This window comes from Camellia sinensis, chromosome 2 (genome assembly GCF_055761805.1).
Source record: "Camellia sinensis isolate YWXY chromosome 2, ASM5576180v1, whole genome shotgun sequence".
Lineage (NCBI taxonomy): Eukaryota > Viridiplantae > Streptophyta > Magnoliopsida > Ericales > Theaceae > Camellia > Camellia sinensis.
Window position 1 is genome coordinate 68,787,374 of NC_138962.1, and position 72,089 is coordinate 68,859,462.

General features: G+C 42.4%; 1 protein-coding gene across 1 annotated transcript; it reads right to left on the reverse strand.

Annotated features, from left to right (window-relative positions):
* Positions 1-30,831: 30,831 nt before the first annotated feature.
* LOC114277703 (uncharacterized) lies at positions 30,832-31,826 on the reverse strand. Its single transcript, XM_028219649.2, has one exon. The coding sequence runs from the start codon at positions 31,721-31,723 to the stop codon at positions 31,070-31,072; it is 654 nt and encodes a 217-aa protein (XP_028075450.2). The 5' UTR covers positions 31,724-31,826; the 3' UTR covers positions 30,832-31,069.
* Positions 31,827-72,089: the final 40,263 nt, after the last annotated feature.

Genomic DNA, 72,089 nt, shown 5'->3' on the forward strand with positions numbered 1-72,089 from the left:
TATCTAGACCGTTTGTTTGTACCTGAATCTTGTAGAGAGGAAGTACTTTGAGAGTTCCATCACTTATGCCTTGCGGTACATCCGGGAGGCACCAAAATGTATCATGATCTTAGTCGCCAGTTTTGGTGGAGGAGTATGAAATGGGATATCGCTTTATTTGTATCGAAATGCCTTACTTGTCAACAAGTGAAGGTCGAACACCAAAAGCCAGCAGGTTTGCTACAACCCTTACCGATAGCCGAGTGAAAATGAGAACATGTTACCATGGATTTTGTAGTTGGGTTTCCTAGAACACAACGGGGCAATGATGCCATTTGGGTGATTGTTGATAGGTTGACTAAGTCTACGTATTTCATTCCGATGCGCACTAGCGACTCAGTTGAGCATTTGGCAGAGTTGTACATTAGAGAAATAGTTTGACTTCATGGGGTCCCTGTGACCATTGTATCGGATAGAGATCCTCATTTTACCGCCCAATTGTGGCAAAGCCTTCAAGAGGCGTTGGGAACTAAGTTGACCTTTAGCACCACTTACCACCCTCAAACCAATGGGCAGTCGGAGCGTACCATTCAGATTTTTGAGGACATGCTTAGAGCTTGCGTCCTTGATTTCAAAGGGTCTTGGGAGAGACACTTACCATTGATTGAGTTCGCCTATAACAATAGTTATCAAGCTAGTATTAAGATGGCACCATTTGAGGCCTTGTATGGCCAACCTTGTAGATCGTCGGTTTGTTAGGCCGAGGTGGGTGATGCACCGTTTTTGGGTCCGGAGATTGTTAGAGAGACAACCGAGAAAGTTGCTCTCATTCGGAAGATGATAGCTACGGTTCAAAGCTGACAGAAGAGTTATACCAATAAAAGGAGACGTCCTTTATCTTTCGAAGTTGGTAACCATGTGTTCCTTAAAATCTCACCAAGGTGAGGTTTGATGAGATTTGATAAGAGTGGTAAATTGTCTCTGTCACGACCCAAACCCACTTCTATAGGTTTAGTGTCGTAAACGGCTAGCAATCTTGGGATTACCAAAGGCCTCTGAACAGAATAACACATAATAAGGGGCTGCGGAAGCAAATATATAAAATATACATAGTCCATTGAGTTGTGTAGACATATATGGGACAGAAATTTCAAAACTTTATATACATAGGTGTGACGTCATAAATACAGTAGTCTTACGTCACATTCATTACAGATATAGCCAAAAGGGAACTTAGCCCAATATACAAATAAACAGAAAACTTGTTCATATTCTAAAAGAAAACTGGGTCTCAAACATGTATGTGTCATAAAAGGGAACCTCCTCGAGAGGCACAATAGCTGGCTGACACGACTGAGACTCCAGGCCATCAACTTTGAGCCTGGTCACGCACCTGGTCACCTAGATACATATTATACATAGTGTCCGAGAGCCCAGTGAATAATAACCAAGTAAAGGTTTTAATGAATGATAATCGTAACAGATTTATATTTTAATTCTCTTATCAAAACAGAAATAGAGTCATAGTCATATCCATATTCAAATCATGCATGATACATTCATTAGCATTAATATATCTCTTTGGTCAAGCATATCAAGTTCCATAATGGAACCTCCTGTCATGACCCAAACCCGCCCCTATGGATTAAGGTCATAACCGGCCAGTAATCATGAGATTACCTACGGCCTCAATCAAAATTAGACATATATTAGGGGCCAAATGGAAGCAGACTTAAAATTTTTGTCCAATGAGCTGTGCTTACATGATAACGTGAAACATTTCATTAACATTCCATAACAACTCGCACATGTAGTTGTCAAAATTAACATCTTATATGTCGAGGAACTTTCAAACATGCAGTTAGCCAAACAAAAAGCTTATATACATGGCGATCCAACATATTCACCAAGGTAACAAAAAGGGAATCAAAGCAAAAGAAACAAAACAAAGTCTCATGCGTGAGACGTTCGGGTTGACTCCACAAAACTTGACTTCTCTTATGTCTTTCATTGAGGCTGGGTTTGGACATCTCTTTGCTCACCTACACACACATAAATGAGAGTGAGCGATAGCCCAGTGAATAATATCAAAATAAAGGAGTACATGAATGAAATTTGTAGTAGTCATATCAAACGGCCATAGGCCTATTTATGTTTTTATCTAATACATCAAATGGCCTCGGGCGCAATTAGTTCGTGTCAAACGGCCTTTGGCCCCTTCATTCATGTCAAACGGCCTTTGGCCCAATCATTTATATCAAACGGCCTTTGGCCTAATCATTCTTACATTTGTATTTGTGTGTGTCTTATATCTGTGATCATGATCACATTCATATTTAATTAGTCTTATGCAAAAGATTGGCATCTTCATCCATAATTCAAAATACAAATCCATGAGGCTCATACAAAGGTAATGTTTGAAAAATAACGTTTCTGAACATATCTTTACTAAGATATTACTCACAGTGATCTACCGGATGATTTCTCCTTGCGCTTGACGCTACACATTTCATAACACATTGGGTCACAAACGATTCATTCCGTTCTTAATTTATTTATTTCTCTTAGGCCTCTTTCTTATCCTTTTAGGTCATTTATAATGCCCAATGCATGCCTAAGAGTGTTTAGAAATGAAAGAGAATGGAAAACAAAACACAAAATGACTTTTCAAAATTTCTGAAACAAGGCTCTCCGCTAGAGCGTAGCTTTGGCCACTCGAGCAGACCACTTTTGTCTGCAAAAGTACTGGTTGCTTGCAATTTACACTCGAACGAGGCTTCCGTTGCTCGAGCGAGAAGCTTTACAAAACGGGGTACGCTCGAGCACAGCTTTGGCTGCTTGAGCCTCCGTGTATTCTCTGTAAAACTTCTAGGAGCTCGTTTTCTACGCTCGAGCGGCACTTTCCCCGCTCGAGCGAACAAGCTGAATTCTGGGTTTTCTAGAACTCTGTTTCAGCTTCAAACTTGGTTTCAATTGATGTAACTTGCTTGTTATGACTCATAATTCACTTGCACATCATCTAACATGATACAAATACTAAATGTACAACATTATGAAGCTCAATTCCCATGAATTAACTAAATGCATACTCAATTTATTCCAAACTTATTTCCAATACTTCAAATTCATGCAACCAAAACTTATACTTTCACGAATTATGCTTGCATGTGGAATATAACTTCCGTTCTCCACTTAAGTGATGCAAAAGATGATCAAAAGCATGAATCTTAATCAATATTCAACGTGGATCATATGTTTCATGCTCAAATACATAAATTCATGGCAATCTTTTACATGCATGTTTATAATGACTTCGAATTCATCAAATTCAACTTAATTCTTGTTCTTGATTACCATTTAACTTTGAATTCACAAAATTACAAACTCAAACTCATGAATTTATGCTCAATTACTCACCTAGGAGCTTCAACCTTCACAATATTAGCTAGTTCTATTCTAGAGCCTAGCCTTCCAAAACTTGAGTTCTCTTGCAAAAATCTACAATGATGGCTTTTCTCTCTCTCTAAACTACCCCCCTCTTTCTCTCTAGAATGTGATTTCAGCCAAGATGAGTTCAAAAGAGGGAATTTGAGTGTATGAAGGCCTATTTATAGGCTTGCCTAATCAAATTGATTAAGGCTAAGTAATGGTGCTCTAATTTAATCATATTGAATCTAATTATTTTGATCCGAATCAATTTTTTTTAATCAATTTCACCGTAGGTTCTAAAAGTCATGCTAAACACAAAAATACAGTCAATTTCACTTTCTGACGCCTCTACGACGTTCAATTAAATTTTTATAGCAATGAATCGAATAGATTTTCCTATGGTGAACAGATAGAAATTAAAAAACACACATAATCATATAAGTAGCACTCAAAATCATATTAAGCACACAATCACAATCATAATTAAGATTAATTAACATAATACGGGATAGGGTTATCACAATCTTCCCCCCTTTAGGAAGTTTGGTCCTCCAAACTTATTTTACCTCTGTTCGGAAACAAGTGTGGGTAGCGTAGTCGCATCTTATCTTTTTCCCATGTTTCCCATAGTGTTCTTTCCACTCTACCTTCACCATTGGGATGAACTGGTTTCTCAATTGTTTCACTTGCCAGTTAATGATTCATTTTGGCCATTCTGCGTATTCCATATTTTCATCGAGAGCTATTCGGTGGTAATCAATCGCATGAAATGGATCTCGAAGATAACCCCGCAACATTGATACATGAAACACATTATGCATCTGTTCGAATCCTGGCGGTAATGCAACCCTATAAGCAACTGGACCAAGCTTTTCCAGAATTTGAAACGGTCCAATGTAGCAAGGTGACAATTTGCCTTTCTTACCGAACCTCAACTAGCCCTTTATCGGAATCACACGAATAAAACATGGTTGCCAACCTCATACTCAAGAGGTCTCTTTCGAACATCCGCATAATTCTTTTGTCGGCTCTGTGCTGTCTTGAGCCTTTGTTGGATGATTTTAATCTTTTCCGAAGTTTCTTGCACGATTTCGGGCCCAAGTAAGGCCCTATCTCCGACTTCGGTCCAACAAATTAGGGATCTACACTTCCTGCCATACAAGGCTTCATATGGTGCCATACCAATGCTGGAGTAGAAGCTGTTGCTGTATGCAAACTCTACTAGTTGCAAATAATCATCCCAACTCCCCTGAAAATCTAGGGCACACATTCTAAGCACGTCTTCCAAAGTTTGTATGGTTTGTTCAGATTGCCCGTATGTTTGTGGATGAAACGCATTACTAAATCTCAATTTTGTTCAAATAGCTCTTTGCAAACTTTTCCACAATCTAGATACAAATTTCAGATCTCTATCCGAGATAATGGACACTGGAACCCCAGGTAGGCGAACAATCTCATCAACATATATAGTAGCCAGTCTATAAGCATCAAATGTAGTTCTAACAAGCAGAAAATGTGCAGATTTAGTCAGTCTATTAACTATAACCCAAATAGAATCCATATCTTAAGGAGTTCGAGGTAGACTGTAGACATCCCATTTTTGACTATCCCTAAGACTTGAACGTCATTGCTCGTGCACTCGATGATTGTGATTTTTTGTGCTCGTTTTAGTGCCCGAAGTCCTTGGCAGAATGCCCTGTCTTTGAGCCTTCGAACCCCATCCACTCTATGCCCTGTTCTGGACCAAAACCTTCAAGCTTGTAACCTTTAGTGGTTGCCAATTACCAATTGAGCCTGTCGGCCATCACTGGTGGCCTACCGACCACCAGTGTCTTTTTTTAGATATTTTGTTGACAGCTGTTCCAGCTATTGGCACAATTGATCTCATTTCCATACACGTGTATAGATGGATTTTTCTCAACCAAATGCTTGTTTGTCTATATATATGGTGTATCCTCCTCCATTTTTGAGGGTTAGAAATTTTGGAACAAAAATCTCTCTCTCTCTCTCTCTCTCTCTCTACATTTCTCTCTCTCTTGCAAATTTGTACACACTTGCCTAGTTACACTACACTTTTGCACATATTTCCTTAACCAAAGTTGATCATATTTGAGCTGAGGTTCCTTGAAGCCTTCTTGGAGCTCTTGAAGGTAGTTTTGGCTTGAGTTAGTGCCTAGAATTGAGCTTTGTTTCAAAAGGTATAACATTTGCCTTTTTACTTTGCTTTAGTACACTTGTTTTCCAATCTTTTCAAACTGTTTTTGGGCTATTTTTGAGCTGTAAAAACCTCTATTTTTGTGGGCTGAAATTGGTGTTCTAGGCCATTTAAGGTTAGGGGGGTGTCTCACCCTTTTTTATAAATTGCTTTTAAGGTTTTTCACCTTTGTTTCCTACCTTCAAATTGTCTTTTCTTGGGCTTTTTAGCACTGAATTTCAGAGTATTTTTAGTGGGAAAAATCATGTTTTGAAGTCCAAAATTGGAGGGGTTAGGCTCTCCTCCTTGTGTTTTGTTTGCTAGCCTAGTTAGCTCTATATGTTAGCTTTATTTTCTAGCCTTTTGTAGCTTAATTCTAACATGTTTTAGGCTTTATTTTAGACTGTTTTGTCTCTATTTTTGGTTGTTTATTGCATTTGAGTCTTGTTTTGCATGCCTGTAGTGTAATAGTCCTCACAAGCTTGATATTTTAGGTCTTTAGGCACCACTTGTTTGAGTTGATTGCATGTTTTAGTGCTTTTTCCACTTCTTTTCAGCACTTACAATTTCCGCAATCTCCCTAATTGTTTTACTCTTTATTTGCTTTGAGGGTTGTTTCAACCTTAGGGTAGTTTAAGCTTGAGATTAAGGTTCATTGCTTAATGGTTTAATCCTCTTTTGGGGGTTCATTACCAACGGCATGATATCTCTCTCTTTCCTTAAACTACCTCTTGTTCGACACTTTCTTCCCTTTAGAGGACTTCTCACCAATGGACTTAATTGGTTAAAGAATGGAAAAGCAATTAAAATGTGTAAACAAGTTGAAACTAAAAGGGTGTCAGATAAGAAATTGGTTTTGTTTTGATGTGTTCAATTGGACGTTAATTGAACACAAGGAAAATTAGGGCATTTCATATTCAAAGTGATAAAATGTGCCAAGTTTCTTTGGTCTCCATTGCCCTTGATCATTCATGATAGGGTGATGGTCTTGTTAGTCTTATTTGTGCATTTATTAACTTGTACACCTTGGTTCTTTGGCCATCATGCAATGAAATTGCTTGATTGATGGTTTTGGAACCAAGTGTTTCACTCATTTGAGATGTTTTGATGATAAGGAGAGACACACAATACATACAACTTGTGAGAATGCTCTCTTTGCCCTGTTTGATCTCTGTTGCAGCAAAAAATAATAAGTCATTGGTGGCTGGCCAACCACTATTATTTGCTGACAGGCCATCAATGTTGGACGACAGCCCCTCAGTGGTGGCCCGCCAGCCACCACTTCTGGCCTGCCGGCCACTAGTGAATTTTGGACAGTGTGCTTGTGAAGCATGATAGAGTTGATATGGAGAAGGAAACAATACAAGGGCTGTGCAAACAAAAGCTTTCAAGGGTAGACAACGGATATTCTTCAAGTGGAAACCGAGCATGCATGGGCCTCCCTTGCTTCCCGGGACTAGGTAGCTAGTTAATTAGTTAAGATTTGCATTTAATTATGAGTTTGTTGTAAATTAATTAGTTGTTGCTAATTAGTTTGTGTTGTAATATTCTTAATTAGTTGTAGCTAATTAGTTTACTCATTTAATTAGTTTAGATTAATTAAATTAGTTTGGGTAGTAATATTTAATTAGCTTAGCCTAGTTAAATTCTTAATTAATTAGCTTAGATAGTTAGTTAATTATTCATTCAAGTTTTGTAATAAGTAGGTTAATTAGCTTAGCTGGCTTATTCATTCGGACTTTTCTTCGTGAGAGCGTAATGTAATAATGTGTATGTCTTCCAACCCCACGTCTTTCTCCCTTTTATTTACCCGTTTTTGATAGTTAGATTAGGGACATATTTCAATTAGCATACTGTAGACGTCCCCGAACGTCCCGGGAGGATGAATCCCGTTCCGTTCGTTTGTGGGCTCGCTACAGTTCGAACTCAAATCGTCACGGTTTTTAATCTGAACCAAAGAGTCCAAATCTGGCAAATCGTTTTGGAAAATAGATTTTTAGAAAGAAGTGCCAAACATGGACTGCTTTGCCAGATACAGAGTCGCTACCTAAATATTTTTTATGGGGGAATTTAGGAAACCCTGACTCGTTTGCCTAAGGCCACGTGTCCGTCATCACCAAAGTTGTCTCGGCTCGGGAACTTGGGTACGATTGGGGAAGGTCAGCTATGAGCACCCCCTCTCGCCGGATCCGAAGATCGGCCTTTATTAACCATGATATCTTGTTTTGAAAACATTATGTGTTCTTATATCGGTTATTAGCCTAGAATTACTATGTGATGCGTACAGCAAAACAATTATAGACTAAATTGCCTAAGTTGGAACAAAGCATCGCATTTCCGTTTATTTGGAAAATGGTTTGAACTTTGCTAGGCTAAAATACGAATTTCGATGAATTATCCTAATTCAAACAATCCAACCTTCACCCACAGGCATTCATGCAGTTATATCACATAAGCATATAGCCACATGGTAAGCATGCTATCATGTTAACATTCACACTCATGCGAGATGCTAAAGCATAAATACTTACATCGTACTCCGTGCCAAAACAGTGAACTAGTTAGTAATCATATGCATGATCCTAATTCATGTTAAGGTGGCTAATGTATCTCATACAAAATGTCACTAGAATAGGCTCGGCTAATCTATGAATGGCATGTGAGATGCGACAGATAACATGTATTCAAGTTTGATTTGAAATACTATGCAGTTAGTATGATGCGCCGAGCCCGGTGCATGCAATATTGATGAACGATGCACGCATGCATAGCATAAGGATGCTAAATTATATATGCCCTAGTACTAACCATCAAAGCAGGTAAGTAAAAGGGAGAAAGAAATAGGGGTTGGAAGACATGCACATACGCACCCACACTTATTACAAATTTGCCCTCGCTCGGAGGGACCGAAAGAATAATACAATTTAACTAACTATCAAGCTAATTAAATATTACGGACAATTAACTAGTTAAGCAAATTAACTAAGCTAATTAAGCAATAAAAGCAGCCTCGGGAAGAGGGCCCAATGCATGCACGCTCGGTTCCGCTCGGAAACCCACCACCATGCACAAGTTTGCCTCTGTTTCCCCTGCTCTGCTCCTCTGAAAATTGCACAACTCCCAAGGTATGCTCCATGGACACTGTGGATCACCACCGACCAAGTGGAAACCCCACCGACCATGTCCGGATGGTCATCGACCTTTTGTTGAGCTCTCGGCCATCAATAATTGGTCGGTCGGCACTCCATGTAGTCGATCGGCCAAGTCTTCCTGCAGAACCTGTTTTGACAGCAGCAGAGGGCAAAACAAGGCATGACAATATATTTCAAGCAAATGTGTGCACCAACACATCCCTTATCATGTTTGTGACTCAAAGGGGTATGTTCCTTGATTCTCAGACCACCAATCACACATTTCAATGCGTGATGGCCCAAGGAACCAAGTCGTGCATTTTGATTTCAAATGAAATGCAATGCATAGAAACATACCAAGGGGCTTTCAACCCTATCATGGCTTGATCAAGAAGTGAAAGATGCATGCAATGATATGCAACCTAGACATGTGAGCTAAGTGTGCAACATGAGATGCAAACAAGTAAGCATGCAATAGGCACACAACCTAAGCAAATAAGTATGCAAGACATGGAATAACTATGCAAGCTTAACCATGCAAGCATGCAAGGTGCAACATGGACAACATGTTAGGCAACTTAGCCAAGAGAATGCGTGCCAAATGCAAAGCGATTGAAGCATGCAACACATGCAATAGGCTAAGTATATGACAACACATAAGGTGAGCATGCGACAACATGCAAACAATGGACTTATACCAATTTGGGTAGCCCTATACTAGGCCCAAAATAGTGGCCAACATGCTAAGGAATGAGAGGCAAAACACACACAAACATGCACATGTTAAGGCCTAAACACTTAAGCATATGGAGACAACTTTTAAGAACACTTAAAAGAGGATAACATGGACATATGGCATACATTATAAGCTCTGAAATCATGTTATAAAATGATGCCAAATTAATCTAAACAAGGCAATCAAAGTATGCAAACAAAGTCCAAGGTCTAAGGCTCACCAAAGGGGTATTGAAATACCCTTAACAAAACCAAACATGGCATGAATTGAACAACTAAAATCAGGGTTTTAGCATGTTAAAACAAAGCCAAAAACACAATGACATGGCATCCTAGAGGCCTAAACATGATGTCATACATGAAGGCACAAACATGGAGCATGAAACACCAACCCTTTAAGGCCTTAAAGGAACACCAAATGCAAGCATACAAACACACCATAAGGATTGAAATGGCATGGCAAGTGGTTTCAAACTACTAAAACAAAGCAAGGATGGCATGCTAGAGGGGTTAATGCTTAGGGCATACAAGAGAGGTTGCATGGTAGCTATACAAAGCAAAGCATGGACTACCCGAATGATCAAAAATAGACCTTTAGCACATCAAAACAAGCACAAAAGCTTCACAAAGCTTGGTCAAAAACATGCTAGAAGAAGGCTCAAAGCACAAAGCATGTTAAGGCTAAAACATGGCATTACATGACATGTATGCAAGGCATGCATGGTGTGTCTAAACCAAGTAAAAATAGAGGTAAAACATGGCAAAATACTACCAAATACCTACTGAAACATGGCCAACATGAGTTCAAAAATGGTGCTCACACATGAGGCTTAAATGGCATATATTAAAGACAACAAGGAGAGGGGATGACCCTCTCCTTCTTAGGACCTTAAACCACCATCTTCACCACTAAAATTCCTCAAGATTTCAGTGGTGAGGAGGCCCAAACAAGGTGGTCCCGGAGCTCACCAAAATAGCACAAAAATGGGGCCAAACAAGCCCTAAGAGGGGTCAAACAACCTCAGACAACAAAGTGACCTTAAACAATTATTTAAAGCACTCAAAAAAAAGACTTTTATTAGTTATATACAAAGTCTGAAAATAGTTGCAAGATAGGTTAAAAAGCTATGCAAAAATGGGAGAAAAGGGATAAGATTGTTACCCTTGTAGACCTCCTTCACAAACAATGCTCCAACTGGTTCTTTGAGTTCAAAACCAGTCAAGAACTTCAAGAACAGCTCCCTAGCACCTCAATAGCCAAGGTAAGGTGTAATGGTGGGTGTTTGTGTGCAATAATAAGACCAAACACACACGTATACACAAAAGAGAGAGATATAGAGATGGGGGATATGCAAACCCTAACCCTAATATCAGAGCCCTCTGAAAAAATGTTGTAATCCTAATGAAGGGAGAAGAGGCTCCCTCTTATAGAGATTCACTGTTGCAAAGCTTCCAAAACAAGCTAAGCAAGAGTAAAATCCCTCCATACACGTGTATAGAGAGGAGCAAAGTGTATGCCAGCTAGCATAGCTGGCATAAAAATATCTACAAAAACAGATGTACAGTGGTCGGCCAGCGAAAAATGCTATTTGACCAAAAAAGATGGCCGGTCGACCATAAAGAGTGCCGGTCGGCCAAACATTTGGCCGATGGCAACAAACCAATGGCCGGTAGCCTCAAGCCATGGCCAGTGAGGTGTGGGGATGGCCAACAAGCCATTCCCTGCCCTCCAAAGCAAAAACACAAGTGTTTGGTGCAAAACCAGACACAAAACAGTCGAGTTGAGAGATCCTGAGGCAAGGCGCGTTGCCGAGACCTCCGGGAACTGAAGACGAACACAAACAAGGATGATCATCGAGTGTTCAAACGGTGACGTCCAAGTCTTGAGGACGGTCGAAAATGGGGTGTCTACACATACCTTATGCTTGCATCCATTCATTTGTATTACATGCACCGAGGCTCAGCGCATCATTCAAACTGCATTGTCATTTCAATATTTCTTTGAATACGTGCTTAGACCGCATGTCTTGAATTAACTCATATGCCATATTAGTAGCCGAGCCTATTAATTGCATGTGTTGCATTAGACATTTTGTATAGTTAGGAATCATGCATTTTTCTAACTCATATCTTTTTGGCATGGAGTACTTGGTGAGTTTTTAATGCTTTAGCGTACTTGCATGAGTGTGAGTGATTGCCATGACTATCATGCTTGCCATGAGGCTAAATGCTTAATTGTTAAACTGCTTGAGTGCCTATGGATGAAGGTTGTTGTTTGAATTGGACGATTTAACGAATGTACGTTTAAGCCCGCTATGTCTAGTGGCAAATTCACAGCTTTAAGCCCACTTTGTTGAGTGGCAAATTTGCAAACTTTAAATTCATTTGAGGTGGCAAATTCAACCTTTTTTGCAAAACAAACATGAAATTGAGTTGTTCTAATTCGGGCAAAGTAGTCTATACTTACTTGTGCGCATCACATAGTAATACTAGCCTAATAAACTGGAACAAGAGCATATAATGTTGGTAAAAATCATATCATGATTACTAGTGGCCGATCTATGAACGAGTGAGCAGGGGTGCTCAAATGTATTCACGACCTTCCCCTCACATACCCAAGTTTCCGAGCCAAGGCAACTTCGGTGATGACGGACACATGGCCTTTGGCGCGAGTCATGGGTTTCCTAAATTTTTTCAAAATAAAATATTTAGGTGGTAACTCTGTATCTGGCAAAGTAGTCTATTTTTGGCAATTTGATTCAAAATTAATTTTCCAAAAGATTTATTGGATTTGGACTCTTTGGTGTTTATCAATTTTACATTGCACTTGTGAGATTAGATTCAGAACCGCAGGAGTCCTAACTGTAGGGCTTTTTTTGAACCTTCTGAAAGGGGGCACGAAAAAGCCGAGATACAGTTTTTGGCAACTCTACTAGGGATTTAGAGAAGTTGACTCGAACTCATGATATGACATTTTATCTACACTTATGTGTTTTTTTGCATTGCATTTGTATTGGTGTGCCTATGCTATCTACTATTCCTGGACGGTTTACCGGAGGCTCGCAAGGAAAAGCTTGCCAAAAGGCTGGCCAGTCGTGGGCTCTGCCATGATGGGAGCACAACCCTTGGATCCGGACTACCGCTGTACCATGTGATCCTCCTTTCACTTCTCGGTGTTAGGTGTGAGGTATATAAGGTAGTCTTGTTGAGGTACCCTTTTTGACCATTTGGCCTAGTTGCATATCGCAAGCCATAGAGACTGTTCCAAACTAAGACAAGTTGGTCACCCGAATTCAGGATTGTGTGAAACCACTTTGCTTGAATAGCTAACCTTAGTTCCTAACGAAACTAGGACAGGGTAACCCTACACCATCATAGGGGTGGTTTGGCTCTCACTTAACTGGTATGTGCTTTTAGAGTGAAACTCTATAGGAATGTACGTATAAGTTGCAAGTTTGGGTATCAGATTTGGGGGCAAAAATCAGTGTTTAGTACAGTTCTACAACTTATGATTACAACAATGTCTTGTTCACATCTAAGCTGAGGTGCTGTGCAGTTTATGATTTTCACTTTCTTTTTGCTTTATTTCTTTTTGCAAGGTAGTTTATCACAGTTTCTGATTTTCACTTTCTTTATTTCTTTTTGCAAGGTAGTTTTGTTACCCCCCAAGCACTCTAGACCCATGTAAGGAGACTTTACAGGTTCGGGGGATCTTGTTAGGGGACAACCAGTGTTTGCTTCACTCCCACCGATTACGAGACAGAGGAGGGTTAGCCATAATTCATTAGTTCAACAATCACCTTTTATTTCACCTGCGCCCAGTCAGGCTCAATCTTCTACTTCCACTCCAGTAAGAGATTACTTGCCAGTTCTGATGGCTCAACATCCCCCGGTTAGCATGGAAGACTTGCTTCGTCATCTCTAGCAAACCATTGAAACCATGCAGCAAGATGCTGCCCGCTAGGCTGAAGTTACAGCCCATCAAGCTGAGGTGATAAATAGGCTGCAGCAACAGCAACCACAGCAAGTAGCGGCTTCTGCTTCCCATGCACCTCCAGTGGGTATCCCAGCACCCAGAATCACTGCTAATGCTCAGGCTAAGAATTTGGGTAACTCGGTAGACCCCATCCCACCGCAGGTCTCCAAGGCACCAGTGTACCAAACTGAGGTGCCGTTTGAATTCAAGGTTAACCCCACTGCACTGAAGGTCAACAAGCTGGAGAAGCTTTTCAAGCCGGCACTGGATGTGAACTTAATCCCTAACATCGAAGATGGATACACTGACTCTGTAGTAACTCTGCCGGACAGATTCAAAATGCCACACATAGATCAGTTTGATGGCTCTAGGGATCCCATGGTCCATCTGCGGTTATTCTCAGACATCCTGCAGCCAATGGGCCTTACTAGACTTCAAAAGCTGTTGCTTTTCGGTCGAACCTTGTCAGGGATAGCGGCTATCTGGTATGCAAAGTTGGAAGACTCTGTGAAACGAAGTTGGGAGGAAATGGCTAAGGCCTTCATTGCACAGTACTTCTACAATACCCAGATCGAGGTCACAACTCGTGATCTTGAGGCAACCCGTCAAGAGCCAAAGGAGGGCTTCTCAGACTTTGTGACCCGGTGGAGGGCCAAGGCTTTGATGATGAGTACTAGGCCGTCAGAAAAGGATCAAATTAGGATAGTGGTCTGCAATCTGCAAGGGAAATTATTACAGAAGATGATCGTCTTGCCGTTGTTCACATTCACTAAGCTCCATAAGATAAGGGTTCAGATTGAAGATGCAATGAAACAAGGGTTGATAACCGATGAAAAGAAGCAGCCTAAGAGGCCTTTCACATGCAGTTCCAATGCAACCATGAGTGGAAGCACAACTGCATGGCCATCTGATGTGAATGCCGTCACCACGATACCCAAAACTATCAACCCTTTTGCCAGTACAAATCCACAAACCTCAAACAACTAGGCCCGATCTCAAAGGGTCTTTACCCCATTAATATGTGTTTATTCCAAGCCCTGAGGGTGTTGATCAAAAAGAGGCATCTTAAGCCGTTAGAACAACGCCCACTACCCGATCCTCTCCCGCATAAACACAACCCGGCCAAATACTGCGCTTTTTACCAGTAGCACTGTCACGACACCGATCAATGTTACAGGCTGCATCATGAGATTCAAGATCTCATCGACAACAAGGTGATAGCACCACTCCAAAAGCCAAATATAACTACCAACCCTCTCCCAGCCCACAACCAAGTTCCCTCACCCCGAAACCTAAATCTAATACATACACTGGTCATCCATATGACCCCAATGTATACATTACCCCTTCTCACCTACCCAAACTGGCTGTGTTCATTCCAGAAAGCACGGACTTGTGCACGATGGACACATCCATACTTCAATCTGAACCCGTGGTGGTGACAGTGGCAGAAGAAGGGAGGTTAGCCTTGGAGGAGAGTGTCAGCCCATTGCTTGAGAGCTTTACGAATTTATCTAAGGAGGTGTATGACTCGTGCTGTTACAATGTGCCAGTGGATCAAGCCAAACCCGAAGTGGTATTGCTAATAGCAGCAAAGGTTAATGTGGTTCGAGAGGATGGCCTAAGCCAAGGTCTAGATGATCTAATGGAGCTGGAAGAAGACTTAGACAATCTGCAGTTCTACAATGAACAAGATTAGGGGGACGTGCAAATTGACTGGTTTGATGTAAATGGGTCGACAGACAACTTCGGGTGGCTTAGTGATGAACCCAACCGAAAGGAAGAAATTCATCCAAAACCTGAAGAAAAGGGAGTAAGAGTAACTGCAGTGGCCGGAATGGCCGAGGATAAGGGAAAATTGCCAGAGAGCACCGGTATCAAGAATTTAGCTCAAGAACTAGGTGCCGTGAGTATCACGAATACAGAGCAAGAAGCCGGTTGAAGTGGTTTGTGCAAGAAAGGGATTAAAACAAACAAGAAGCTGGAATAGCGCAACACCCTACGGGGGATATTTCTGATAAGGGAATGATCAAAACAAAAACGGACAATTGTTTGTCAGTTGCTGGAGGCGTGTTGTGGGAAGACAATAATCTGCTTTTGGCTCACACCGACGAGGATTGGGGTGAAGACCTGCTAGACAACACTTGGTACTCTGAAGAGGTTGATCACATGATGAGGAGTGGGCAATATTTTAAGCCCCCACATTTGGATCAAGCTGAAGCCTCCGGGAAAGATAAAGAGGTAGAGAAGCAGAGGGAAAAGCAGTTGGAAGAAGAAGCGGTACTGAAACAGTTGAAGAAGATCCGAGCTGATATTTTAATCTGGGGTCTGCTCATGGCTTCTCGCGTGCACCGACAAGCTGTGCTATCAGCGATGGATAAAGCCAAATTGTCCATTGACACGACTCCTGAACAACTTGTTAGATTAGTCTTCCTAGGAGGTGCTGTGCCAACTTTAACCTTCTCAGACAAGGAACTGCTGCCAGAAGGCTTAGCACATAACAAACCTTTGTACATAGTAGTAGAGTGTAGAGAAAAATGGGTGCCAGTGGTATTGGTCGATATAGGGTCAGCTATTAACGTCTACCCGTCTTGTACAACATATGCCATCAGCCTAAAATCAGTAGATTTTGTGCCAATAGCCTAGGTGATTCAGGCGTATGACAATACAAGCAGAGAGGTTATGGGCATAGTACATATCAGAGTTCAAGTGGGCCCAGCTCAACAAGACATTGAGTTCGATGTCCTAGATGTGCGGGTCACTTTCAATCTATTGCTAGGAAGGCCGTGGTTGCACCAAGTAAAAGTTGTCTCCTCTACCCTCCAGCAAATGCTAAAATACCCCCATGGAAAACAGGTGGTTATTGTTTTTGGAAATTCATCTATACATCCTCTGCCAGAGGTAACTACGCCTGTGCTGAAAATTGTTCATGGCGAAGAGGATGTATTTCTTTCAGGGTTCACTCTAGCTGAGGCCCAAGCAATGCGAACCATCTTGGCAGCTGATGAAGGCTTGTATGTTAGTGCCCAATCAATCTACTTCATGAACAAGCTTCAACTTGTGCTAGAAATAGAGTTAGGAAGAAGTGGCTGGAAGGGAGTCACAGCACTGGTTGATGTGCCATATAACCCACATGCCTTTTGTTTTAGCTATATGCCCACTAAAGAGGACTGGGTTAGGTAAGGGAAAGAGATGGCCGGTAGAGTTAGAGCTAAGCTGACCAGGAAGCGCTATAAGCTTGTGCACAGACCAATCCAGGGAACTCTGAATGGTCATTTTGTTCGGGAAGGTGAAGACTTCTCATTTTGCAGTTTTCCTGAACCCTGGTTCAATTCTGAGAAGCAGCGTGTTCCCGGCTTTAAAATTTTCTTTGACTTGCAACTGCAAGACGGTGATACAAAGGAAAGGGCTGAGAAAATTACTGCCAAAGCTGAACAGAGTACAAAAAGTGATTTCGACAGCAACGAGCTTGAAGTAGGAGTAACACTGGCATGTCTCCTTTCGGATCCTCCGATCGACTTAGAGAGCTTAGGGGATAACCTGAGCGTTTCCATGATCAGGGGCCAACCAAGTGTGAACCCTTCTAGCAGCATCTTGGATGCATCTTACATACCATCTCTCGTTTGGCACCTGGAGGAGGGCTACCTGTCTAGCAGTTCTGAGTCGGGTAGTGAACTAGAATCTAATTCCATAGAGTCTGTGGAGTCGGAATCAAATTTCGGTTCTTTTGAGTCTGCGTCCGATATTCCTGGGGTTGATAACCCAGATGCCAAGGTTTTGTACTGGTCATCCTTTTCTTTTTCTTTTGAGTCGGTCGTGACCGAAGAACTGGATGAGCTTGACCTTGTGAATGAGAATGCCATTGCAGATTCTGAGTATTTCTCTATGTCGCTTATTTATTGCATTGATCAGGACTTTCAAAATTTTAATGAAAACGATGAGGAAAGAATTCCTCTGGTTTTGAAAATTTTGATTAATCAGGAGGATGAGAGGTTTGCAAAACCCTTTGCTGATGAAATCATTACTTTTAATGTGGGTATTGCGAAGGATCCACGTCTGGTCCAGATCGAGTCCACATTGTCTTCGGAGGAGTGCGAGCGCTTAGTCGCTTTATTAAAAGATTTCAAAGATGTTTTCACGTGGTTCTACAATGACATGCATGTAATCGATCCTAAGATTGTACCGCATCAGATCCCTCTTAACCCCGAGGCCCAACCCATCAAACAGAAGTTGTGGAGAATACGTTCGGATTGGGCTTTGAAGATTAAGGAGAAGGTCACCAAGCAGATAGATGCAGGGTTCTTGCTAGTATCTGAGTATCCCACTTGGTTGGCTAACATCGTCCCAGTGCCGAAGAAAGATGGTAGAATTCGGATGTGTGTGGACTTCAGAGATCGGAACAGAGCCAGTCCGAAGGATGACTTTCTTCTGCCGCACATCGATGAATTAGTGGATTTCACTGCAGGTCATGCATTACTCTCCTTCATGGATAGATTTTTCGGGTATCACCAGATTTTGATGGCGCCCAAGGATAGAGAGAAAACTCCTTTCACTATGCTGTGGAGAACCTACTGCTATAGGGTGATGCCGTTTGGGCTGAAGAATGCTGGGGCTATCTATCAACGAGCTACAACCACTATTCTGCATGATATGATCCACAAAGAGGTCGAGATGTACGTGAATGACATGATTGTCAAGTCCAAGGAAAGGGAGGGCCACTATATCGCCTTAAAGGAATTCTTTCAACGGATCAGAGAATACACACTGAGGTTGAATTCCTAGAAGTGTACTTCGGTGTAACAGCAGGGAAAATGCTGGGTTTCTTGATCACACAAAGGGGCATCGAGATAGATCCTTCCAAAATCAAGGACATCCTAGAAATGCCACCACCAAGGACTAAAAAGGAGGTGTGAGGCTTTCTAGGTAAAGTGCAATTCATAAGACGGTTTATCTCTAAATTAACCTTGACTTGTGAACCACCTTTTAGTCTCCTGAAGAAAGGAAATAAGTTTCGATGAGATGATCGATATCAATTCGCTTTCGAGCAGATCAAGTAGTACCTTCAGAATCCACCTGTGTTGTCGCCGTTAGAGCCAGGGAAGCCCTTGATTTTGTGTCTGTCAGTAACGAGCACAACAATGGGATGCATGCTTGCTCAGGAATCTAAGGATAGGGTGGAGAAAGCCATCTATTACTTGAGTAAGAAAATGTTGGATTATGAGACCCGTTACACCCCACTGGAGAAAGCATGCTTGGCCTTGATATGGGCTACCAGAAAGTTGAGGCACTACTTGTTAGCTCACTCCGTAATTCTGGTTTCGAGATTTGACCCCATCAAATATCTCTTTGAGAAACCAGCACTTACGAGTAGGCTAGCCCGTTGGTTGCTTCTCCTTTCCGAATTTGATCTGAAGTATATCACTCGCAAGTCGGTCAAGGGGAGAGCTGTGGCAGAGTTCTTGGTAGATCACCCAGTAGAAGGGGATGAAATGGTAGAATACCTGTTTCCAGATGAAGCCATTCTGCAAGTTAAGGAGGAGATTTGGACAATGTACTTTGACGGAGTATCTAATCAATACAGTTATGGGATAGGGGTGTTACTAATATCACCGACAATTCCCATAAACCTTTAGCCTTCAAACTCCAATTCAAGGTATCCAATAACGAAGCAGAGTATGAGGCGTGTATTGCTGGTTTGGAAGCCGTCCTAGAACTAGGGGCAAAAAGGTTGGATGTAATCAGAGACTCAAACCTAGTTGTGTCTCAAGCAAAAGGAGACTGGAAGGTCAAACAAGAAAAGATGAAGATCTATCACCAGACCCTAGATGTTCTGATTTCTAGGTTTGAGAAACTGACTTTCACGCATCTACTAAGAGAGAACAACAGGTTCGTTGATGTTTTATCAACTCCATCTTTTATGATAGACATCCTGCTTGGAGTCCGGATGCGTCCGTTCATCATTGAGTAGAGGTATACACTGGCTTACGAGACTATCGCCGCAATAAATGAAGAACAAGATCAAAACCCTTGGCACTATGATATCTGGAACTTCTTGGAAAAGGAGATTTATCCACCAGGGGCAAATGCCAAAGACAAGAGGGAAATACAGTGGATGGCCGTTCAATTTATCATTTGTGGAGGTAAACTGTACAAGAGGGGTCATCTGGGAATGAAAAAGTTGTGTGTCGACGCAAAGGAATCAAAGCACCTAATGGAGGTCATCCATGGGGGAGAGTGCGGAGTGCACATGAATGGAGTAATGTTAACCCGGAAGATTCTCAAGCAAGGTTACTACTGGTCCACTATGGAGGAGGATTGTATCGGTTTTGTTCGGCGATGCCACAAATTCCAAATTCATGCCAATCACATAAATATCCTGCCGTCGACGGTGTACAACATGATTTCATCATGGCCTTTTTCAGTATGGAGAATCGACGTCATTGGCATAGTCACACCGAAAGGGTCAAATGGGCATGAATACATTTTGGTGGCAATTGATTACTTTACAAAAATGGGTGAAGGCTCAATCCTACCCAGTGTAAAAGCAGCACATGTGGCTAAGTTCATCCGAAACAACATCATTTGCTGTTATGGAGTCCCAAACAAGATTATTTTAGATAATGGCTCCCATTTCAAGAAATAAGTGATAGACTTGTTGGAGAAATACAATGTGGCTTTCCATAAGTCATCTACATATCGGCCGTAAACCAACGGAGCTGTTGAGGCCACCAACAAGAACATCAAGCATATTTTGCAGAAAATGGTTGAGACCTACAGGGACTGGCCAGACAAATTGCCATTCGCACTCTGGAGCTATAAAAATTCAATCCGTACATCTACAGGGGAAACTCCTTACTCTCTTGTTTATGGGATGGAAGTTGTTCTGCCAATCGAAATAAAAGTCCCGTTACTACGAGTTATGGCTGAGTGGGAAATAATAGAGGCAGACTGGCAACAGAACAGGTTTGAAGAACTGATGCTATTCGATGAGAGAAGGTTGAAAGTATTGTACCATGTTCAAGGTTATCAATGTAGGATTGCCAAGGCTTTTAATAAGAAAGTTAAGTCTCGGAATCTCAAAGGAGGGGATTTAGTGCTGAAAGACAACCTAGCTCCCATCCATGACCCTAGCGGCAAGTTCAGACCCAATTGGACTGGTCCTTACATCATCAAAACTATCTGGTCAGGCGAAACTATTATTCTCATGGACCTGGATGGCCTAGAATTTTCCCAACCGATCAACATGGACAAGTTGAAGAAATACGATCCCTGAAAGGCTCGCTAGGCCGAAACCTGAAAAGGTGACCTAAGCAAAAGTTAGAGCACAAAAATTGGAAATAAAGAAAAACTAAGCTCGCAAGGTTGAAAACCCTAAAGGGCGGCCTTAGAAAAAGTTAGAGTACAAAAAGAGAGTGTTAATACTCGAGTGAACCCGTACCGAACTACGTAAAGCCTGATTCCCATCTCCGGGATACGTAGGCAACTTCATCCTGAAGTTCAGCCGTAAACACCTCCAACTCAACTGTCTTGTCCATGTGTCTGATCAAGTCATCTTTGTCTGTTCTTTATCTGAGAGTTCGGTTATGATCTTTATTCTGAGAATTGGTTACAGTGTTGAGCAATGTTATCCAATCAAGAAAAAATTTGTTATCTTTGGATTCGGGGTTGTACATCTCGGGGATAGATTTCGTGTGTATCAAAGTGGTGATCCTTATTGAAAATGGTTTTGAAATGTTTTGTTAAAAGTTGACTTTGTTCAAATTTTACCTTTTACAACTTATACCATTTTTGGACCAAAAGGAAAATTTTCAATGCTCACAACTTTAATTTCATTGATTTCAATACAAAGTTCTCCAACTCTTGATACAAATCAAAGTTGTTTTTATTACATTCAAAAACTTGAAAAGTAAGATCAAAGCAATAAACTAGGGGCATAGACGAGTCAGGTGCTCCTGCGTCCCTGTTCGTGCTTGTGGAAGCTCCTGATGCTAAAATGGGCCCAATTTGTGCCTCATCTTCGAGCCAAGTTAGGTACTCGCCAGAAAGGGCACAGCTGAAACTAGTGGCAGGAGCCAGAAGTTCTCTTGTTCCCCAAGCAGTGAGGTACCTAGCCAAATGTGAACCACGGATGGGAAATGAAGCCGGGTACTCTACCCCCTCCTCTAGGCAAGCTTGATCATGTCCAAACTGACGCTTGAACCGGAATAGAAAGTAGAATACATAGTGTGTTAGGCCGATCAACTGTATGCCAAGTTGCCGAGTCATGTTATAGCACATTTTGGTCAGATTAAGCCAGAGGCAATGTCAGCAACAGACTTGTTGCATATCTAGTGGCACCACCATCCTTCATTCAGGAAATCCACTAGCTGTTGGTGGAAAAAGTATGCTTGAGCTGAGCATACAGGGCAAGAGTCCATTACCTTTAGCTTGTCCATTAGCCACTCCTAGGGAGGGATGAAAGAAAAGTGAGAAAAAGGCTTTGAGAGAAAAACAGAGCATGAGTGCCGAGTGATGTGAGAAACACATATTAGAAAGAGTGGGAAACATTTACCTAAAGGAGTAATGGACTTCCTGTGAATTTGGTCGTCTTTCGTCGATGGAAGGCATCTAAGCCCATCAAAGTCTCGACCAGCACTAGGCCAATGCAACTCTTGCCCTCTTTCAAACCTTGGGCCACTTCAATTAGCCGAATGGTAGACCCGCCGAAGCTAGGGGCAAGGAGGAAATGTGCCAGCATACGTAAGCAAAGGGCGTGTTGCTGAAAACCCCGCCAAAGAAGATTACTTCGGTCGCCGACCTCAAAAAATCGATGAACCAGGTTGGGAATATCCAACTCTCTATTGTGAGCTAATGATAGAGCCTCATGTAGAGTGAGCCCATATATCCTTCTCAATGCTTGGATGTGGCCAAAATGGGGCTGAGGTATGAGTTCCTCACTGAGCCAAGATTTCATTAACATTTGAAATTCTTCGATTGTCAGGCACATCTCTTGTCCCCTGAAGCTTAAAACGTGTGTATTTGGGTTCCAGCATCTAGCCGCGACATGAAGGAACGGAAAACGAAACGAAGAACGGCTCTGAGGGAAAAGTGTGTTTATGCTGAAACCTCAGAAATTCACATTTTCTGAGCCATCTAAAGTCGCAATCCAACCTGAGAGTTTTTCGGAGAAAAATGGCTCCGTTTGTGAGGAATTTGCAGCTGAAATGAAGAAATCACGAAGCTCAACCTTTTGTAGAAGAAAGGCAGTGAGTGAAAGCCAAGTGTCAACAATCTGGAAGTTCTTAACTTTAGTGGCTGGCAGGCCACATTGGTGGCTGACATGCCACATTTGTGGCCGATTGGCCACTATTAGTGGCCGGTAGGCCTCTGTTAGTAGCCGGCATATTGCTATTCTGGCCAGCACCCTTCCTCTCAAGTCTACTATCTACCTTCGTGCTAAACAGTGCTGGAAGCAAGTGTTTTGTTATGCTCTTTGTGTGTTTTAGCATCTTGTTTTGAGTCCTTTTTGGTTTTAGGAAGTTTGTTGAGTTATAGTTGTGTTATTTTGTTTTGTTTATTGAGTTGTAGTTGTGTTGTTTTGTCGAGTTATATGTTGTTGATTATCGAGTTGTATGTTGTATTTTGGTTATTGTTTGGTTCGCTACCTAATTAAGCATCTTGTTTTAATCAAACATTCTTGGCCATTTCAATTTCCTGTCCATTTCATGCATATATGGTGCTCATGATGCAAAAATGACAACGCATTTTTTTATAAAACTACCGGTTTTATTTTGATCATGGCTTTTTACAAAAGAGGAGTACAAATTTTAAAAGCAAAACAGAACTTCCTAAAGTTATACATGTGTTAATATTGCTAACAAAAAGAAACTAAGCAAAATACAAAAAAAAAATTAGCGCGGGTTGCCTCAGGCTCGAGAAGCCCTTTTTGTCATTTTCCTCGGAGGAGAGGACTCTGTGGCACTGTCTCCGTCGATGCCACTGTCTAAATCTAGGTCAAAACCCGAGCCGGTGTCATCTTTGCTCTCCGCCTCAGAGCTCGCCTCGGCATCGCCTTCACTCTCAGAACTCGAGTCGGCATCATCACCTCTACTCTCAAATGAATCTAAATGTTAACTCGCTACCTCCTCAGAGTCGCTCGTCTCAGTATCATCATCACTCAGAATAGACTCTAAAGGGTCGCTCTCGGCTCGGGTGTTGTAGACACCCTATTTTTTACGGCCCTTTAAGACTTGGATGTTCTTGTAGGTACATCCGATGATGAGTCTGTTTGCTCGCCGAGTGCTCAAAGTCCTCAGCGGAACGCCACTGCTTTGAGCCTTTCAAACCCTGTATTCATTTTGTCTTGTTTTTGGACCATGCCTTGGTCTTTCTCTCCTGCAGTCTATGGTGGCTGCAGGCCATCTATGGAGGCTGTCGACCAGCACTTCTTGTCTGCCGGTCATCAATAATGCTTTGTCGGCCACCACTGATGGCTGGCTGGCCACCAGTGTTTTCTGCAGATATTTTATGCCAACTGTGCCAGCTGGTTGCACAGATACTTGCATCTGTCCACATGTGGAAGGCTGGATTTCCTTGCATAGATTTCATGTTTTCTATATATAGGGACCCCCTCTCTCATGTTTTGGGGTTAGAAGATTTAAAAACTCAAAATTTTCTCTCTCTAGATTTCTCTCTCTCTCTTGCATTTTCGTGCATACTTGCCTAGCTACATCACTCTTTTGCATACACACCCTTAACTAAAATTGATCACTTTTGAGCTGAGGTCCCTTAAGGTCTTGTAGTTCTTGAAGGTGGTTTTGACTTGTATTTGTGCCTAAAGTTGTGCTTGGCTTCAAGAGGTATAACATTTATCTTTTAACTTGTTTTAGTACACTTGTTTCTCTATCTTTTCCCACTGTTTTTGGGCTATTTTTGAGCTGTAAAAATCTCTATTTTAATGGCCTGAAATTGGTGTATTAAGTCATTTAAGGTTAGGGGGTGTCTCACCCTTCTTTATTCCTTGCCTCTAAGGCTTTTGCACCTTTGTTTCCCACTTTCAAACCAACTTTTTTTTGGGCTTTTAACCACTGAATTTCAGAGTATTTTCAGTGGCGAAAAACATGTTTTGAAATCCAAAATTGGAGGGGTTAGTCTCCCCTCCTTGTGTCTTGTTTGCTAGCCTAGTTAATCGTATATGTTAGCATGATTTTCTAGCTTTTTGTAGCTATATTCCAGCATGTTTTTTCCTTTGTTTTAGATTGTTTTAGCTTGGTTTTGGGCTGTTTGGGTCAGTTGAGTCTTTTTTTGCATGGTTGTAGTGTAATAGTCCTCACAAGTTTGGTGTTTTAAGCCTTTAGACACCACTTGTTTGAGTTGATTGCATGTTTTTGGTGCTTTTCACACTTAATTTCAACACTAATCATCTCTGCAACCTCCCTCCTTTCTTAGCTTTTAATTTTGCTTTGAAAGTGGTTTCAATTCATTTGTGTGCTTAAGTGTGAAATTGAGGTTTCACACTTAATGGTTTAATCCCTTAGGGGGTTCAATATCAACGGTATGAGACTTCTTTCATACCCAAAGCAACTTGTGTTTTGAGGCTTCTTTCTATTAGAGGACTTTCACTCACCCCTTTGGACTTAATTGGATTAAAGAATAGTTGGTAAGTTAAAATGAGTAACTAACAACTTGGAATTAAAATTGAGCAATATAATAACTTATGTGTTGTGTGTTCAATCAGACATTAATTGAACATAAGGAAAATTAGGACATTTCATTCACAAAGTGATGAAATGTCTCAAGTTTCCCAGGTCTCCAATGCCTTTGATCATGCATGATAGGGTGATGGTTCTTGAGTGCCTTGTTTTGCATTTATTGAGCTTGCACATCTTAAATCACAAGCCATCACGCAATGAAATTGCTTGGATTGGTGGTTTGTGGCTTAAGTTCACAACTCCTTGGATTTATTCATGAAAAGGAGGGGTGAATTATGCAAATAATCCTTGGAAATACCCTCTTTTTGCTCTATTTGTACTCTATTGCAGCATGATGATCTAGTGCATCAGTGGCCGGCAGGCCACCATCCATGATCGGCATCTGGCCGGTAACCTTTACCAGTGGCCGACTGGCCACTAATGCAAACTTCAGCAGAATGTTGGTAAGGTGGAGCAAAATGGTTTTAGAAGTGTTCAACTCTGTAAACAGAGGCTTTCGAGAGCAAAATGAAGGTCTTTTCGAGTGGTATCCCAGCATGTGCATCTTCTATTTCCCAAGGCGGAGTAGTGGAAACATAGTTAGAGACTTTAATTACTTAGTTGGTTCACATATGTGGTGTAACTTAATTAGTTAACTTACTAGTTAGTTCAATTGTGTTGTAATAATTAGCTTAATTAGCTTAGCTTAGCTAGTTAGCTTAATTGATTCGGACTCTTCTTTGTAAGATTGTAATGTAATAATGTGTATGTCTTCCAATCCTACGTCTTTCTTCCTTTTATTTATCTATTTTTGATGGTAAGATTAGGGACGTGTTTCAATTAGCATACCTTATGCTTTATGCTTGCATCCATTCATTCGTATTACATGCACTGAGGCTTGGCGCATCATTCAAACTGTGTTGTCATTTCAATACTTTTTCGAATATGTGCTTAGACTGCATGTCTAAAATCGATTCATATGACATATTAGTAGTCGAGCCTATTAATTGCATATTGCATGTGTTGCATTAGACATTTAACATAGTTAGAAATCATGCATATTTTTCTAACTCATATCTTTTTAGCTTGGAGTACTAGGTGAGTTTTTAGTGCTTTAACATACTTGCATGAGTGTAAGTCATTGCCATGACTAGCATGTTTGCCATGAGGCTAAATGCTTAAGTGATGAACTGTTTGAATACCTGTAGATTAAGGCTTGTTACTTGAATTGGAACGATTCAACGAATCTACGTTTAAGCCCACTATGTCTAGTGGCAAATTTGCAAACTTTAAGCCCACCTAAGGTGCCAAATTGAAACCCTTTTCGCCAAACAAACATGAAATTGAATTGTTCTAATTCGGGCAAACTAGTCTATACTTGCTTGTGCGCATCGCATAGTAAAGCTAGCCTAATAATCGAAACAAAAGCACATAATGTTGATAAAAAATTATATCATGATTAGTAAAGGCCGATCTTGGATCGGGCGAGCGGGGATGCTCAATTCATGACCTTCCCCTCTCGTACCCAAGTTCCTGAGTCGAGGCAACTTTCGTTATGACAGACACGTGGCCTTTGGCACGAGTCATGGGTTTTCTAAATTTTTTCAAAATAAAATATTTAGGTGGCGATTCTGTATGTGGCAAAGTAGTCCATTTTTGGCAATTTGATTCAAAATCAATTTTCCAAAAGATTTTCCGAATTTGGACTCTTTTGTGTTTATCAATTTCACATTGCACTTGTGAGATTAGATTCAGAACCACGGAAGTCCGAACTGTAAGGCTTCTTTCAAACCTTCGAAAGGGGGCGCGAAAAAGCCGAGTTACAATTTCTGGCGACTTTGCTGGGGATTTAGAGAACTTGACTCGAACTCATGATATGGTATTTTATCTACACTTATGTGTTTCTTTGCATTTGCATTTGCATTGGTGCGCTTAAGTCACTATGTTTGCCATCTGCTATTCCTGAATGGTTTGCCGGAGGCTTACTTGGAAAAGCTTACCAAATGGCTGGCCGGTTGCGGGCTTTGCCACGATGGGAACACAACCCTTGGATCTGGACTTACTGCTGTACCGTTTGATCCTCCTTTCACTTCTCGATGTTAAGTGTGAGAGGTATATTAGGTAGTCTTGCTAAGGTACCCTTTTTTTGACCAATCGGCCTAATTACATATCGAAAACCATAGAGACTGTTCCCAACTAGGACAGATTGCTCACTTGAATGCAGGATTGTGTGAAACCACTTTGCTTGAGTAATGAACCCTAGTTCCTAATGAAACTAGGACAGGGTAACCCTATCCCATCATAGGGGTGTTTTGGCTCTCACATAACTGGTATGTGCTTTTAGAGTGAAACTTTACAGGAACATATGTATCAGTTTCAAGTTTGGGTATCAGATTTGGGGGCAGAGATCAGTATTGAGTACAGTACTACAACTTTTGATTATGTCTTGTTCACATCTAAGCTGAGGTGTTGTGCGCTTTTTTGATTTTTTTTTTCTTTCCTTTTGCTTTATTTCTTTTTCCAAGGTAGTTTATCACAATTGCTTCAGACAATTCTGTTACCTCCCAAGCACTCTGGACCTGTGTAAAGAGACTTTACAGATCCGGGGATCTTGTTAGGGGACAACCAGTGTTTGCTTCACTCCCACTGGTTACGAGATGAAGGAGGGTTAGGCATAATTCACCAGTCTAGTAGTCACCTTTTACTCCACCTTTGCCTAGTCAGGCTCAGTCTTCTATTTTCATTCCAGTAAGAGAGTATTTTCCAGTTCAGATGGCTTAACATCCCTCGATTAGCATGGAAAACATGCTTCGTCATCTCCAACAAACCATTGAAACCATGCAGCTAGATACTGCCCGCCAAGATGAGGTTATAGCCCATCAAACGGAGGTGATAAATAGGCTACAGTAACAACAACCACCACAAGCGGCGGCTTCTGCTTCCCATACACCTCCAATGGGTGTTCCAGCACCCGGAGTCACTGTCAATGTCCAAGAGAATCTGGGCATTCTGGTAGATCCGATCCCACCTTCTACATCCAAGGCACCAGTGTACCAAATAGAGGCACTATTTGAATTCGAGGTTGACCCCACTGCACTGAAGGTCAACAAGCTAGAAAGGTTTTTCAAGCGGGCACAGGGTGCGAACTCAATCCCAGACATTGAGGATGGATACACAGACTCCACAGTAACTCTGCCGGATAGATTCAAGATGCCACACATAGATCGTTTTGATGGTTCTTGGGATCCCATGGTCCATTTGTGGTTATTCTCAAACATCCTGCGGCCAATAGGCCTCATTAGACTTCAGAAGTTGTCGCTTTTTGGCCGGAGCCTATTGGGTATAGCGGCTATCAAGTATGCAAAGTTGGAAGACTCTGTGAAACGGAGTTGGGAGGAAATGACTGAGGCCTTCATCGCACAGTACTCCTATAATACCCAGATCGAGGTCACAACTCGTGATCTTGAAGCGACCCGTCAGGAGCCAAAGGAGGGCTTCTCAGATTTTGTGAACTGATGGAGGGCTAAGGCCTCGATGATGACTATCAGGCCATCCGAGAAAGATCAAATCAGAATGGTGGTCCACAATCTGTAAGGGAGATTATTGCAAAAAATGTTTTTCTTGCCATTGTTTACATTCGCTGAGCTCCATGAGATAGGGGTTCAGATTGAAGATGTAATGAAACAGGGGCTGATAGCCGATGAGAAGGAACAGCTCATGAGGCCCTTTACAGGCAGTTCCAATGCAACCACGAGTGGTAGCACCTCTGCACGGCCTTCGGATGTGAGTATGGACACCACCACACCTAAGACCGCCAACCTTTTTCCTAGTACATCCAACATAACTCTACAAACCTTAACCAGCCAGGCTTGATCCCTGAGGGTCTTTACGCCACTTTACATGCCTTTATCCAAAGCCCTAGGGGTCCTGATCAAAAAGGGGTATCTTAAACTGTAGAAATTTAATGTATAAAGAGAAATAGAGAATTGTATTATTGATTGATATATGTAATTGCTGTATATATTACAAATAGTGAGTGGCTCATTATATAGGAGAGGGTGAGTGTAGTAGGTGAGGAGTAGGTGGTGGTAGGTGATGGTAAATTGGTGGTAGGTGATGGTAAATTTTAACGGCCCCCCGCAAACTCAAGGAGGATAGAAACTAACCAACTTGAGTTTGGAGAGAGTAACAAAACAAGAAAATACATAAAAATAAAAGAGGATAAGAGACACTGTATGGTCGTGTCAGACCATTGGTGAAGACACTGGATGGTGGTGTCATAACGTTGTAGAGGACACTGTATGGGGGTGTCATAACCATGTAGAGGACACTGTATGGTGGTGTCAAACCGATGTAGAAGACGGTTTATGGGGTCATGTCGGACCGGTGTAGAAGACAGTTTATGGGGTCATGTCGGACCGTTGTAGCAGACAATGTTGTGACAGTTGTTGTGACAGTTTACGGAGTCTTGCTGGACCCTTGTAGAAACTAACCGGGATCAATGTCGGGACAGTTTACAGAGTCTTGTCGGACCCATGAAGGAGCTAACCGGAATCAATGTCGGGACAGTTTACAGAGTCTTGTCGGACCCATGAAGGAGCTAACCGGAATCAATGTCGGGACAATTTATAGAGTCTTGTCGGACCCATGAAGGAGCTAACCGGAATCAATGTCGGGACAGTTTACAGAGTCTTGTCGGACCCCTTAAAAAGTCGCACCCTCAAAAGGTGTGCCCAATCTGTCAAAAGGCGTGCCAGATATGATGGCGAGGCACATGAGTGCCTTGGCTGGCGCGCCCGTTTGTCGTCTGGCGTCAAGTGGCGCGCGATACGCGTGGCTGCTTTGGCTATTTAATCAAGACGAAGGCTGAGGCCGAGGCAGAAGCTGAGATAGAAAAACAGAGAGAAACCTCTGAAAAATTCTTTGTTTTGCTGAGAAAGATACTTTGTAATACTCTGTAACCAACCCGTCTCTGAAACACTCAGCAACATGGCCTCTTCTTCCCGTCCAGCTACCCAGAACATGGCCTCCTCTTCCCGTGGTCTGCTCACGCTCTTTCCAGAACTGAACGAGTCCACAAGAGAAATAACTGGTGCGGTGGCCAGTGAACCTCAACCAAACACCTCTGGTTTTGCTCCATTGAACTTTCCGATGCGGTCGGTGGAGCAAAAAATGGCGGTGCAAACTGATATTGAGGCCAATCAGTATACTCTGAAGTCATGTGTGGGAACCATGACTGCGGTCACAAACTTGTCGCACCGGCTGCAGAGCAGGACAAATGAGGTGCAACAGTTAAACTCCCAGCTGGCTCTGCTCCAACGCATGTATAAGGATGCGCGAGCAGAGATAAGTGTGCTAAAGGCAGAAAATAAGGAGCTGAAGTGGAAGGCCACCGTAATGTTCCGATTTGGAGGTCCGCCATATGCTGTAGTGGAGGAGCAGAGTGGAGTGATCGTGCCCAGTGGAGTGGGAAACACGGAGGCAACACCGTCAAGGGTCACTCAGGAAGGAGGCAAGAAGAAGAGACTGGCGGCAGAGTAGAGAAGAAAAATCCCACCTGTGGATGTGGTTGTTTGTTTGTATTTTTTTTTTTTTTGTATGGGGGAACATGGTGATCGGGGTGAGCCCCGTCATGAATAAAAAAAAAAAAAGGACAAGTTTGTGGAATGAAAACCGAGATGGTTGTTGTTTGTTTGTTTTTTTTTTTTAGTATTCAAATACTCGATCAAAAACTATCCAAAATTACCAAATACAGTGATGATACATGATTTGCTTCAATCGGTTACTGGTACTTTAAAACTAACAATTTTCACAGAAACCATCTGTGCTATTTTCAGTACCCCCATCTTTCTACAGAGATAAAGCCTTGCCATAAAGCCGCCCCACCCTCCAAAACAGAACATAAAATTCCCCAAATTAAAAAATTGGAAATTCTTTTAAAAAGCCAGGAATTTGATCATTGCATGTTCTTCTTGGTATCAGAATGAGACAAGCTCTGGTCAATTGACTGCAGCTGATTTCGAAGGTTTTGATTCTCCTCTAGCAAGCGGTCATACTCTACTAAGAACCCTTCAGATTGACTTTTCAGAGCCAATACATTGGCTTCTGCATATTTCACCTCTTTTTCTTTTGTCTCATGTTTGGTTTCCAGCTGCTTAATATGTGTTTTCAATCGAGAAACCTCCTCACCCAAGACTTTGAGCTCCTCACTTTTACCATCCTCATTAGCCCGGTTTTGCTTTTTTGCGGCCTCCATGGTCTTTCTGAGTAAGCGAAGTTCTCTTATGTAGTGGTGTAGTCTATCTATCATCAGCAAGAGGAATAGCAAGAACCCCATAAGAGAAGCTTCAAGCATGTGCCTGGCGAGGAGAATCTGGTCCGTTGGATTGAGAGAGTCGATTGGACGGCTCTGGATCTCGGTGACGCTGTAAACAGTGATGGACATGAAGACGAAGATGACTCCGGCGACGGTTTTGACGACGAGAGGGCCGGTGCCTCGCTTGAGGCGGTCCAACGCCATGATGACGAGTTTCCTGAGAGGGGTTTTGAAGAGGAGGATCAGAATCACCGCCATTTCGCCCAGAATCGCAGGGAATAGTAGCTCTATCATCTTTTTTTCTCTCTATATATATATCTATGAATTGCTAAAACCTAGATCGCTAGAGGTTTCGGAGAGTGAAACACACTGGTTTTAGAGAGAGAGAGAGAGAGAGATCCATGTTTCTAGTTAAAGCATTGAAGTCACCTTTCCACCAGTTCGAAATCGTCAAGAAGCAGCGTTGGAGAGAGCACAACGTTTTTCGGATTTTCCGATTCATAGGGAGCTTGTAAGTTCTCAAGTGAGGAGGTGTTAGAGAAGATGGTTTGATGGTCTCCCTGGAATTGATCTCAACCTCCATGTTTTTCAGATCTTCTGATTGTAGTTCTATGATGAAGAAGACAAGTCCAATATATATAGAGGGAGAGCAAAACGGTGAAGTTGGCAAGCTGTATGGGCGACGGTACGAGCCAGCAACAGCTCGGGTCGCGGTGCTGGCGTGTCCGGAGCAAATGTAACCAGCGAACAAAGGCGCGTTGAAGGTCAATAGTGCAGGTCGTGGCGACTGTCACGGTACCGGGAGCTGCTGCAACAGGCGACACACAAACAGTGGTGGTCTTCGGCAGCTGTGGAAGCAAGATTAAGCTCTGGTGAGTTCGGAGCTTTGAGAAATTGATGCTGGATTGGAGTGAAATACTGAGGGTGATGAGAGGTCCGGCGGGCGGTCAAGGTGAGGCTGCCGCCCGCCTGTGAAGCGAAAATACTAGGTTCTCAACCTTGCTCTGATACCATGTAGAAATTTAATGTATAAAGAGAAATAGAGAATTGTATTATTGATTGATATATGTAATTGTTGTATATATTACAAATGGTGAGTGGCTCATTATATAGGAGAGGGTGAGTGTAGTAGGTGAGGAGTAGGTGAGGAGTAGGTGGTGGTAGGTGATGGTAAATTGGTGGTAGGTGATGGTAAATTTTAACATAAACCACTAGAGCCTCGCCCTCTACTCGATCCTCTCTCTCTGAAACACAACCTGGCCAAATACTGTGCTTTTCACCAGCAGCACGGTCATGACATTGATCAATGTTATAGGCTGCGTCATGAGATTCAAGATCTCATCGACAATAAGGTGATAGCACCTCCCAAAAAATCCAATGTCATTACAAATCCTCTCCCACCACATAACCAAGTCCCTCCACCCCGGGCATATAAACCTCATCCACACATTGGCCGCCCCTTATGACCCCAGTATATATATCACCCCTTCTCACCTACCTAAACTGGTGTTGTTCATCCCTGAGAGCACAAACTTGTGCATGATGAACACGTCTACACTCTAACCTAAGCCCGTGGTGGTGACAGTGGTAGATGAATGGAGGTTGGCCTTGGTAGAAAATGTCAGTCCGTTGCCCGGGGGCTCTGAGGACTTATCTGAAGAGGTGTACAACCCATACTGCTATATTGTGCCAATTATCAAGCTAAGCCAGAAGTGTTGTTGTCAGCTGGAATGGAGGTCAGTGTAGTTCGAAAGGATGGCCCAAGTCAAGGATTAGATGATCTGGCCAACCTAGAGGAGGACATAGACAATTTGCAGTTCTTTGATGAGCAAGATCAAGGGGACGTATATATTGATTAGTTTGATCTGAACAGGTCCATAGACAATTCTGGGTGGTTAAGTGATGAACCCGATAGAGATGAGAGAACTAAATTGAAACTGAAAGAACAGAAAGCGGGAACTACTGCAACAGTCGGAATGGCCAATGAGAAGAGTAAACTGCTGGAAAACACCGGTGTAGAACAATTGGCTCAGGAACTGGGCATTGTTAGTACTGTACATACAGAGCAAAAAGCCGCACTAAACCGTTTTGAATAAGAAATGGCTGAAAATGACCGGAAAGCTGGAAAAGCCCAAGATCCTGTGGGGAAGATTTGTGACGAGAAGATAATCCGAATGGAGCCGGACAAATGCTTGTCGACTGCCGAAGGAATCTGGTGGGATGATGACGACCTACACCTAGCTCATATTGATGAGGATTGGGGTGAAGACCTTCCTGAAAACACTTGGTATGTAGAAGAGGTTGACCATATGACGAGAAGTGGCCAATATTTCAAACCACCACATCTGGACCAACTCGAGGCATCTGGGAAGAATAAAGAAGTTGAGAAGTAGAAGGAAAAACAGTTAGAAGAAGAGGCCATGTTGAAACAGTTGAAGAAGATTCAAGTTGATATATCTATCTGGGGTCTGTTTATGGCTTCGTGAGTGCACGAACAAGCTGTACTGTCGGCGATGGATAAAGCTAAGTTGTCCATCAACACTACCTCGGAACAACTGGTAAGATTAGTCTTCTTGGGAGGCACTGTGCCAATTTTAACCTTCTTGGACAAGGAACTGCTGCCGGAAGGCTCTGCACATAACAAGCCTCTATACATATTAGTGGAATGCTAAGAAAAATGGGTACCAATGGTATTGGTTGACACCGGGTCAACAATCAATGTCTGTCCTTGTCGCATGGCTTATGCTATTGGCCTGAAACTGACGGATTTTATGCCTACAGCCTAGGTGATCCGAGCGTATGACAATACCAGCAGAGAGGTAATGGGAACAATACAGATCAAAGTACAGGTTAGTCCAGCTCAACAGGATATCGAGTTCCATGTCCTGGATGTTCCGGCCATTTTCAACTTATTACTTGGGCGACCCTTGCTGCACCAAGTGAAAGCTGTCTCTTCCACCCTCCACTAAATGCTGAAGTACTCCCATGGGAAAAGGGTGGTCATAGCCTTCAGGAATTCATCTATTCATCCTCCGCCAGAGGTCACTACACCTGTGCTGGAGATTGTGCATGGCGAAGAGGATGTTTTCCTTTCGAGATTTACCTTGGCTGAGGCTCGGGTAGTGCAAAATATTTTACCTGTTGATGAGGGCTTGTATGTCAGCGCCCAATTTGTATACCTCATGAACAAGCTCCAACACGTGTTAGGAATGGGACTGGAAAGGAGTGGTAGGAAAGGCGTCACTACATTAGCCGATGTGCCACATAATCCACATGCCTTTGGTCTTGGCTATACGCCCACCAAAGAAGACTGGATTAGAAAAATAAAAGAGATGGCAGGAAGAGCTAAAGCTAAGCAGACCAGCAAGCGCTATGAACTTGTGCATAGACCAATCCGGGGGACCCTGAATGGTAATTTTGTTCGAAAGGGTGAAGACTTCCCATTCTGCGATTTCTCCGAACCCTGGTTCAATTTTGAGAGGCAACGGGTTCCCAGCTTTGAATTTTTCTTTGACTTGCAGCTATAAGATAATGACATGCAGGAAATGGCTGAACCGACTGTTGAAGCTACGAAGAGCACAGAAAGTGATTCCGACAGCAGTGAACTTGAAGTAGGAGTAGCACTGGCATGTCTCCTTTTGGATACTCCAATCGACTCAGAGAGCTTGCGGGATAACCTGACCGTTTCCATGATCGGGGACCAACTGGGTGTGAACCCTTCGGGTAGCATTTTAAATGCATTTGATGTACCATCCCTCGTTTGGCAACATGAGGAGGGCTACTTGTCTAGTAGTTCTGAGTTGGGTAGTGAACAAGAATCTAATTCCACAGAGTTTGTGGAGTCAGAATCAGATTATGGTTCTTCTGAGTCTGGGTCCGATATTCCTGGGGTTGATAACCTGAATGCCGAGGTTTTGTCTATGTCATCCTTTTCTTTTTCCTTTGAGTCGGTTGTAACCGAGGAACTAGATGAGCTCGACTTTGTAAATGAGAATGCCACTGCAGATTCTGAGTATTTCTCTATGTCACTTGCTTATTGCATTGATCATGACTTTCAAAATTTTGACAAAAACGAAGAGGAAAGAATTCCTATGGTTTTAAAAATTTTGATTAATCGAGAGGAGGAGAGGTTTGCAAAACCCCTCGCTGATAAAATCATTGCTTTTAATGTGGGTACTGAGAAGGATCCGCGTTTGGTCCAGATCGAGTCCACGTTGTCTTCGGAGGAGCGCAAGCGCTTAGTCGCTTTATTAAAGGATTTCAAAGATGTTTTCGCGTGGTCCTATAAAGACATGCCTGGAATCAATCTTGAGATTGTACTGCATTGAATCCCTCTTGACCCAGGGGCCTGTCCCATCAAACAGAAGTTGTGAAGAATATGCCCGGATTGGGCTTTGAAGATTAAGGAAGAGGTCACCAAGCAAATAGACACAGGGTTCTTACTAGTATCTGAGTATCCGACTTGGTTGGCCAACATCGTCCTAGTGCCAAAGAAAGATGGCAGAATTCGGGTTTGTGTGAACTTCAGGGATCTGAACAGAGCCAGTTTGAAGGATGACTTTTCTTTACCACACATCGCTGAATTGGTGGACTCCACCGCGGGTCATGCATGGCTCTCCTTCATGGATGGATTTTCCAGGTATAACCAGATTCTGATGGCACCCAAAGACAGGGAGAAAATCGCCTTCACTACGCCGTGGAGAACCTACTACTCTAGAGTGATGCCGTTTGGGCTGAAAAACGCTAGGGCTACCTATCAAAGGGCTGCAACCACAATTCTGCAAGATATGATCCACAGAGAGGTCGAGGTGTACGTGGATGACATGATTGTCAAGTCTAAAAAAAGAGAGGGCCACTACACTAGCTTGAAGAAATTCTTTCAACGGATCAGAGAGTACAGACTGAGGTTGAATCCACAGAAGTGTATTTTCGGTGTAACAGCAGGGAAAATGCAGGGTTTCTTGATCACACAAAGGGGCATCGAGGTAGATCCTTCCAAAATCAAGACCATCTTAGAAATGTCACCACCAAGGACTAAAAAGGATGTGCGAGGCTTTTTAGGTAAAGTGCAATTCATAAGATGGTTTATTTCTAAATTAACCTTGACTTGTGAACCACTATTTGGTCTCTTGAAGAAAGGAAATAAATTCTAATGGAATGATCGGTGTCAATTCACTTTTGAGCAGATCAAGCAGTACCTTCAGAACCCACCTGTGTTGTTGCTACCGGAGCTAAGGAAGCCTTTGATTTTGTATCTGTTGGTAACAGACACCATTATGGGCTACATGCTTGCTCAAGAATCCGAGGACAAGTGGAGAAAGCCATCTATTACTTAAGCAAGAAAATGCTGGATTATGAGACCCGCTACACTCCGCTGGAGAAAGCTTGCTTAGCTTTGGTATGGGCTACCAGGAAGTTGATGCACTACTTGTTAGCTCACTCCTAATTCTAGTTTCGAGATTAGATCCCATCAAATATCTCTTTGAGAAACCAGTGCTTACGGGTAGGCTAGCTCATTCGTTGCTTCTCCTCTCCGAATTTGATTTGAAGTATGTTACTCGCAAGTCGGTCAAGGGGAGAGCTGTAGCGGAGTTCCTGGTAGATCAACCAGTGGAAAGGGATGAAGTGGTAGAATACTTGTTCCTAGATGAAGCTATTCTGCAAGTTGGGGAAGAGATTTGGACAATGTACTTTGACGGAGCATTTAACTAATACGGTTATGGGATACGTGTGTTGCTAATAGCACCCGACAATTCCCATATATCCTTAGCCTTCAAACTCCGGTTCAAGGTATCCAATAACAAGGCAGAATACGCGGCGTGTATCACTGGTTTGGAAGCCACCCTAGAACTAAAGGCAAAAAGGTTGAACATCATTGGAGACTCGAACCTAGTTGTGCCTCAAGCAAAAGGAGACTATAAGGTCAAAGAAGAAAAGATGAAGATCTATCTTCAATCCGGATGTCTTCAGGGGCAACTCTTTATTCTCTTGTCTATGGAATGGAAGCTGCTCTGCCAATCGAAATAGGAGTTCTGTCGTTGCGGGTTATGGCTGAGTGTCAAATAGCAGAGGCAGACTGGCAACAGAGCAGGTTCGAAGAACTCATGCTGTTTGATGAGAGAAGGCTGAAAGCACTATACTATGTTCAAGGTTATCAACATAGGATCGCCAGGGCTTTTAACAAGAAGGTTAAGTCCAAGAATCTCAAAGAAAGGAATTTGGTGCTGAAAGACAACTGAGCTCCCATCCATCATCCTAGGGGCTAGTTCAAACCCAATTGGGCTAGTCCTTACATCATCAAAACTATTTGGTCGGGTGGAGCTGTTATTCTTATAGACCTGGATGGCCTAGAATTTTCCTAACCAATCAATATAGACAAGTTGAAGAAGTACTATCCCTGATAGGCTTGCTAGGCCGAAAAACCAGAAGGGCGACTTGGGCAAAAGTTAGAGCACAAAAATTAGAAATAAAGAAAAACTGAGCTCGCAAGGTTGAAAACCCTAAAGGGCAGCCTTGGCAAAAGTTAGAGCGCAAAAGGAAAGTGTTAATACTCGAGTGAACCTGAACCGAACTATGTAAGGCCTGATTCCCATATTCAGGATACGTAGGCAACTTCATCCTGAAGTCCGGCCGTAAACAACTCAAACTCAACTGTCCTGTCCATGTGTTGATCAAGTCATCTTTGTCTATTCTTTATCTGAATGTTCGGTTGTGATCTTCTCTGAAAAATAGTTACAGTGCTGAGCACTGTTATTCGAACAAGGGGTAATTTGTGATCTTTGGATTCAGGGTTATACATCTCGAGGGCTGATTCCGTGTGTGTTGAGTGGTGATCCTTATCGAAAATGGTTTTGAAAAGTTTTGATAAAAGTTTTTTTTTGTTCAAATTTTACCTTTTACAACTTGGATCATTTTTGGACCAAAAGGAAAATTTTCAGTGCTCACAACTTCAATTTCATTGATTTTAGTACAAAGTTCTTCGACTCTGGATACAAATCAAAGTTGTTTTTATTACATTCAGTAAACTTGAAAAGTAAAGATCGAAGCAATAAACTAGGGGCATAGGTAAGTTAGGTGTTCCTACGTCCCCCGCTTGTGCTTGTAGAAGCTTCTGATGCTAAAGTGGGCTCGAATTGTGCCTCATCTTCGAGCCAAGTCAGGCACTTGCCAGAAAAGGCACAACTGAAACTAGGGGGAGGAGCCAAAAGTTCTCTTGTTCTCCAAGCAGTGAGGTATCTAGCCAAATATGAACCTCGAATGAGGAATGAAACCGGGTAATCTACCCCCTTCTATGGGCAAGTCTGTTCATGTCCAAACTGACGCCTGAACCGGAACAAAAAATAGAATACACAGTGTGTCAGGCCAATCAGCTGAATACCAGGTTGTCGAGTCATGCTGTAGCTTATTTCGGTCTGATTAAACCAAGGGCAACGCCAAGCAATGTTAGCAGCAGACCTGTTGCACATCCAGTGGCACCACCATCCCTCGTTGAAGAAATCCACTAGCTGTTGGCGGAAAAAGTATGCTCGGGCTGAGTATGTGGGGTAAGAGTCCACTACCTTTAGCGAGTCCACTACCTTTAGCTTGTCCATTAGCCATATCAGTGGAGGGATGAAAGAAAAGAGTGATTAAAGAATAGAGAAATGTATGTTGAAAGAAAAGTGAGAAAAGGGCTTTGAGAGAAAAACAAAGCATGAATGCCGAGTGATGTGAGAAACACATATTAGAAAGGGTGGGAAACATTACCTGAAAAAGTAGTGGACTCCTTGCGAATTTGTTTGTCTCTCGCCGATAGAAGGTGTCTAAGCCCATCAAAGTCTCGGCCAACACCAAACCAATGCAACTCTTGCCCTCTTTTAAACCTTGGGCCACTTCAATTAGCCGAATGCTAGACCCTCTGAAACTAAAGGCAAGAAGGAAATGAGCCAACTTGCACAAACAAAGGGCGTGTTGCCGAAAACCCCGCCAAAGAAGATTACCTCAGTCGCTGACTTCAGAAAATCGATTGATCAAGCTGGGAATGTCCAGCTCTCCGTTGTGAACCAAAGATCGAACCTCGTGTAGAGTAAGCCCGTACATCCGTCCCAAAGTTTGGATATGGCCGAAACGGGGCTGAGGTATGATTTCTTCATCGCGCCGGGATTCCATTAGTGCCTCAAATTTTTCAATTGTCGAGCATATCTCTTATCCCCCAAAGCTAAAGACGTGTGTAATCGGGTTCCAACATCTAGCCGCGACATATAGGAATGGAAAACAAAGCATAGAACGACTCAACGGGAATAGTGTATTTATGCCGAAACCCTGGAAATTCACCTTTTCTGAGCCATCTAAAGTTACAATCCAATTCGAAAGTTTTTCGCCGAAAAACCACTCCATTTGTGAAGAATTTACAGGTAAAATGAAGAAATTACAAAACTCAACCTTTTGTAGAAGATATGGTAGTAAGTGGAAGCCAACTGTCAACAATCTGGAGGTCCTGTACATCAATGGTCGGCAAGCCACATTGGTGGCCGGTAGGCCACCTAACATGGCCAGCACATGGTCGGCAACTACCATTCATGGCCGCAATCTCTCACTTTGACCTGCTGTCCCTTTTTGTGTTGAAGAATGCTGAAAGCATGTGTTTTGTTCTACTTTAAGGTCTTGTTTTCAGTCCTTTCAGCTTTAGCAAGTTTGTTATTTTGTATTTCAGTTGTTGTTGCATAGTTTTGCTGAACGAGTTGTATGTTGTTCTGCTTATCAAGTTGTCATTGTTTTGTTTATCGAGTTGTTGTTCTGTTGTTTATCGAGTTGTGTATTGCTTTTCATTTCAATTGTTGGTCGGTTCATTACCTGATTAAGAACATTGTGCTAATACAAGTGTTCAGTTTTTTTTTTTTTTTTTTGTTACAGGAAAATCCTCCCTACCCTCCCGCAGGTCCAAGGCAGCGCCTCCCTTACAGAGATCACCAAGGTATCCTATTAGCCGTTCCGAGTGAGGAGACTATAACCTGGGAACTTGCCCCAACCTCCCAAGACAAGCTCTGCTTAAGTCAAGACTCGCACAGCGGGGGATCATTGAACCCACACCAAGTGCCGACTACACAACTTGAGGTCCAACCTCCTAACCAACAGTGCTTTGCCCAGGAGATTGGCCCAAGGGGAGAATTGAACTTGTGACCTTGGAGCTTAAACCCCAAGGCCTTACCACAATGCTACAACCCCTTGGGTTAATGTTCAGTTTTTAGTATCGAGTTCAATCTCATTTCCATGCTAAGTGGTGCTCATGATGCAAAAATTCAACACTTTTTCAAAAAAAAAAAAACTGGTTTTCATTCCGATCATGATTGTTTTTACAAAAGTGCAGTACAAGTTTTTAAAGCAAATAAAATCTGTCTGAAGCTGTACAAAGTGCTAAAACTATAAACAAAAAGAAACTAAGTAAAAATACAAAAAAAACATCAGCGTTGGTCGCCTCAAGCTTGAGAAACCGTCTTCGTCCTCTTCCTCTTCCTCGGAGGAGAGGACTCTAGGGCACTGTCTTCATCGGCTCCACTTTCTGAATCAGAACCAGAGTCTGAATCAGAGTCATCTCTGCTCGTGAAACCCAAGCTAGCGTCATAATTTCCACTCTCAGATGACTCTGAATGTCGACTCGCTGCCTCCTTAGAGTCGCTCATCTAAGCATCATCATCACTTAGAATAGGCTCTGAAGGGCCGTTCCCATCTCAGGTGCCTCTAGCTTTGCCTCGGTCACATGCTGTAGACACCCTATTTTTGATCGACCTTAAGACTCAGACGTCATCAATTGAGCGGTCGGTGATCGTGCATATTTGTGCTCGTTTCGAGTTTCCGGAGTTTTCAACTGAGTGCCTTGCCTCCGGGCCTTTGAACTCTTTGTGTTTTGGCTCGGTTTGTGGACCAATCCTTGTTGACCTTTCCTGGAGGGAGAGAAAGGTCCGTAGACCACTTTTTCCTCTGGTATGCCAGCTTCCGGTTTCCGGAGCCTTCGGCCGAGCGCCTTGTCTTGCTTTCCTTTTGGTTTGGTTTTAAACCAAACCTTGTTTTCCCTTCCCTGGAGGGAGAGAGAGGTCTGTAGATCACTTTTTTGTGGTTGTAGACCACTTTTCCCTCTTGGAGACTAGTTTTCGATTTTCGGAGCCTTCGGTCGCGTGCCTTCTCATGGGACTGCTTAACGTTCTCCTTTTGGCCTGGTTTTCGGACCATGCCTTGTTGCCTCTGCCTAGAGGGACACTAAGGTCTTGGAGACCACTTCTTGTGTTCGTAGACCACTTTTCTCTCGTAGACCACTTTTGTGCTCACAGACTAGTTTTCAAGGCTTCCGGCTGCGCGCCTTGACCCCCGAACTTTTGTCTTTCATCCTTTTTGGTTTGTTTTTGGCAAAAACCTTTTTTTCATTGCTTGGAGGGTGGAATAAGGATTGGAGACCAGTTTCTCTCCCTGAAAACCACTTTTCTTCCCCGCCAACCAATTTTCTGGTCGGCCAACTGGTCTTGGTGGTCTTTAGACCACCAAAAGTGGTTGGTAGCCATGCCACCACCTTGCTTTCTTGGTGCAGACCACCCCTCCCCCTTGTCGACCACTTTCCATCCTTGCAGACTACTTTCACTGGTCGGCCGACCAGATTATGTAGCTGGCCGACCACTTCAAGTGGTCGGCAGCTTTCCTGCAGTTTCTTGAAGATGTGTTCATGCTAGCTGTGACAGCTGGAGAGCATGGAAACCATCCTCCATACTATGAAGGGATTGCATCTAGCTTCAAGCTTGTTCAACAAGCTTGAGGCTTGTTTTTCTATATAAGGGAGGCCCTCTCTCCCTTATCTAGGTTCAGAAAATTGCTTAGGAGCTATACATACACATCTATCTCTATTTTGCTCTTCTCTCTTCATATTTGTGCTAGAAAGTGCTCATTCTTCACACTTTTGCACACAAACGCATAGTGAAACACCACACTTTTGTTGCTGAGGCACCTAGAAGCTGGTTTTAATGTTTTTGGATTGGTTTGATCTTAGAAAAGCTGCTGGAGTTGCAGCCTTGAAGTTGTTCTACAAGGGTAAGCTTCTAACCTCTTAAACCTTGGTTTTTGTTTAAGCTTTTGGCCCTATTTTCATGCTGATTTAGGCCTAACTTTAAACTGAAAAAAAGTTTTGATTTTAGGTGTTCTAAATGTTTGTTTAAGGCCTTGTTGGTGTTGGGGGTGGTCTACCCCCTCTTCCCCTCTTGTGCCTTGTTTGGCCTTGTTTTTGTGCTATCCTTTTAAGCTATTGGGACAACCTCTTTTTGGCCTTCTCACCACTGAAACTCGGAGGAATTTCAGTGGTGGAAAGGGTGTTTTGAGGTCCCAAATAGAAGAGGGTCATCCCCTCTCCTTTTATCTTGAATGCTTGCCTTATTAGCCTCATGTTTGAGTATAGTTTTCTAGCATGTGTTAGCTTATTATCAACTTATTTTTGGTGTTATTTTGACATGGCATACCTCTGTTTTAACTTGGTTGAGTCACCACTTGCATGCATTCTATACTTGTAGTGTACTCTTGCATGCTAGCCTAACATGTATCATGCTTTTGGACCATCATTATAGCATGTTTTGACTCAACTCCAAGAAGCTTTTGTCCATGTTTTACCATGTTTAAGGTCTGATTTATGTTGTTTTGGTCATGCATGCCATGCTTTGTATAGCCCTAGTGCATTCATGCTCACTAGCTTTGAGTTTCCAAGCCACTAGTATGCATTACTTGGGCTATTCACATGATTTGGCATCATTTGATACTTGATTTCAGTCCATGACGTGTGGTCATACCCTCTCATATGTCACTCTTTCAATGGTTTGAAGGGTTGGTGCTTTATGCCTTAAGAATGAGCTGTTGTGTATGTCATCTTGCCTAGGCTTTTGAACCACCATTTCAGTGTGTTTTGGGTCTTATTTTGCCATGATACAACTCTCTTTTTGGTTGGTTAGAGTACCCCTAATTTGCTTCTTACACTTCTAGTGTAAGTCCTCTTTGCTAGCCTTGCGTGCCTAATGAGTGAGCTTATTATTCTAGCATGTGTTGACTTGGTATTAACCCATTTTTGGTGTTATTTTGACATGCCATAACTCTGATTTTTGTTGGTGAAGTCATCTCATGCTTGGTTTTGGTAGGTGTAGCGTAATCCTCCTTATTGGCCTTGCATACTTCATGCTTCATGCCCTTCATGCTAGCTTGTTTTGGCTTTGCTTCATGCATGTTTTAGCATTATTTTGGCATGCTCTAGGACTGTTTTGAGTTGCCTTGGCTATATGCTTCATGTATTGCATAGCTGTAGTGCAATTGGCCTTGCTAGTTTCAAGTTTTGAGCACCATAGCATGCTTCATTTATGACATGTACATGATTTGGCATCATTTCGCATGTTATTTCAGAGCATATAGCATTGCCATGTTCTCACTTCTTTCACCCTTTGAGTGCCTCTAAGGGTTGTACATTGTTGCCTTGTTTATGGCTTAATGTGTATGCATGCATGCCTAGACCTTTGAACTCCCATCTCAGCATGTTTTGGTCCTTGTTTTGACCTATTTGAGCTCTGTCCGTGATTGGTTCAATCATTTGAGTCATATATTACATGCCTCTTGTGTAATCCCTTTTGATAGCCTTAATCCTTAGGCTTTCTAGCACGCATTGCTTGGGCTCTTTGAATGATTTGACATCATTTCACACCTGATTTCAGAGCATGTAGTGTTGTCACGCCTCCATGTTTGTCACTTCTTCATCATGCTTGAGAGTTGTATTCTTATGCTTAGTTGATGGGCCCTCACATGGGCATGTGTTCTTGGTCCTTTTGTGCCTTAGTTTTGATGCATTTTGGCCACTGTTTTGGGCATGATTGAGGTCTGTCCATATTCGGTTTAAGTCTATTCCGCATGTTGTTTGCATGCTTGTTGCATTGCATTGTTGTTTGCATGTTGTGCATGCATTGCATTTTGTTTACATGTCATTAACTTTGATAAGTTAAGCATGTTGCATGCATTGCATTGTGTTTGGATAGGGTGTTAGTCCAAACACGAGAAACGAGGGACGTTTCATACTTGAAGTGATGAAACGTGCCTTATTTCTCGATCGCCGACACTCTTGATCATGCATGATAGAGTTTAAGGTCCTTATGTTTTCTTTGTGCATTCATTCACATTGATTGTGCAATCTTGGCTTCTCGGCCATCGTGCATTACGATGCTCGGTTGGTGGCTCCAAAGTCAAGAACTGCACTCCCTTGAGCTTACGAAATGATAGGGAGAGTGGTTGTGCACACATATCTTGCAAACACATTGCCATGCCCCTTTTTGTTCTCTGTTGCAGTAAACCAGAGTTGTGCATAATTTTCTAGTCGACAGACCAGTAAAAGTGGCTGGCCGACCACTTTTTCTGGTCTGCAGCAAAGGTAAGTGGTCGGCAGGTGGTTGGAAACATCAACAAGTGGTCGGCCATGCTCCTGGAGGTTCCCATGATGGAGTAGAAGCTATCTGCAGCTTTGTGCAGTGTCCTGAAAACAATTGCAAATAGGGGCAAGTTGGGGCATCGCAATGGATTTCCGAACGAGGCGACCGAGCATGCATGCACTTCTCGCCCTGAGGACATCTCTTTACTGCTTTACTTAGCTGCTTTGCTTGGCTAGATAATGCTTTGGTTTTGTACTTAAGTAGCTAATGCAATTAGCCATTCTTTTGTGATTGTAATAACTAGTTAGTTAACTTGTTAGTTAATTAGCTTCATTTTGTAATAACTAGTTAACTAGGATTAGTTAATTAGTTTTGTGATGTAATAATTAGTTTAATTAACTTAGATTAGCTAGTTAGCCTATTATTCGGACCCTCCATCAAGAGGGCATAACTGTTGTAATAAGCGTGCGTGTGTGTGATGCATGTCTTCTAACCCCCATTTCTTTCTCCCTTTTACTTATCAGCTTTCGATGGTTAGTTTTAGGGCATATTTCAATTAGCATCCTTATGCTTGCATGCATGCATCATTCATTTGTTTTGCATGCACCGGGCTCGGCGCATCATACAAACTGCATTGTATTTCAATACCAATTTGAATACATGTTATCTAGTTGCATTCACATGACATCTTACAATAGCCGAGCCTATCTTAGTTGCATTTTGCATGTGTTGCATTAGGCATTCTTCACATAACTGGGATCATGCATTGATTTCTAACTAGCTTCTTTTTTGGCTCGGAGTACTAGGTAAGCTTTTACGCTTTAGCATACTGCATGAGATGTATATGTTTCCATGTTAGCATGCTTGCCATGAGGCTAACTGCTTAAGTGTTTAATTGCATGAATGCCTGTGGATGAAGGTTAGATTTCTTGAATTGGAACAATTCATCGAAATGCGAGTTTTAAGCCCACTTGAAAGTGGCAAAATCATGTTTTCCTAAGCCTACTTGAGGGTGGCAAAATCCACGTCTTAGCCTACTTGCAAGTAGCCACTTCAAACCATTTTCAAAAAAACAAACATGAGATGTTTTGTTCCAACTCGAGTGATTTAGTATATACTTGTATGCTATGCGCATCATATAGTAATTCTAGATTAATAAACTGGAATAAGAACGCATGTATTTTCAAAAACAACATATCATGTTAGTAAAGGCTGATCTTTGATCGGGCGAGCGTGGGTGCTTATTTCAGGACCTTTCCCTCTCGTACCCAAGTTCCCGAACCGAGGCAACTTTGGTGATGACGGACACGTGGCCTTAGGCACGAGTTAGGGTTTCCTAAATTTCCCAAAACAAAATATTTAGGTGGCGACTCTGAAATCTGGCAAAGTAGTCAATGTTTGGCGCTTTTTGATTAAAATCGATTTTCCAAAACGATTTGTCGAATTTGGACTCTTTGGTGATTTATCAGTCTTACATTGCACTTTGTGAGATTAGATTCAAAACCATGACACGAGTCCGAACTGTAGTAGCTATGAACAACGACTTGCACCCTCGCGCGCTGAGCGGAGTTCCGAGCGGTCTACATATGCTGGAGCCCACCTCTCTCTCCTCCCTACTACTGAAGGAGGCACTACTGGTGCAGGTGCTGCAACTACCACTGGCGTCATCAACATGGATGGGATCTGAAAAGAAAGTTATTGTATATCAATTATAGCACGTGTATCAGATGCAAGCATAGTATGCTGAATGAGTATGTGCAGAAGTCAGATATAGTGTGAATACAGTATGCAAGCACAGTGTGTCAGATGTGGTCTATCGATGCAATGTATCAGTACAGTTTGGGAAGTTTTCAGTTGAAATGTTAGTGTCAGTGTGTCAGTGGAAATTTGACGCCTGAAGTGCCAACTAAAGAATTTACCGGGATACAGTAGAGGCTGAACAGTGCCTCTCTCCTCTGTACCATCCCTATTAGTAAGGCTATTAGCTCGAGGGCACCTCCTGTATACTCAATCGATGCCTGTAAATGCAATTTGAATGATCAGTATTTGCAAATGAATATATTTGAAATGGCATATGGAGTGCAAGTGCTAAAGTGTGATTCATACCTGAGTTGGGCCTCGGAGCCTGACAAGCTCATGACCAGCCGCTGCGGGCTCAATCGGGACCTGGCAGGCATCCCCAGTGTGTTGCCAATAAGTTAGCGTAGTGGGAAGCTCTGGCCAATCAACCCTCTACCCCGCTCAAGAAGCCCCTCTGCCACGGGCCCTGCTCGCCTTGGTCACTCTGCGCCTTGTTCTCGCAGCAGGAGCCCTCGCATCCTCATCTCCACTAATATCGGTCAGGGACGGCATCAAGTGTGTCTAGATGAAAGCTGCATAGTTTCCATCTGCTCGGAAGAAGTCGGCGTAGAGCCCCGCCATGAACTGGATGACCTCATCAACAAATAGGCTCTCTGTGGACCGCATGGACTCTGGTGGAGCCATCAGGACGATCGGGTCGGGCAAGCCCATAATTTGGTGCACAAAGTGCTCACCCAAGAACCAAGCCCGGTAGACCGGGCCCTTAAGTAGAATGCGGTATCGGGAGATGGCTCAAGCACCGACAAACTCATCCCGAGGCCTACGGCTACCGCGTGATCTGCAAATAGGAGTTATACAGATTATTAGTTGTTATCAGTTGCTAAATGTGTGAAACATAACAGTTTCAAAGCAAAATGATTGTGTTTCGGATTACCTCATGGGCCGCTATTGTGTCGAAGTACTGCCTGAAGAATATGAGAGGCTCACGAGTCCTACGGCGAAGCTGACTGTCATATATCCGCGAATAGAGGACTGTCAACGGAAGCTCTTCTACAAGCTCCGGGGCGAGAGTCGAAAAGTATGCGTATACCCATAGCTACAGGCAAAATGCAGTGGTATGTGATCAGTATAGTATCGAGCAAATGCAGAAAGAGCTAAACAGAAAGCACACTATATGAACAATATTTGAGCAGATACAGAAATGCAAAGCAGAAAGCATGTGTTGAAATAGATGCAAGGCAGAAACTGTAAGGAAAATGTAAAGTGCAAATAGGCAACTGAGATATGTACTTCCCAGGCTCGCCAGTAGCCTCCAATCAAGTCTCCGCTCAGACAAGAGGTAGAGGTCATATATCCATACAGTGTGGTGAGGCCAGCTCCGCCCCAGTCGTAGAAATGAACCCAGTGAAGGGTCACTAGGGCACTCAGCAAATACAGGCCTACAGTGTTCCACTTATTCGAAAACAAGGTGGTACCGAAGACGAACATCAGGAAGCCCCTGGCATACTGCTCGGTCTCCTCTATCGTCTTGGGCCCAGTCCCTCTGAATCGCTCAGCAAACCAAGTGTATCTGACCATCCCCGTCTGGTATATGGGTTGGTATGCCCCTAGAAGCTCGAACCAAACTGCCTCTCACTCCTCCATATCTATATTAATAGGGATCAGATTGCCTCCTATGTCTAAGCCGGTGATCATAGCAAAGTCGTAAGAATTCATCGTTATCTCCCCTGCAATGGAAAAGTGGAAGGAGTTAGTGGTATCCCACCACCTCTCCACCAGCGCTCCTAGGAGGGGACAGCTCGCGGTGACCCGAGTCAAGCTAGAGTAGAAGAGACTGAAGCCCGCCTCGTCAATAATGTCTCAAACTCTAGCTGGGAGCTCGTCATACCAGTCTCAAGCGGTCGTAGCACCATAGCCTTTGAAGGCGCGAGACTCGCCCTATGGCAGAGCGTGAAATGCAATCAGATGAAGACAGTGCATGAAATACAATCAGATGAAGGCAGTACATGGTCAGATATAAGGCGGTGTATGAAATGCAGTCAGGTGGATCCGATACAAAGCAGCACATGAATTGCAAATAATGAAAGGTAAAATACATGAAAACAGGGTGCTTACCTCCATGGCAATGGCTGACAAGTGAGAATCTGGCTCCCTCGGCAAAAGATCCTCTGGTGCATCGCGGTCGAACTCGGTGAAGCGTCTGATGCCTCTGGAAGTGGGCAGTATGTGCATCTGTAGGTGATATCTTGTCGGATCAAAAGGCCATACCCTCAGTGGTAGCAGCTCTGGCTTGGCCTCGGTCTCGAACTCCGCCTCTAGGTCAGCCTCAAGGTCGGCTATCGGCTCCTCTACCTCCGGCACATGTGGAACTACTGGGGAAACCTCCGGAGGAGCCCCGTCGTGAGGAATCTTGTCCACGATCTGAAAATAGGTGCGAGATGGGTGAAAAGTGAAAAAAAATGAAGAAAAAGGGTAAACTTAAAAAAAGTTAACCCTAGGAGAGAGAAAATAGAGAAAAAAGCCAAATACGGGAAAAGTGCACTGAACTGGAGAGAAACTCGTGAGAAACTCGAGCCTAGAATGGTGGAAATGAGAAAAGAAGCACCGAAATCAAATTTCAATCGATTCAAAGTGAAGGAAATAAAGAGGGCTTAGCGAATCAAATTCGTGTGGGGCGTTGGAAAACGCGTAGAAAGTGAAAATCTAGAGAGAAAGAGTGTCTAGAGAGAGAGTGATGATTTTCGGACAAGAGAGTGTAAGGAAATGAGCCCTAGTGGCTCATATTTAAAGACCCAAACCGAAATGACCAAAAAATCCTCAATCTGCCATCGATGGCCGGCAAGGCTCATCGATGACCGACAAGTATCATTGGTGGCCGGCACTTAGCCGGCAACCCTCCCTCATGGCCTCCAGGTGGCCGGAAGCTTTCCGTAGGTTCTTAATGCTGTTTTGTGTCCTTGGTTTTCAAGAATTGAAGGGATTGTTCACTATTTGGTTCTGAATGTCTCTACAGAAGCTCAAAACTGTGTTTTCAGTGCGCGATGTTCGTCACTTGTCAACATGAACGAGGTGTATCCTTTAAATACATTGTAATTCTTTCGAGAGGTGAATCGAAAGTTGCTATTGAGTTTATTTTCGTCAAATCATGCTTTGGTATCTTGCGTAGAACATGCATTTCCTATTTGTTGTTGCATGGAACATGCACTTCACTTTGTGGCATAGAATATGCATTTTACATGTGTTGTAAGATGTGCATCTCACGGAAATTGCATGCGCGTCTTGCATTCGCTTTTGAATCATGCATGGAACGTGCATTCACCTTTAAATCATGCATAGAATATGTTCCCATTATCAATCATAGAATATGCTTATGCTTTTTTTTTCTTGCATAGAACATGCCATTAATATTGTATCTCGTTTGTTTGTCTTGCATAGAACATGCATTCTTACTGTATCGCACTTGTTAAATCTCTTTCCTACACGTGCACGATATTGTATGTAAGGTTCATTCAGAGGAGTTCTAGGTCAAATCTTTCGTACCCTACGAATCACATCGCTTTACTCTTCCCCCTCTCATGTGAGACACATTAGGATTGCTTTAGTTAAAAACATTCGGGTGCGTCCTGGTATTCACACCAACTCTTTCAGTTAAAAACATTCGGGTGCGTCCTGGTGTTCACACCAACTCCTTCGGTTAAAAATATTCGGGTGCATCCCAGTGTTCACATCACCTCTTTCGGTTAAAAACATTCCGGTGCATCCTAGTGTTCACACCACCTCCTTCGGTTAAAAACATTTGGGTGCGTCCCGGTGTTCACACCACCTCATTCGGTTAAAAACATTCAGGTACGTCCCAGTGTTCACACCACCTCTTTCGGTTAAAAACATTTGGGTGCGTCCCGATGTTCGCACCAACCCCTTTCGGTTAAAAACATTCAGGTGCGTCTCGGTGTTCACACCACACCCCCTCTTCGGTTAAAAACATTCGGGTGCACTTGGTGGTCCCACCATCCTTTTTCTCTTTCCGCGTGCAACGTGTTAGAATCTCTGTTGAGACCTCGGGTGTGCCGGATGGTTACGTTGCCCTTTGCCTTTCCTACGCGTCGCGTAGTTAAGCCTGCATATTTTCTTACATCCTTTCTGCATGAAATGTGGTTTGGGTTTGTGTTTCTCACGCATTGCTCATGGTTTTCTTTTCGTGATTGGAGTTGTTATGCCTTGTTTTAGTTTGTTTAACTGTGGCATTTCTTCGCATAGCATTTGCATTTAAATGTTTCATTGTACAACCTCATTGCATAATCATAAGTCATGTTATTGCATCATGCATATCATTTTTATTTTGCCCCAGAACTACGCTGGTTTGATTCTTTGTAAAGGGATACGTAGGTAACCTACGGGTGCGACCATTTATTTTTGTCTTGATTGTTTGTCCAAGTCTTATGGCCTTGTCAAAATGGGTCATCTCTGGGCTTTGACATTCACTTATGTCATTTCATAACTTTGAGTTCTATCAAAGAGGGGCAACTGTAGACACCCCATTTTTTACTGCCCTTTAAGACTTAGATGTTCTTGCGGGTACATCCGATGATGAGTCTGTTTGCTCGCCGAGTGCTCGAAGTCCTTAGCGGAATGCCACAGCTCTGAGCCTTTCAAACCCTACATTCATTTTGCCTTATTTTTGGACTATGCCTTGGTCTTTCCCTCCTGCAATCTATGGTGGCCTGCCAGCCATCTATGGAGGCTGTCGGCCAGCAATTCTTGTCTGCTAGCCATTGATGTGCCTTGCCGGCCATCAATGATGCCTTGCCGGCCACTAGTGTTTTCTACAGATATTTTATGTCGGTTGTGCTAGCTGTTTGCACAGATGCTTACATCTGTCCACACGTGGAGGCCTGGACCTCGTTGTATAGATTTCATGTTTTCTATATATAGGGACCCCCTCTCTTATGTTTTAGGGTTAAAAAATTTAAAAACTCAATTTTCTCTCTCTCTCTCTCTCTCTCCCTCTATCTCTCTCTCGCATTTTTGTGCACACTTGCCTAGTTACATCACTCTTTTGCATACACATCCTTAACCAAAATTGATTACCTTTGAGCTGAGGTCCCTTAAGGTCTTGTTGGAGCTCTTGAGTGGTTTTGACTTGTATTTGTGCCTAAAGTTATGCTTGGCTTCAAGAGGTATAACACTTGTTTTTTAACTTGTTTTAGTACACTTGTTTCTCTATCTTTTCCCACTATTTTTGGGTTATTTTTGAGCTGTAAAAGTCTCTGTTTTAATGGGCTGAAATTGGTATTTTAAGTTATTTAAGGTTAGGGGATATCTCACCCTTCTTTATTTCTTGCCTCTAAGGCTTTTGTACCTTTGTTTCCCACTTTCAAACCAACTTTTTTTTGGGCTTTTAACCACTAAATTTTAGAGTATTTTCAATGGCAAAAAACATTTTTTGAAGTCCAAAATTGGAGGGGTTAGCCTCCCCTCATTGTGTCTTGTTTGCTAGCCTAGTTAATTCTATATGTTAGCATGATTTTCTAGCTTTTTGCAGCTATATTCTAGCATGTTTTTGTCTTTGTTTTAGACTACTTTAGCTCTATTTTGGGCTATTTGGGTCAGTTGAGTCTTGTTTTGCATGGTTGTAGTGTAATAGTCCTCACAAGCTTGGTGTTTTAAGCCTTTATACACCACTTGTTTGAGCTGATTGCATGTTTTTGGTGCTTTTCACACTTAATTTCAGCACTAATCATCTCTGCAACCTTCCTCCTTTTTTGGCTTTTAATTTTTCTTTGAAAGTGGTTTCAAGTCATTTGTGTGCCTAAGTGTGAAATTGAGGTTTCATAATTAATGGTTTAATCCCTTAGGGGGTTCATTACCAACGGTATGAGACTTCTTTCATGCCTAAAGCAACTTGTGTTTTAAGGCTTCTTTCAATTAGAGGACTTTCACTCACCCCTTTGAACTTAATTGGATTAAAGAATGGTTAGTAAGTTAAAATGAGTAACTAATAACTTGGGATTAAAATTGAGCAAGATAATAACTTGTGTGTTGTGTGTTCAATTAGATGTTAATTGAACACAAGAAAAATTGGGACATTTCATACTCAAAGTGATGAAATGTCTCAAGTTTCCTAGGTCTCCATTGCCCTTAATCATGCATGATAGGGTGATGGTTCTTGAATTCCTTGTTTTGCATTTATTGAGCTTGCACATCTTGAATCACAAGCCATCACGCAATGAAATTGCTTGGATTGGTGGTTTGTGGATTAAGTTCACAACTCCTTGGATTTATTCATGAAAATGAAGGGTGAATTGTGCAAACAATCCTTGGAAATACTCTCTTTTTGCTCTGTTTGTACTCTATTACAGCATGATGATCTAGTGCAGCAGTGGCCAGTAGGCCACTATCCATGGTCGGCAGGTGGCCGGCAGAGCACCACAGATGGCGAGCATCTAGCTGGCAACCTTTAATAATGGCCGGTTGGCCACTAATGCAAACTTCAGCAGAATGTTGGTAAGGTGGAGAAAAATGATTCTGGAAGTGTTCAACTCTGTAAATAGAGGCTTTCGAGAGCAAAATAGAGGTCTTTTCGGGTGGTATCCCAGCATGTGCATCTTCCATTTTCCAAGGCAGAGTAATGGCAGCATAGTTAGAGACTTTAATTACTTAGTTGGTTCACATTTGTGTTGTAACTTAATTAGTTAGCTTACTAGTTAATTCATTTGTGTTGTAATAATTAGCTTAATTAGCTTAGCTAGTTAGCTTCATTCATTCGGACTCTTCTTCGTGAGAGCGTAATGTAATAATGTGTATTTCTTCCAACCCCACGTCTTTCTCCCTTTTATTTATCCATTTTTGATGGTTAGATTAGAGACATGTTTCGATTAGCATACCTTATGCTTTATGCTTGCATCCATTCATTCGTATTGCATGCACTAAGGCTCAGCGCATCATTCAAACTGTATTGTCATTTCAATACTTATTCGAATACGTGCTTAGACCGCATGTCTAAAATCAATTCATATGACATATTAGTAGTCGAGCCTATTAATTGCATATTACATGTGTTGCATTAGACATTTAACATAGTTAGAAATCATGCATATTTTTCTAACTCATATCTTCTTAGCTTGGAGTACTAGGTGAGTTTTTAGTGCTTTAGCATACTTGTATGAGTGTAAGTGATTGCCATGGCTAGCATGCTTGCCATGAGGCTAAATGCTTAAGTGATGAATGGTTTGAATGCCTGTGGATGAAAGTTTGTTGCTTGAATTTGAATGATTCAACGAATGTACGTTTAAGCCCACTATGTCTAGTGGCAAATTCATAACTTTTAAGCCCACTTTGTTGAGTGGCAAATTCGCAAATTTTAAGCCCACCGGAGGTGAAAAATCGAAATCTTTTTTCGCCAAACAAACATGAAATTGAATTGTTCCAATTTGGGCAAACTAGTCTATACTTGCTTGTGCGCATCACATAGTAAAACTAGTCTAATAACCAGAACAAGAGCACATAATGTTGATAAAAAATCATATCATGATTAGTAGAGGCCGATCTTGGATTAGGCTGTAGACACCCCATTTTTGACCGCCCTTAAGACTTGGGCGTTACTGATGGTTTACTTGGTGGTAAAAGGTGTGCAGGGCAAAGGTTCAAATTCTTCAGCAATGAGAGAGTCAAATCCCAACTTCATACCCCTTTTGGACCAAAACAATCTTGATCAAAAGATTTTAGATCTTAAAATCCTTTCTTTCAAAATGTTTTGAAAATAAAGTTCTTACGATGTTCCGACGCTCGTATCTCGGTAAATGTTGCGCTTTTCGGTAAACCGAGCAAGGACAAAGTGGAGATGAATGAAAGAGAGATGAAATCTTTGAAAAATCTTTCAAAATACTTTGTTTAGGGGTTTGGAGTTGAAGAAAAGAGGAAAGGAGAGGAGAAAACTAGTTTGGGAGAAGTTCGGCATGAATCCGGGTAGGAGAGAGTTGAGCAACCCTCGCTGAATTGGGCTTATTCATTTGCATACTTGGATTTTAACTATGAGGCCACCACCGTTGGAAAGCTTACTTCCGGGGCTTCATTTTTCACTCAAGAATCTCCTAAAGTCAAGTCCGGGTGGGGGAGATATGGTTGATTGATGTAGGGCATCACTCCGGTTGGACTGAATCTGCGCGGCTTCACCAAAAAGGGCATAACTTTTTACACAGGAGGAATTTTAATGCAAGGTTTGTGCCATTGGAAAGCTAACTTCTGGGGCTTCAATCTGGATACCCACCGGCCATTTTTTGGCCTTGATAGCCACCTACTAGCCATCAATTTAGCCGACCGGCCACTCAAAATAGCCGACCGACCATTTATTTGGCCAAAGGCCTCCTTTTCTGGCCGGTACCACCTTTTTGACTCTTGTAGGCATGGTGCATGCCAGCTGTGCCAGCTGGGGTGCACAGACCCTGCCCCCATACGCGTATGTGGCTGTTTTGGCCCCTTTGCACCCTTTTTGATCCAAACTTCCTCTAGAAGATTGCACCCTTTGCTCAAGCTTCTTGAGGAAGCTTGACCCTTTGTCTTAGCTTCCTCAAGAAGCTTAAACCTTTGGGTTAGCTTGTCTTGGAAGCTTGGCCCCTTTGACCCTTCTTTTTTAGCTTCTTTAAGAAGCTTGGAGCCATTCCCTTGTCAATATAAGGAGACCCTCCTCCTCCTTTGTCTTGGTTTAGCAAAAAACCAGACCTTACATCTGATATATGATATATACCACCCTCTCTCTCTACATTTGGGTGTGTTAGAGGGTTCAAAAAGGTCTTGGTCTTGGCCCATTGCACTACACCTCATAGCCTACCACCTCCACCATCCATTCAAGTGCCTTGAAGCTGATTTTCAGAGGTTGGGAGCTCACTTTCTTGGTCCAGAGTTGGCTGCATTGCTGTGCTACAAGGGTAAGTCTCTATTTTCCCTATTTTTGCATTATTTTGCTCCATTGCTCAGCCCTATTCGCAAGCATTTTTGGACTTCAACATAAACTAGAAAAAGTCTTATTTTGATCTTCTAAACATGTTTGTTTAAGGATTCTTTTCTCTTTGGGGTCATCTTCCCCCTTCCATGCTTCATTCCTTCATGTTTAGGGCTATGCATTAGAGCATTGGTGATGGCCTTAGTTTGGCCTCTTAGCCACTGAAATCCAGTGGATTTTTAGTGGCTTAGACGTGTTTTTGAGCCACAAAATCAGAGAGGGGTGACCCTCTCACCCCTTGTTCTCTTTACTAGCATTGTTGGCCTTCCAAAGGAGCTCCATTTTGCATGTTGTGAAGTCACATTTCAGGCCCTATTTTGTGAGTTTCAAGGTCTACCTTGACTCTATCCAGAGCCCTTTTGGCCATATTTTATGTCTATGATGCATGTGTAGAACAATCATATTCAAGGCCTTTCAAAGGGACATTTCATTGCATGCTTCTTAGACCAATTTCAGGGCCTATTTGGTGGGTTTTAGGGCTGTCATTACTTGTTTCCAGAGATGATTTTGCCTTTTTGTTTGTCTATCATGTATGTGTAGAGCAACCCCTTGCAGGCTTTCCAAAGGGGCTCATCATTCTTGCATGTGTTGACTGAGTTTCAGTGATTATTTAGGCATATTTTGGCATGAAATACTTCTGTTTTTAGCTGGTTGGGTAAGCCCTCATATGCTTCATATAGTTGTAGAACAACTCATGGTTCACTAGCTTTCCTTGCATGCTTTATAGGCCATTGATTCTAGCATATTTTGGCCATGCCTTAAACTGATAATGTGCTCATTTTCCCTAGCTCTGTTTTTGGGTCTTGTGGTTGAATGATGTTAGTTTTGCATGCTTGTAGTTCAAGGTCCATGCTTAGCTTTGAGTTTTGAGATCCATTCCATGCATATACTGAGGTGTGTCCATGTTTTGGGCCTATTATTCATCATATTTCAGAGCTTGTTTGAATGCCATGTTTCCATGTTTTCATCTCTTTAAATGCGTTTGAGAGTCGGGCTTGTATGCCCCATTTACCGACCATTGAATGAGCTCCATTTCATTGCATCCCGAGTCATCATTTTAGGCCAATTTCCCACTGTTTCAGACCTGCCTAGGGTCTGTTTGGGGTTGGTTTTTCCCTTTGTGCATTGCTTTGGGTACCTCTAGTGTAACGCACTTCACTAGTTTCGGTACCTGGGCGTCCTAGATTGCATTGTGTAGCATGTTTGTATGATTCGGGACCATTGTGTATCATGTTTCAGAGCTGGAATTCGTGTCATTGTGTGTCATGTCTCATCCCTTGCCATGCTTTGATAGAGTGGCATTTGATGCCTTAGGTTCGGTCCCTTGCATTGGGCATGTTTGCATGAGTGTTCTTGTCTAATTTCAATTGTGTATGGCCACTGATTTTGGGCATGGCCGAGGCCTCCATCTTTAGTTTAAGTCTATTTACCATATTGTTCGAAGTTGTTTACTTTGCATCATACTTACATACTTGTCGCATACTAGTCCTATTGCATCTTGCTTGCATACTTAGGTCGCATAGCTTTGTGTGTGCATTCCTTGCCTCTTGATCAAGCATGATAGAGGTTGGGACCTCCTTATGTGTTTTTGTGCATCTTCATTTGATATTGAAATTGCAAGCTCGGTACCTTTGGCCATCATGCATCAAAATGCATGATTGGTGGCCCGAGTATCGAAGACCATCCTCCTTTGAGTCATAAACATGATAAGGAGGGTGGTGGTGCAAACATTGCTTTGAAAATGCATTGTCATGCCTTGTCTGTCCTCTGCTGCTGTCAAAACAAGTTTCTGCAGGAAGACATGGTCAGTCAGCCATCTACAGTGCCAATCGACCAAACATTTGTGGCCGATATCAATATCCATGGTCGATGGATGGCCGGTGGCCTTTACTTTTGGCCGGTGACCTTCCACAGTGCTCAGAAGGTGGTTCAGAAGCATCCTGGAGACTTATGCAGTTTTCAGAGGTGCAAAGCAGTGTAAACAGAGGCAGCATGTGACATGGCGACGGATTTCTGAGCAAAGCCGAGCATGCATGCATCCATCCCTCTTCCCGAGGCCTTTTACTGTTTTCCTTAGCTTAGTTAATTTGTTAATTAATTAAGTGGTCTGTAATAATTAATTAGCTTTTAGGTTAATTAATTTGTATATTCTTTTGGTCCCTCCGAGCGAGGGCGAATTTGTAATAAGTGTGGGTGCGTGTGTGCATGTCTTCCAACCCCCACTTCTTTCTCCCTTTTACTTTCCTGCTTTTGATGGTTAGTATTAGGTCATATTTAATTTAGCATACCTTATGCCATGCATGCGTGCATCTATACATTTGTCTTGCATGCACCGGGCTCGGCGCATCATACTAACTGCATTGTATTTTAATTCCAAGTTGAATACGTGTTAGTTGTAGCATCATCATATGCCATCTTAGAATAGCCGAGCCTATCATAGTTGTATCTTGCATGTGTTGCATTAGCCATCTTAACATGAACTAGGATCATGCATATGATTACTAACTAGTTTCTGCTTTGGCTTGGAGTACTCGGTAAGCATTTATGTTTTAGCATCCTTGCATGAGTATGAGTGTTGCCATGATAGCATAACTTACCATGAGGCTATGTGCTTACGTGTTGTAACTGCCTGAATGCCTATAGGTGAAGGTTGAGTTACTTAAATTGGAACAACGCATTGAATACAAGTTTTAAGCCCACTTGAGAATGGCAAAATCATATTTTCTAAGCCCACTTGAGGGTGGCAAAAATCTGCATTTTTAGCCTACTTGTGGGTAGCATCATCAAACCATCTTCAAATAAACAAACATAACATGTCACGTTCCAATATAGGCGACTTAGTCTATACTTGTTTGCTGTGCGCATCACGTAGTAAATCTAGGCTAATAACCGAAATAAGAATGCATAATGTTTTCAAAACTAGATATCATGGTTAATAGAGGCAGATCTTTGATCAGGCGAGCGGGGGTGCTCATAGCTGACCTTCCCCAATCATACCCAAGTTCCCGAGCCGAGGCAACTTTGGTGATAACGGACACGTGGCCTTAGGCAAACGAGTCAGGGTTTCCTAAATTTCCCCAAAAATAAAACATTTAGGTGGCGACTCTGTATCTGGAAAAGAAGTCCATGTTTGGCACTTCTTTTCTAAAAATCTGTTTTCAAAAACGATTTGCCAGATTTGGACTCTTTGGTTTAGATTAAGAACCGTGACAATTCAAGAGTCCGAACTGTAGTAAACCCAATACGAACAGAACGGGGGTTCCCTCCCTGGGGGACGTTCGGGGACGTCTACACAGGCGAGCGGGGGTGCTCAATTCATGACCTTCCCCTCTCGTACCCAAGTTCTCGAGCCGAGACAACTTTGGTAATGACAGACACGTGGCCTTTGGCACGAGTCATGGATTTCTTAAATTTCCCCAAAATAAAATATTTAGGTGGCGACTATGTATCTGGAAAAATAGTCCATTTGTGGCAATTTGATTCAAAATCGATTTTTCAAAAGATTTGCCAAATTTGGACTCTTTTGGTGTTTATCAATTTCACATTGCACTTGTGAGATTAGATTCAGAATCGCGGGAGTGTGAACTGTAGGGCTTCCTTCAAACCTCCGAAAGGGGGTGCGAACAAGATGAGCTACAGGTGCCCCTAGCTCTGCCTCGACCACGTGTGGAAGCCTCTCTCTCGCTCTCTCTCTCTCTCTCTCTCTCTCTCTCTCTCTCTCTCTCTCTCTCTCTCTTCCCTACTATCGGATGAGGTATTGCTGGTGCGGGTGCTGCAGTTGCCACTGGTGCCATCGGTATGGGCGAAATCTGAAAAGACAGTTGTCACATATCCATTACAATATACATATCAGATGCAAGCACAGTGTACAGAATGAGTATATGCAGAAGTCAGATACAGTGTGTGAGTACGGTATGTGAGTGTAGTGTGTCAGACGCAATGTATCGATGCAGCGTATCAGTGCAATTTGGGAAGTTTTCAATTGAAATGTCAGTGTCAGTGTGTCAGTGTGTCAGTGAAAATTTGATGCCTGGAATAGAAAACTGAAGAAATTACCTGAATACTATAGAGGCTGAGCAACGTCTTTCTTCTCTGTACCATCCCTATCAGGGAGGCTATCAGCTCGAGAGCACCTCCCGTATACTCGATGGATGCCTGCAAATGCATCTTGAATGATCAGTATCTGCAAATGAACATATCTGAAATAAAGTATGGGGTGCAAATGTAAAGTGTGGTTCATACCTGAGTCGGGCTTCGAATCCCGACAAGTGCATGCTCGGCCACCGCGGGCTCAATCAGAATCTAGTAGGGATCCCCGGTATGCCGCTAGCATGTCAACTCGGTCGGAAGCTCTAGCCAGCCGGTAACCTGCCCAGCGGAAGGGGCCTTTCAAGTCCTGGCCCTCGTCGCCTGAGCTGTACCAACCGTAGGGGCACCTGCTGCTCTACTTGCATGAGCATGAATACCCATCAAGGGGGGCATTAGATGTGTCCAAATGAAGGCTGCATAATCCCCCTCTCCGGGAAAGTAGTCCGCATCTAAGCCCTCCGTGAACTGGATCATCTCTTGAATGAGAGGCTCTCCGTGGCCCTCATAGATGCTAGAGGAGGATGGGCACTACTGGCTCAGGCAAGCCCATGGTCTGGAGCATGAATCGCTCACCTAGAAACTAGGCTCAGTCAGAAGTCAAAAATGGGAGGCCTCCCATGTACCGGCATACTGGTCTCTAACCCTAGCTAGCATCAATGCCCAAGGCTGCCAAGCAATCTGCAAACAAGGGTATATACAGATGGTTAGTCATCGTCAGTTGTTGATAAAGCAAAAATAATTGTGAGTTTTAGGTTACCTCCCCCGCAACTACTGTGTCGAAGTACCAACAAAAGAATGCGAAAGTCTCCTAGGTCCTCCGCAGGCATCTCTGCCATCATACCTGTGAGAGTATGGCACAACAGGAGGTATCTCCACCTCTAGCTTTGGAGCAAAGGTCAGGAAATATGAGTATACCCATAGCTGCAAGGAAAAGGCAACAGTGAGTATACAGTGTATAGAAAGTACAAGTGTAGATGCAGAAAGTAGAATGAGTAGTGCAACTTGCAGAGTGTATAGATACAGAGATACAGAATGGGCAATGCAGAAAGCATAGTGTATAGATGTAAACAATGCAGTATATAGTGTACAGAAAGTCCAAAGCAGAAAGCACAGAAATAGAAGACAGAAAATGTAAACCAGAGATGTAAAGCATACCTCCCAAGCTCGCCAATAGCCTCCGACTCTGTCTCCCCTCCTGCGGAACGTAGAACTCATATAGTCGTACAATGTGGCCAGGCCAGCGCCTCTCCAATCATAGAGCTAGACCTGAGATAAGTCCACCAGGGCACTCAAGGGATACAACCCTACGGTATTCCACCTGTTTGCAAACAAGGTGGTACCGAAGAGGAACATCAAAAAGCCTCAGGCGTAGTGCTCGGTCTCCTCTGGGGTCTGTGGCTCCCTCACGCAGAAATTCTCGGTGAACCAACTATATCGTACCATCCCCGGTCGGAAGAGAAGTGGGCGTCCTCCTAGTAGGTGTAGCTAGGCGGCCTCTCACCCGCCCATGTCTATATCATAAGGGATCAAATTACCCCCTACTTCCACACCCCTGGGCATGGCGAAGTCGTAGGGAGTCATCATTATCTCCCCAGTAATGAAGAAGTGGAAGGAGTTGGTGGTATCCCCCTACCGCTCCACCAATCCACCGAGAAGCAGTCGACTTGCGATATGGCGCAATAGCCCCATGCAGAATTAGCCGAAGCCGGCGTCGTCGATGATGTGGTGCACACCAGCAGGGAGCTCTATATACCAGTCCCTCGCAGACATGGCTCCATAGCCCCTAATAGAGCAAAAATCCTCCTGTGATTAGAACAATGATATACAATGATATGAGAACAGGAAGATGAAATGGCAGTGTAAGAAATATAGTGCAAGAGTGTGTTTAAGGCAAGAAATGTAGTGTAAGCATTACTGATAAAGTAACTAACACAGTTAAAGCAAGAAATGCAATGTACAGTGAAGAAAATATGAGAATACAGTGTATACCTCGGTGGCGCCATAAGACAAATGGGAGTCTGGCTCTCGTAGCAAGAGGTCCTTCAGTGCGCATCGCCCAAACGCTCTGAAGTACTTGATACCCCCAGGAGGTAGCACATGTATCTGAGAATGGTATGTTGCCGGATCAAAGGGGCGTACTCCCAATGGTAGTATCTCGGGCTCAGGCTTAGCCGCCATCTCTGCTGGAGGTGGAATCTTGAAAGGAGCTCTGTCATGGGGTAGATCATCTACTATCTAGAAAGAAGATGCGAAAGTGGTGAAAAATGAAGAAAAACGGATGAAAAAAGGGCAAACTTGGAAAAAGTCAAACCCTAAGAGAGAGAGAGAAAGTGGAAGGAAAAGTTAAAGCTGGAAAAAGTGCACAAAACTCGAGAGAAACTTGAGGAAAACAAGCCTAGAATCGTGAAAGCGAAGGAAAATGCGCCGAAATCAAATTTCAATCGGTTCAAAGTGAAGGAAACAAAGAGGATTTAGCGAATAAACTTCACGTGGGGTGTTGGAAAACACGTAGAAAGTGCGGATCTAGAGAGAAGGAACACCTAGAGAGAGGGAGAGAGAGAGAGAGAGAGAGAGAGAGAGAGAAGGAGCAATTTCGGGCATGGGGTAATAGGGAAATAAGACCCCATGCCCTATATTTAAAGACCCGAGCCAAAAAGACCAAAAAACCCTTAATTTGCCAAGGGTGGCCGGCAGACCACATTGGTGGCCGGCAAAGGGTATTGAAGGCCGACAGGTGGCCGGCGGCCTCCTTTTGTGGCCAGCAGGTGTCCTATGGCTTCCCCTGGAGTCCTAATGCTATTTTATGTCCTTGTTTTCCAAGAAGTGTAAGGATTGTTCACTGTTGAGTTCAGAATGTCTCTGCGGAAGCTCAAAATTGTGTTTTCGGTGCGCAATGTTCGTCATTTGTCAACATGAACGAGGTGTATCCTTTAAACATATTGTAACTCTTTCGGGAGGTAACTCAAAAGTTTGCTATTGGATTTGTTTTATGATGCTTTGTACCTTGCGTGGAATATGCATTTCGTTTTGGTGCATGAATATGCATTTCTCCATTGGTGTATAGAATATGCATTTCATGTTGTTGCATATATATGTATTTCACGTTGTTGCATGACTATGCATTTTTCTTTTTTTGCATAGTATATGCATTCGTTTTGAATCATGCATAGAATATGCATTCGCTTTTGAATCATACATGGAATATGCATTCGCTTTTGAATCATACATGGAATATGCATTCACTTTTGAATTATGCATGGAATATGCATTCGCTCTTGAATCATGCATGGAATGTGCATCCACTTTTGAGTTACGCTTAGAATATGTTCCCGTTACGAATCATGCATAGAATATGCTTTTGCTTTTGTTTCTCGCATAGAACATGCCATTAACATTGTATCCCGGTTGTTTGTCTTACATAGAACTTGCATTCTTACTGAATCGCACTTGTTAGGTTTCTTTCTTGCAAATGCACGATATTGTATGTACGGTTCCTTCAGAGGAGTTCCAGGTAAAATCATCTGTGCCCTTCGAATCACATCTTCTTATTCTTCCTCCTCTCGTGTGAGACGTGTTAGGACCACCCTTCGATTAAAAACATTCGGGTGCGTCCTAGTGTTCACACCACCCTCACGCATGCAACGCGTTAGGATCTAGGTTGAAACCTCGAGTGCGCCCGATGGTTACATCGCCCTTTGCCTTTCCTGTGCGACGCGTGGTTAAGCTTGCATAATTTTCTTACATCCTTTCTGCATAAAATATGGTTCGGTTCGTGATTCCTACGCGTGGCGTGTTTATTTACTCCTCTTTTCATGATTGAGGTTGATGTACCTTGTTTTGGTTTGTTTAAATGTGGCATTTTCATTGCATTGCATTTGCATTCAAATGTTTCGTTGCACAGCCTCATTGCATGATCATAAGTTATGTTCTTGCATTTTGCATTGTTTGCATTTCGCCCCAGAACTATGCTGGTTTAATTCCTTGCAAAGGGATACGTAGGCAGCCTGCGGGCGCAACCATTTGTTTTCTATCTTGTTTGTTTGTCCAAATCTTTCGACCTTGTCAAAATGGGTCGTCTTTGGGCTTTAACATTCACTCACGTCATTTTGTGACTTCCGAGTTCTTTCAAAGAGGAACAACTGTAGACACTTCATTTTTGACCATCCCTAAGACTTGGACGTCATCGCTTGTGCACTCGATGATTATGACTTTTTGTGCTCATTTTAGTGCTCGAAGTCCTCCGTGGAATGCCCTATCTTTGAGCCTTCAAACCCCATCCATTCTGCGCCCTATTTTAGACCAAAACCTTCAAGCTTGCAACCCCTGATGGCTACCGACAACCAGTTGAGCCTACCGGCTACCCAAGTGGCCTGCTGGCCACTAATGTCTTTTTTCAGATATTTTGTTGACAGCTGTTCCAACTGTTGGCACAATTGATCTCATCTCTATACACGTGTATGGATGGATTTTTCTTAGCCAAATGCTTTTTATCTATATATATGGGGTCTCCTCCCCCATTTTGAGGGTTAGAAATTTTGGAACAAAAATCTCTCTCTCTCTCTCTTGCAAATTTGTACACACTTACCTAGTTACACTACACTTTTGCATATATTTCCTTAACCAAAGTTGATCATCTTTGAGCTGAGGTTCCTTGAAGCCTTCTTGGAGCTCTTGAAGGTAATTTTGGCTTGACTTAGTGCCTAGAATTGAGCTTTGCTTGAGTTAGTGCCTCTTTACTTTGCTTTAGTACACTTGTTTTCCAATCTTTTCAAACTGTTTTTGGGTTGTTTTGAGATGTAAAAATCTTTGTTTTTATGGGCCGAAATTGGTGTTCTAGGCCATTTAAGGTTAGGGGGGTGTCTCACCCTTCTTTATTCCTTGCTTTTAAGGCTTTTTCACCTTTGTTTCCCACCTTCAAACCGTCTTTTCTTGGGCTTTTTAGCACTGAATTTCAAAGTATTTTCAGTGGGGAAAATCACGTTTTGAAGTCCAAAATTGGAGGATTTAGCCTCCCCTCCTTGTGTCTTGTTTTCTAGCTTAGTTAGCTCTATGTGTTAGCTTTATTTTCTAGCATTTTGTAGCTTAATTCCAGCATGTTTTAGGCTTTATTTTAGACTGCTTTGTCTCTATGTTTGGTTGCCTATTGCATTTGAGTCTTGTTTTGCATGCCTTTAGTGTATTAGTCCACACAAGCTTGGTGTTTTAGGCCTTTAGGCACTACTTGTTTGGGTTGATAGCATGTTTTAGTGCTTTTCCCACTTCTTTTCAGTACTTATAATCTCTATAATCTACCTCATTTATTCACTCTTTATTTGCTTTGAGGGTTGTTTCAACCTTAGGATAGTTTAAGATTGAGATTGAGGTTCATTGCTTAGTGGTTTAATCCTCTTTTGGGGGTTCATTACCAATGGCATGATATCTCTCTCTTGCCTTAAACTACCCCTTGTTTGACACTTCCTTCCCTTTAGAGGACTTCTCACCAATGGACTTAATTGGTTAAAGAATGGAAAGGTAATTAAAATGTGTAAACAAGTTGAAACTAAAAAGGTGCAAGATAAGAAATTGGTTTTGTTTTAATGTGTTCAATCGGATGTTAATTGAACACAAGGAAAATCGGGGCATTTCATACTCAAAGTGATGAAATGTGTCAAGTTTCCTTGGTCTCCATTGCCTTTGATCATGCATGATAGGGTGATGGTATTTTTGGTCTCATGTGTGCATTTATTAACTTGTACACCTTGGTTGTTTGGCCATCATGCAATGAAATTTCTTGATTGATGGTTTTGGAACCAAGTGTATCACTCCTTTGAGATGTTTTGATGATAAGGAGAGATACACAGTACATACAACCTATGAGAATGCTCTTTCTTTGCACTATTTGATCTCTGTTGCAGCAAAAAAGATGAGTCATCAGTGGCCGGCCGGCCACTGTTACTGGTTGGCAGGCCATCAGTCTTGTACGGCATCCCCTCAGTGGTGGCCAACCAGCCACCAATAAATTTTGGGCAGTGTGCTTGTGAAGCATGGCAGAGTTGATCTGGAGACGGAAATAGTGCAAGGGTTCTGCAAACAGAGGCTTTCGAGGGTAGACAGCGGATATTCTTCGGGTGGAAACCGAGCATGCATGGGCCTCCCTTGCTTCCTGGGACTAATTAGCTAGTTAATTAGTTAAGATTAGCATTTAATTATGCGTTTGTTGTAAATTAATTAGTTGTAACTAATTAGTTTGTGTTATAATATTCTTAATTAGTTGTAGTATAATATTCTTAATTAGTTGTAGCTAATTAGTTTACCCATTTAATTAGTTTAGATTAATTAAATTATTTTGTGTAATAATATTTAATTAGCTTAGCCTAGTTAAATTCTTAATTAATTAGCTTAGATAGTTAGTTAATTATTCGTTCAAGTTTTGTAATAATTTGCTTAATTAGCTTAGCTTAGTTAGCTTAGCTAGCTTATTCATTCGAACTCTCCTTCATAAGAGCGTAATGTAATAATGTGTATGTCTTTCAACCCTACGTCTTTCTCCCTTTTATTTACCCGCTTTTGATGGTTAGATTAGGGACATGTTTCAATACTGTAGACACCCCATTTTTGACCGTCCTCAAGACTTGGACGTCACCATTGGAACACTCGGCGATTACCCTTGTTTGTGTTCGTCTTGAGTTCCCGGAGGTCTCGGTTGCACGCCTTGCCTCAGGATCTCTTGACTCGACCGTGTTGTGTCTGGTTTTGCACCAAACACTTGTGTTTTGCCTTGGAGGGGCAAGGAATGCCTTGTGAGGCATCCCCACACATCACCGGCCATGACTTGAGGCCACCGGCCAGTGATTTTGTGCCATCGGCAATGTATATTGCCGGTCGGCCATTTATTTTGCCAAAATGGCAATTTTGAATGGCCGATCACTGTTCATCTACTTTTCGTAGATATTTTGTGCCAGCTGTGATAGCTGGCACCCACTCTGTTCCCCTCCATATATGGAGGGATTTCCTTCTTGGATGGCTTGTTTTGGAAGCCTTACAAGAGGGAATTGCCTATAAGAAGAGGGCTCCTCTCTTGGCATTAGGGTTAGACAACATTTTTAGAGAGCTTTGACATTAGGATTAGGAATTTGTATCTATTCCATCTCTATATTTCCCTCTCTTGTTAGTTTAGTGTGTGTTTGGTCTTACTTTTGCACACAAACACCCACCATTACACCTTTTCTTGGTTATTGAGGGCCAAAGGAGTGTTCTTGGAGTTCTTGGAGCTGATTTCAACCTCAAGAAGCTGCTGGAGCTCCATCGTTGAAGAAGGTCTACAAGGGTAATCACTTTTCCCTTTTATCCCCCATTTTTGCACACTACTTTTACCTATCTTGCATCTATATTTGAGCTTTGTGTATAACATAAAAAAGTTCTGTTTTTAGGCCCTCTAAATAGTTGTTTAAGGTTGTTTCAAGCTTTGGGGTTGTTTGACCCCTTTTAACTACTTTTACCTATCTTGCATCCATATGTCCATGTTTATCTTCTTTTAAGTGTGCTTAAAAGTTGTCTCTTCGATGCTTAAGTGTTGGTCCATTTGCATGCATGTTTGTATGTGTATTTGCCCTTCATTTTATAGCATTTTGGCCACTGTTTTAGGTTAGTTTGAGGGCTGCCTAAATTAGTCTAAGTCCATTCTTGCATGTTGTGACATGCTTACCTTGTGTGTTGATTGCATGCTTGGCCTATCACGTGTTGTGGCATGTCTAAGTGACTTTGCATTTGGCATGCATTTCTCTTAGTTGGAATTACCTAAGATGTTGCATGCTTTGCATACTTGCATGCTTGAGTAACTAGCATAGTTGTCACATGCTTTGTATGCTTGTCTGCATTACCATGTTGCATGCCTAGTTAACATGCTTAGGTTGCATTGCATGCATGCTTTGCTTCTTGATTATCCATGATTAAGGTTGAGCTCCTCACTTGTTTGTTGGTTTGCATTGCATTTGAAATCAACATGCATAAATTGGTCTCTTGGGCCATCATGCATTAAAATGCGCGATTGGTGGTCCGAGAACCAAGGACCATGTCCTTTTGAGTCATAAACATGATAAGGGATATGGTCGATGCATACATTGCTTGAATTGCATTGCCATGCAAAGCCCTATCCTCTGCTGCTGTCAAACAGATTCTACAGGAACTTTTTGCCGATCGACTGCACAGAGTGCCGACCGGCAATCCATCTGTGGCCGATGGATTCATTTTTGGCCAATCGACATCAAATCACAGCCGATAATGATTCCCTCTAGCCGGTGGTGTCTCCCAATGTCCAGGGAAGCAATTCTGAGAATTTGGCAGTCTTCAGAGAAGCAGAGCAGGGAAAACAGAGGCAGCTTGCGCATGGCAGTGGACTTCCGAGCCAGACCCAAGCACGCGTGCATTGAGCCCTCTTCTCGAGGCCCTTTTCTTGCTTTCTTAAATTAATTAATTTGTTTAATTAATTTAGTTGGTCTATAACGATTAATTAGCTAGGATAGTTAATTCATTATTCAAATTGTATTATTCTTTCGGTCCTTCCGAGCGAGGGCGAATTTGTAATAAGTGTGGGTGAGTGCGTGCATGTCTTCCAACCCCCACTTCTTTCTCCCTTTTACCCACCTGCTTTGATGGTTAGTAATAGGTCATGTTTAATTTAGCATACCTTATGCTATGCATGTATGCATCATTCATCAGTATTGCATGCACCGGGCTCGGCGCATCATGCTAACTGCATTAGTATTTCAAATCTAACTTGAATACATGCTTCCTGTGCATTTTCACATGTCATTCATAGACTAGCCGAGCCTACTCTAGTGACATTCCGTATGCGTTGCATTAGGCATTTAAACATGGACTTGGATCATGCATTGATTGCTAACGAGTTCTTTGTTTTGGCACGGAGTACGATGTAAGTATTTATGCTTTAGCATCCTTGCATGCGTGTGAGTGTTGCCATGATAGCATGATTACCACGAGGCTAGCTGCTTATGTGTTATAAATTGCTTGAATGCCTATGGGTGAAGGTTGGATTGTCTGAGTTGGAATAGCTCATTGAAATCCGTGTTTTAGCCTACTTGCGAGTAGCAAATTCCAAAACATTTTCTTTAAAACAAACGGATATGCAATGCTTATCTCCAAATTAGGCGATCTAGTCTATACTTTTGTTCTGTGCGCATAACATAGTAATTCTAGGCTAATAACCGGGATAAGAACACATAACGTTTTCAAAAACAGATATCACGGTTAGTAGAGGCCGATCTTCGGATTGGGCGAGAGGGGGTGCTCATAACTGACCTTCCCCAATCGTACCCTAGCTCCCCAGCCGAGGTAACTTTGGTGATGACGGACACGTGGCCTTTGGCACCGAGTCAGGGTTTCCTAAATTCCCCCTCAAAAAAATATTTAGGTAACGACTCTGTATCTGGCAAAGCAGTCCATGTTTGGCACTTCTTTTCAAAAATCTGTTTCTCAAAACGATTTGCCGGATTTGGACTCTTTGGTTCAGATTAAGAACCGTGACACAAATCGAGTCCGAACTGTAGCGGGGTCCCTCGCGGACGTGCTACACATACCTTATGCTTGCATCCATTCATTTGTATTGCATGCATCGAGGCTCGGTGCATCATTCAAACTGCATTGTCATTTTAATATTTCTTTGAATACGTGCTTAGACTGCATGGCTTGAATTAACTCATATGCCATATTAGTAGCCGAGCCTATTAATTGCATATTGCATGTGTTACATTAGACATTTTGTATAGTTAGGAATCATGCATTTTTCTAAATCATATCTTTTTGGTTTGGAGTACTAGGTGAGTTTTTAATGCTTTAGCATACTTGCATGAGTGTGAGTGATTGCCATGACTTTCATGCTTGCCATGAGGCTAAATGCTTAATTGTTAAACTGCTTAAGTGCTTGTGGATGAAGGCTTGTTGTTTGAATTGGAATGATTTAACGAATGTACGTTTAAGCCCACTATGTCTAGTGGCAAATTCACAGCTTTAAGCCCACTTTGTTGAGTGGCAAATTCGCAAACTTTAAGCCCACTTGAGGTGGCAAATTCAACCCTTTTCGCAAAACAAACATGAAATTGAATTGTTCCAATTCGGGCAAACTAGCCTATACTTGCTTGTGCGTATCACATAGTAATGCTGGCCTAATAAACCGGAACAAGAGCACATAATGTTGATAAAAATCATATCACGATTAGTAGAGGCCGATCTATGATCGGGCAAGCGGAGGTGCTCAAATGTATTCATGAACTTCCTCTCTCGTACCCAAGTTCCTGAGGTGAGGCAACTTTGGTGATAACGGACACGTGGCCTTTGGCACAAGTCATGGATTTCCTAAATTTTTCCAAAATAAAATATTTAGGCGGTGACTTTGTATCTGGCAAAATAGTCCATTTTTTTGCAATTTGATTCAAAATTGATTATTCAAAAGATTTACCAGATTTGGACTCTTTGGTATTTATTAATTTCACATTGCATTTGTGAGATTAGATTCAAAACCGCAAGAGTCTGAACTATAGGGCTTCTTTCAAACCTTCCGAAAAGGGGCACGAAAAAGCCAAGCTACATAGACCAATATCGAAATCCATGGTCACATGCTCCCACTTCCATTCTGGAATAGGGAGAGGTTGAAGTAAACTGCCTGGTTTTTGGTGTTTAGCTTTAACTTGCTGACATTAAAGGCACTTGGATATATACTCTGCAAGTTCTTTCTTCATTTTGGGCTACCAATAGCTTTGCTTCAAGTCCCGATACATTTTGTTGTTACCTGGATACATAGAAAATACTGACTTGTGGACTTCATCAAGAATTCCTTTCTTTAGCTCCGAAATGTTTGGGACACACATTCGGTTTTGAAATCTCAACACGTCACCGTTGATGCTAAATTCTGATTTCGGATTTGCTTCAAACTCATCAATTATCTTCTTGAGGAACTCATCCTCTTTTTGTCTTTGCTTAACTTCATTAATTATTGCTGCCTCAGCTGAAATGGCGGTCACCAATCTGGTTTGTTCATGTAACACAACTTCAATCTTGGTTCTCTCAAAGTCTAGCAAAATTTCCTTTTGTTTAGTAAGTAAGCAAGCTAAATTCCCCGTCGATTTCCTGCTCAAGGCATCAACAACTGTATTGACTTTCTCGAGGTGGTATTGCATCTGAAGATCATAATCTTTTATCAATTCAAGCCATCTTTTCTGTCGCATATTTAACTCTTTCTACATGAAGAAATACTTCAGACTTTTGTGATCCATGTAGACTTCACATTTTGCCCCATACAAATAATGCCACCAGATTTTCAAAGTAAATACAACTGCTGCCAATTCTAAGTCATGTGTTGGGTAATTCTTCTCATGTGGCCTCAATTGTCGAAAGGCATAAGCAATTACTCGCCCATTCTATATTAATACACAGCCCAAACCTTTATAAAAAGAGTCACTATATATCACAAAGTTTTCTATACCTGAGGTTAATGTCAAAATTGGTGCAGTGATTAGTCTTGTCTTCAATTCCTGAAAGGCAAACTCTCTTTCATCAATCCACTCAAATGGTTGTCCTTTGCATATGAGTTGGGTAACTGGTACAGCTATTTTCAAAAAATCCTTTACAAACTGCCTGTAATATCCGGCCAGGCTCATGAAACTGCAGACTTCTGTTACATTCGTTGGAGTAGGCCAATTCACAATTGCCTCTATCTTCTGTGGGTCTACTGAAATCCCCTCCTTGTTAATAACATGCCTTAAGAAAATAACTTCATCCAACCAAAATACACATTTCTTTAGTTTGGCAAATAACTTCTTTTCTCTAAGTGTTCGCAAGACAGTTCTCAAATGTTGTTCATGTTCAGGTCTATTCTTCGAATATATCAGAACATCATCAATAAATACTACAACAAATTCATTGAGACAAGGTTTAAAATTTCAATTCATAAGATCCATAAATGTTGCGGGGGCATTAGTCACTCCAAATGGCATAACAAGGAATTTATAATGACCATACCTCATTCTAAATGTGGTTTTCTCAACATCTTTTGCGTTTACATTCAACTGGTGGTACCCAGATCTCAAATCAATTTTAGAAAATACTTGTGAGTCCTGCAACTAATCAAACAAGTCGTTAATATGAGGTAAGGGTTATTTATTCTTTACTATTACTTTGTTCAATTCGCGGTAGTCAATACACAAGCGTAAGGTTCCATCCTTCTTTTTCACAAATAATACTGGTGCACCCCATGGTGAAGTACTTGGTCGGATAAATCCTTTGTCAAGCAAGTCTTGCAGTTGTTCTTTTAGTTCTTTCATTTCAGCAGTAGCCATTCTGTAAGAGGTTTTTGAAATAGGCTAAGTGCCTG

What these genes read in the sequence shown, in the direction of transcription:
- LOC114277703 (XM_028219649.2), bottom strand. Translation starts at nt 31,723, where the DNA reads ATGATAGAGCTACTATTCCCTGCGATTCTGGGCGAAATGGCGGTGATT.